This window comes from Ovis aries, chromosome 4 (genome assembly GCF_016772045.2).
Source record: "Ovis aries strain OAR_USU_Benz2616 breed Rambouillet chromosome 4, ARS-UI_Ramb_v3.0, whole genome shotgun sequence".
In the NCBI taxonomy this organism is placed as follows: domain Eukaryota; kingdom Metazoa; phylum Chordata; class Mammalia; order Artiodactyla; family Bovidae; genus Ovis; species Ovis aries.
The window spans coordinates 114,982,428-115,053,747 of record NC_056057.1 but is presented as its reverse complement, the minus strand read 5'-3'; the positions used below and the strand labels follow the sequence as shown (position 1 = coordinate 115,053,747).

Below are 71,320 nucleotides of genomic sequence, written 5' to 3'. Positions count from 1 at the left end.
CTGTTCTATAAGTTGCCTTTTTATTTTGCTGATTGTTTCTTCTGCTGTGCAGAAACTTTTCCCTCTGATGTTACCCTTCAGCCAGGTTACTATAAATATGACCACACTGATGGAGTCTAGGGTGGGTTCCTTGGAGCAAGGACAGCTGAGTGTGGTGTGAATCAGCTTGGGCTTCAGTGGCATGCAGCCTGTGTGGTCTCCCAGGCCCCACACTCAGGGGTGCCCTGCCCTCCATTTAATGCTCTGCAGCAAGAGCTGTCTTGAAGTTCTTAACTTCTGAAAAGGGATCCTGCATTTTCATTTTATATCGGACTCTGCAATTTCTGTAGCTGCTCTGATCTGTATAAGGACAAGATTTAGACCTGGCTTTAGAAGGCTAGATTTCCCTGGTGGCTCAGATGGTAAAACGTCTGCCTACAACACTGGAGACCTGGGTTCAATCTCTGGGTCAGGAAGATCTCCTGGAGAAGGGAATGGCAACCCACTCGAGTATACTTGCCTGCAAAACCCCACGGACGGAGGAGCCTGGTAGGCTACAGTCCATGAGGTGGCAAAGAGTTGGACACAGCTGGGCGACTTCACTTTAGGAGGCCAAGGAGGGGTAGGACAGGGACACAGGGTGGAGGGCAGTCAGGCTAGCCCATTGATGGTATCAATAGATGAACAGAGTTGATAAGACAGAGGCATGAGGCTGAATTGCAGAGGGATCCACATCAGGGATCAGGAGAAGCTCCAGAAAGACTGGTGACAGCAGTAAAAATGTAACAGTTAATTGAGGCCAAAGTCTCAGATGTCTGGCTCTAGGCTTAACCCATGCTGACTCCTATTTCTTACTATTGTGTGCTCAGTTGCGTCTGACTCTTTTTGACTCCATGAACGGTAGCCTGCCAGGCTCCTCTGTCCATGGAATTTTCCAAGCAAAAATATTGGAGTGGTTTGCCATTTCCTACTCCAGGGAATCTTCCTGACCCAGTGATCAAATCCATGTTTCCTGCATTGCAGGCAGACTCATTACCACTAACACCATCTGGGAGGCCCATTTCTTACACTGATCAATGCTCTTTTAGTTCCATTCTTCTTACGTCTCTTTCTCTCTCTCTTTATTTTTTGAAATTTATTTTTGGCTGTGCTGCATCTAGCCCATGCCCTCTGCATTGGAAGCTTAGAGTCTCAACCATTGGACCACCAAGGAAGTCTCAGTCTCATTCTTCATATACAACTCCGCATTTCCTGGAGTGCTGGACAAAGGCTTATTTCTCTCTAAGCAAATGCTGCTGCTCAGTTGCTAGGTCATGTCCAACTCTTTGTGACCCCATGGACTATATCCTGCTAGGTTCCTCTGTTCAGGGGCTTTTCTAGGCAAGAATACTGGAGTGGGTTGCCATTTCCTTCTCCAGGGCATCTTCCAGACCCAGGGATCAAACTTGCGACTTCTGCTGCATTTCCTGAATTGCAGGTGGATTCTTTATCTCTGAGCCCCTTGGGGAAGCCCACTTGCAATGTTGACAGACCCTGGGTCTGGAGGGAGATTGGGGGCTGAAGGAGCAAGATCGGAGAGGCCGCTCTGAGCCGCTGACATTAGTGCTGGAAGCCACAGGAAGCCCCCCGGGGCTATTGGGAACCCACACTCCAGTCTGCAGCCAGCACCTGAAATGCAGACGCCCTCGACAGGCTCCTCCCCCACTGAAGCTGCTCCCTGGCTGATACTTCTCCTCTCCTCCGTTTTCCTGCTGGAAGCTGTAGGATTTTATAAACAGCAAGATAAAGAAACATCTATTATCATACATTATCCACATCACTGGAGGGATGAACGGGGTCCCAGCAGAGCTCGGATTAACAGACAGAAAATCAAGCTCTCAGGGCAGGGGTGGGGAGAGGACACAGCGAGAAAGTCTTCTCCAGCCCTGGCTCTGCTGGATCCACAGGCCCAGTCCCCCCGCACCGTGCTCCATCCTTGCTATCCCTTTGATTTGTTCTCTGCTTGGTAGAGTTTTGTTTCACAGGTTTTGAGGGTGAGGCCGGACATGCTCATTAAAAGAAGGTGCAGTCTGGGGACCCAGAGGGGTGACACTCAGCGGGGCAAACTGGGGCTGCTGCCCAGCTCCTCTCTGCAGTGAGGGAGTTCGCTTCCATGTTACTGTGGAAGCTTCTGGGTTTCACTAAGGAGTGAATACCTCCATCAGGCCCACCTCTCACCCAGGCCCAGATGCCGTTGTGCCAGGGACTCTGTGCAAGGCCTCAAGTAACCCCAGAGGTGGCCCTGCAAACAGGCCTTGTCCCTGAGGACACACCGCGGGTCAGCGGCAGAACTGGGATTTGCACCGGGGTCTCCATGCCTCCCAAGGTCTTCCCAGGTAAAGAACCTGCTCAACAATACAGGAGACATTAAGAGACATGGGTTCTACCCCTGGGTCGGGAAGATCCCCTGGAAGAAGGCATGGCAACCCACTCCAGTATTCTTGCCTGGAGAATCCCATGGACAGAGAGCCTGGTGGGCTACAGTCCATGTTGTTGCACAGAGTTGTGCTGGGAGCCAGCATGAGGAACTATGCCCATGGCAAAGGTCATGAGGAAGGAGGCTTCGGCATATGCAAAGGTGGGATCATGCCTCAGGAAACCCCCTGTTCCCGAGCATCTACCCCCAAAACCAGAGTCTACCTACTTTACTGTTTCATGCTCTCACCTACACCTCTGACTTTATGGGGGTCTGTTCCCCACCAGTTCTCTCAGAGAAAGAGTAAACTTGCAGCTCTAGTCAATAAAAATTCCTGGGCGTGACAAGGGTGTCTCAGGTCAAACCTCTCTGCTGGCAGACTAGCTTGTATGACAGGATTATCCACACTCCTGCCACTAGGCACATGATTGTTTACTACCTCTCAACCATAAACAGCACAGAGAGTTGGGAGTATTTTGAAATCTTAATTAGCATAGGGCTTTTCTCATTGCTGAGTCAATGATTGCTGCCAGGCCTCCATATCCTTAGGCACCTGGGAATATGTTAATGCATTTGGAATATAGAAAAGGAAATATGGTAGTTTTTGATGTTAGCAAAACTAGACTTTTTGAGTTAATGATTTTCTCTTTTGTTATAGATCACTGTACTTTGTTATAAATCACTGTGTCCTTGCTATGTAAAAATGTAACTTTATCACTATCTTAAGACTAAATAGATCTTAAGGGAAACATTGGTGAAGGGTTTTCATTTGTTGGGCTGATGTTTGCTGCTGAAGAACCTAAGCCACCCCATTTTGTTAAAAAAGACTCCATTTTAGAGTTCTGAGGAAAGAGTCTTTGGAAATCCCCTGACCTCACCCCCACCACCTGCGAACCAATCAGATCCCAGATCAGAATCTCCCGACTTTACGTGCAGGACTTACGACCTGCCCAGGAAATTCGAATTAAGCCTGGGAAATGGGAACCAATCAGAACCCAACACCTAACCCTTCCACAGAAGGTAACCAATTAGATGTCTCCCAACCTGGAAACTCCCGTTTTTCAAATTTTTCGTGCAAGAATACCCTATATAAGCAATGTAACCCAGAGTTCGGGGCTCCTCTCCTTAGCCGCTGCGTCGGTAACGGTGGGAGCCCCAGCTCGAACTTGGTAATAAAAACTCTCTTGCTTTTGCATCGGATATTGGCTCCCTGGTGGTCATTGGGAGATTTCGCAATTTGGGCATAACACTGCTAAATCTCCATATTCCCTGCCCTTATAATGAATATAACTAGCATATAGGAGAAAAAGTATTAACCTTTAAGATTAATCACGTTAACCTTAGGTTAAATAAATTCCTTTTGTAGTTGTAACCCACTACACCCTCACCCTATAGGAATGCAACTTTATCTGGTACCTTCAGAGGGTGGCGCCTGGTTTAAGAAAAAACACCCTTGGAAAAAATAAGTTTTCTGGTTAACTGACCGTTATCAGAAAGAAAGGATCATAAAATGTCAGCAGGCCTCATGGCCAGAAGATGATGTAAAACCCCTAAGACCTTAATGTATACTTTTATGTGAAACACCTGATTTTGATAAAGGTCAGGACTGCTGACCCCCGTGTGACTTTAAAATTTCCATTTGTCTCTATGTGTAACAAAAGGTATATGAGCAAACCTAAAAAATAAAGAAATCGGATCAGTTTCTGGAAAGACTGATTCCTGTGTTTCATTCTTTCTTTCCCCTTCTGGCTGAGTTCCCATCTGGAGCGTGGATACTCAGCAAACTCCTTGTCTTGGAGTTTTATTGGTATCCCATGTAAACCAAGTTATTCAGCCTCTTTTGCTCCACTAATTTTCCTACTATGCTATTTCTTTCTAATCTCCCTCTATATCTTTAATTAAGCAATTCCTAGGACGCTGACTCAGTCCCTGCTTCGAATTACCCTGGATCCACTGGGGCTGGACGTGACTGAAGTGACCTAGCACTCTCCGGCTCCCAAACCTGCAGCCATCCCTGTTCCCTGGTATCCAGTCCTGCAAGGGGCAGGGCAGGTGGGCACCCTCCTTACAGAGGTATAAGCTGAGCCTCTTTATTTGTGTGGGCAGTCCTTCCACGTGTGTCTCAGGAAAGGGACTTTTGTGTCCAGGCCAGGATGGGTGTATGGGAAAAAAGACCCACTGCTAGGATGCAGACACTTGCTCACATAGACTTAAAAAAAATCTTCAAACAAATAGAGCATCTCCAGGATAATCTTTTACCACCTCGATAAGATTTTAACTTATCCTGGAAGGTAGAGACTAAGTTGGAGAAATTAACTTCTTTGGTAAAGACTTTTGCACATAACAGGTATTTAAATCTGGTGTCAAGCTATTGGAATCTGTCCAGGATAAACCCAGGTTCCACACCCTGGAGGCTTCCTCTGACAACTCTGGATCCCGTTCTGGATGAGGAAGGACCCTCTTCAGTGGTTCAACCACCCCTCAACCAGAAGGATGGCCTGGTGGTCCACACGTGACAAGGCTGCATACTCATGGAAGTTGGAGGAGTTCCCTGTCCCTCTCTCCCCTTCCCCTCCCCCAGGAAGGTGCCGGCTTCTCAGGGCAGGAGCTGGGTGGCTCTGCCCCGCATGGGCACTCAGGACTGTTAGCAGTCTGCCTTTGCTGTGGACACAGTCCAAGGCTTCTCGAGAACTGTAGGAGCCTAGGTACCAGTGTTTTTTGTAGCCTTCAAGGCTTTGGAGATTTGTGAGCACTCAGGGTAGAAAGAGCTTCTCAGCCTTGGGGCTCTGACAACTTGCTCAAAGAAGCAAGATCTTGGCTCTTCTACCTCAAAGAGGCGGGAAGAACTGAAAACAAATACGGAGTGCTAGTTCATGATAGTTCAAGTGTGCTGAAGTGTCTAGGGCGATGGGAACGGACATCTATGGCTTGCCGTAAAATGCATTAAAAACAAAATGCATAAAGAGAGGGAGAGATAGACAGGTATGTGATGTGATCAAGTACATATTGGCAAAATGATAACTGTAGAGTCTAGGTAATGGATGCATGTTAATTACCCCCCTCCCCCGTGCCTGCCCCCCTCCCGCCCCCCGCCCGCTTCTATGTGGGCTTCCCTGGTGGCTCAGATGGTAAAGAATCTGCCTGCAATACAGGATATGTAGGTTCGATCCCTGGGTCAGAGAGATCCCCTGGAGAAGGGAATGGCAACCCACTCCAGTATTCTTGCCTGGAGAATTGAATGGATTTTCTACATGTTATGTTTGAAAATGTTTGCAGTAAGATGTTAGGGGGAAAGGCAGAAGCTCCCTTGGTCATGTTTAGGGGCAGACAGCTACTTTACACAGCGATGTTGTTTGTCTTGTTGAGGGAGCAGTTGGCACAGCCAGTAAAAATGCCAAAGAGGTGGGCGGAGGCCAGATGTGGACTTTATCCTGGAGACAAGCAGGAGCCAATAAAATGTTTGAAATGGGAATCTTCAGACCTGGATTCTCATTTTCACCTCTCAATTCGAAAGCCATATCCCCAGACTGAATTTTCCAAACTGCTGGTGACTTGATTTGAAATGCAAATCATCTGGAATAGAGTTAGGAGATAATTCTGCGTTAGTCAAAGCATTGCTTCTCCCGGTTTGCTTTCTCTTTAGTGGGTGGGGGCAAAGTCCAGGCTCTCTCAGGAACACATACAGATTGTTCTGAAGAGCTCAGAGCTGGCAGACAAAGGGCAGTGAATTCTCATTTTATCTTTAAGAACAGGTTCTTGGGTGTAAACAACATGAAGAAAAAAACATTAAGCTCGAGTGTAGATCGAGCAGCTGAGGTGCTCATTCAGTGAAATGATTAACAAAAAGCCCCGGGTCAGGAGTCGGACTTTCTGGATGCAACTATTTGTTATGATGTTTTTCTGGCTGTGTGCCCTTTGGCAAGTTATGTACCTTCTCTGAGCCTTAGTTTCCTGTTTGCAAAATGAGGATAACACTAGTCAGTGCCTCAGAGGGTTGCTGTGAGGATTATAATAAGTGAGGTAAAGGTATTCATTTCCATAACATACTTGGTATAGTGCCGGGCATGTAGCCAATGCTAAAGAAGTGTTCAGCCTTATAATTATTGATCACGGGTCTGCTTCTCTACATGCAACTTAGCTGTAGAGAAGCCATGCCATCCCTCCTGTGTTTTTAAGATGATTGTTAAGGCAAGTCCCTGATGGTCTGGTGGTTAGGACTCTGCACTTTCACTGCTGAGGGTCTGCGTTCAATCCCTGGTTGGGAACTAAGATCCCACAAGTGGCTCAATGAGGCCAGAAAAGGAAAAAATAGAAGATTTTTAAGTGCCTATTTTTAGTCCAGACTATTTGGAGCTCCAGACCTATGGCTCCCTTCTCATGGGAATGCCCCTTCCACTCCAGCTGTGTCTGATGGGCTGCCAGCCCTGGGCTTCTTGACTTCTCAGTACTCCCTGCCCCACAGCCCACTGGCCAGTTCTGTTCCCGAGCAGCTCCCCCATTCATCGACTGCTCTTTACTCTTCCTACTGTTTCCCTTGTTGTTGTTTAGTCCCTAAATTGAATCTGACTCTCTATGACCCCGTGGACTGCAGCCCACCAGGCTCCTCTGTCCTTGGGATTTCCCAGGCAAGAATACTGGAGTGGGTTGCCATTTCTCTCCAGGGGAACCTTCCTGACCCAGGGATCGAACTTGAGTCTGCTGCATTGGCAGGCGGATTCTTTCCCACCGAGCCACGTACATGTCACCTAGACTCCTGCAGTAGGTGTGCCTCCCTGCTCCCAAGATTGCCTCCTCCGATCTATCTTCGCCAGACAACCTTTCCACACGGAAGGGCCCTTGCCTCCACTCCAGTCTTGTCCAAGTCCTCTAGAGACCCCCAGCTGGGGTACAAGGGCTTTGTTGAGTCTCCTGTTCCCATGGCAGTGATCACTCCCACCTCAGTCCCTGCAGCACTCAGGTCCCTGTGGTCCCCTCCCTCTTCTCTGTGAACCACCCTCTGCTAGGAGCATTTCCACCCCATCTCCCCACCTTATCCTCGCTGCCTTTAGACTCTGTGAGGCCCCCTTGACCATCTTCCTTCCCAGGCCATGGCCCTGCCTGACACTGATCCAGCCAGCCTACTCCTCATGGTCTCAGACATGGGGGGACTGTCCTCTGACTTCTGCCCCTGCTCCCCGAGTGCTTAGCTCATAACCATCACATGGCAGAGTCTATGTTAGGACAGCAGATGAAGATGATGGCAGGGTCAGAGAAGAGTAGAGCTGAAGAGAAGGAAAACTCAGTGTGTCAGATAGGGCCCTGTTGGGAGACAGACGGCATTCTCACGGGGGGGGGGGGGGGGGTGTAAGGAAGAGAATTTAAAGAAAGGACTGTTCAGGAGCTTCCCTGGTGGTCTAGTGGTTAAGAGTCCACTTTGCAATGCAAGGGAAAACCAGTTTGATTCCTGGTCCAGGAAGATCCCATATGCCGAGGAGTGTGTGCACCACAATTACTGAGCCCACGTGTCAAAATTGCTGAAGCCCATGCACCCTAGAGCCCGTACTCTGCAACAAAAGAAGTCACTGCAATGAGATGCCAGCATGCCAGAACTAGAGAGTAGCCCCTGATCTCCAAAACTGGAGAGAGTCCACATAGCAATGAAGACTCAGCACAGTCAAAAAGTAAATTAAAAAAAAGGAAGGGACTGTGAGGCTGGGGTAGGGGATGGGAGTCGACCCACTCCTGGGCCTGGCCCTGCAAAGTCACTGGGGTCATGGAGACACACAACATCCAGTCTCTCCTGGATGGTCTCAGCTGATGGTAAGGCCTTTCCATGGTGAGGCACGGTTCTCTTCTGAAAACATCGGAAAGCTGGAACTAGTTTCTATTGCTCACAGAGGTCAGAAGTGAGTATAATTTTTGCTCACTTGAGTAAACTGGAAGAGTAAACTTGAAGCACCTCTCTATTTTTGTCTTCAGATCTGGCCACGTGCTGTTAGGAAAAAGGCTCATAAGTCTCTAGGGCAGAACCTAATTAGTTTCCATATTTTCTGTTCTCAGCATCCAAATTCATCCCATGTTCCTCCAGGCAGAAAACATCATGCCCAGAATCACGGGCAAGACTAATCTAAAGAGTTTGGAGTCCTAAAGGAATTCGATGTCACCTGCCATCCTGCAGTTGTCTTTCCCTGGGAATGGAGTGATGGGAAAGTCTCACTCTATTCTGCATAGGCAAAGTGAACTGGCATCGCCCTAGGAATTAGATTGAGTTGGGTAAAAAAATTTTTCTCCTGATGAAAACTCTTAAGATTTACTGTTTTAGTGACTTTCAAATTTGCAGTACAATGCAGGAGATGGAAGATACCAGGCTTTGATCCCTGGATCAGGAAGATCTCCTGAAGGAGGAAATGGCACCCCACTCCAGTACTCTTACCTGGAAAATCCCATGGACAGAGGAGCCTGGTGGGCTACAGTCCATGGGGTCACAAAGAGTCGGACACACCTGAAGCAACTGAGCATGCACACACACGTTAGACTGAATCATTTGAAGGTGCTGGTATTTGACCATTTTTGACCTACCCAAAGTGACAGTTTCATATGGTTCAATGTGATACATTCTGGATACTGGTCCTTTGTTAATTATGCATGCCAACAAATGTTTTATCATGTTATATGGCTTATCTAAGTTTTCTTTATTTTTGAGGGTCAGAACTTTCTAATTTTAATGCAGTCAAATATACCAATCTTTTCTTTTATGGATGGTGCTTTTGGGGTCCTGTTCAAGAAATCCTTCTTGTCTTTTGTGCTTAGGGTATCCAGAATGTGTTAGAGGCTGGAGCTGAGCTTTTGAGGTGTCCACCTTGGGGTCTGGGTCACACTACTTCCACTGCAGCCAGGTTCCTCTGCAACACCAGATTTAGCTGGGTGGAGGGGAGGGAGAAGCCATTTCTGGGGACCCTCTACTGGGGAGTCTGCTTCTAACAAGAGATTTTTCATGGACTGTTTCCCCACTACTCTTGTGAGCGTGGATGGTCTTCCCAGTGGATGGGCAGATGCGCGTCCCACTGTGCCAGGGTTGGGCAGGTCAGGCTAACACCTCTTGGATGCTCCAGGCTGGGTGGGCTGGGAGGGGGGGCTGACTCCAGCCCAGAACCGTGATCTCTGGTTCCTGAACTGTGTGTCCCTGGAGCACATGAGGTGGGGTAAGGAGACAGCTGGCTGGAGACAGTGGAGCAGTAGGAACTCTCCCATCTGCATTGTAATTCTGGTTCTGGGGGAATGTCATTGAATGAATCTAATCAATGTAATCAATCTAATCAATTGACTCAAGCAGAGCGGGTGGTGGGGGCATGCTTGCAGGGGGAGGGGGAGGATAGCATGGCCTTTGGCCCTTATTCCTCAAAGTCACTTGGGTTTTGGCGAGGCAGAGGATTGTCCCACTATTTACAATTCCCTTCCCAGGACCCACAGTGTCTGCGACATGGGAAGTATTAGTAGATGTTTGGTCAATAATGCATTGGCAGTTTTTAAAGAATTATGTGAAAAAAATTAATTTTTTCTTTTCCAGTTTCTTCTGAAGAACACTGTTTGTAGCCACTAGGTGGCGGGGTCAGTTACATCAAGCAGGTTGTCAGGGAATTCTGGTAGGAAGCAGATGTTCATGCGTGCTAAGTTGTTTCAGTCATGTCCAACTTTTTGGGACCCTATGGGCTGTAGCCCACCAGGCTCCTCTGTCCTTGGGACTCTCCAGGCAAGAATACTGGAGTGGGTTGCCATGTCCCCCTCCAGGAGATCTTCCAGACCCAGAGTTCGAACCTGCATCTCTTACATCTCGTCTCCTATATTAGCAGGCGGGTTCTTTACCACTAGCACCACCTGGGAGGCCCAAGGAAGCAGGCAGGAAGCAGGCATTTGAATTTAAATTCCATCTTGTTCTAATTCTATTTTTGAACTTGTTAATCACTAACTTAAAAAAACACATTGTCATAAGAAATATTCGCAGAGTAAATCCAAGATAGAGACCCTGGAGGATTACTTTCTTTCTCAAGCTAAAGATGGTATGAATTTCTCTTCTACAGTGTTTCTAAATTCAGTCCTTTTAAGGCTCCACTGAATGTAAATTCTTTCCACTCTTCATTCAGATAAATGAAAGTCAACTCAGTTTGCCCTTCTGCTCAGAAGCAGTCTTTTACTGTCCGAATGTGACAGTCTTCTTTGTTTATTCCATCTGGCGGGTCTGAGTCTCTGGGACCGACCCCTTCCCAAGGTTTCCCCACCCCCACCCCAGGTCCTCTTCCATCCCCCTTGGTTGCTCTCCCTTCCTTCCAAATACCTTCAGAGAATCCTGGGTCTTTGGTTTCCTTCTCTGTAGGAAATCAGATCTTGGCAGCCCTGACTTTTATTTAAAATTTTTTTCAAAAGCATATTGTTTATTTGAAAATACAGCTAAAGTCACAGGCTTGCATTAAACAGGTTCCTGTTTTGAGGCGGGGGGTGGGGGTGGGGAGGGGAATGAATATATTCAGTTAAGTTCAGTTGCTCAGTCCTGTCTGACTCTTTGTGACCCCATGGAATGCAGCACACTAGGCTTCCCTGTCCTTCACTAACTCCTGGAGTTTGCTCAAACTCATGTCCATTGAGTGGGTGATGCCATCTAACCATCTCATCCTCTGTTTTCCCCTTCTTCTCCAGCCTTCAGTCTTTCCCAGCATCAGGGTCTTTTCAAATGAATCAGTTCGAGGTGGTCTTAAGATGGCAGAGGAATAGGATGGGGAGACCACTTTCTCCCCTACAAATTCATCAAAAGAACACTTGAACGCTGAATAAATTCCACAAAACAACTTCTGAATGCCGGTAGAGGACATCAGGCACCCAGAAAAAAAAAAAAGCAAAAACAAAAAACAAAAACGAATTACAAGAAATGAGGACATTCTCAGAGACCTCTGGGACAGTGTTAAATACCTCAACATTCTAATTATAGGTGTCCCAGAAAAAGAAGACAAAAAGAAAGACCATGAGAAAATACTTGAGGAGATAATAGTTGAAAACTTCCCTAAAATGGGGAAGGAAATAATCACCCAAGTCCAAGAAACCCAGAGAGTCCCAAACAGGATAAACCCAAGGCAAAACACCCCAAGACACATATTAATCAAACTAACAAAGATCAAACACAAAGGACAGATATTAAAAGCAGCAAGGGAAAACAACAAATAACACACAAGGGGATTCCCATAGGATAACAGCTGATCTTTCAATAGGAACTCTTCAGGCCAGGAGGGGATGGCAGGACATACTTAAAGTGATGAAAGAAAATAACCTACAGCCCAGATTACTGTACCCAACAAGGATCTCATTCAAATGTTAAGGAGAAATCAAAAGCTTTACAGACAAGCAAAAGCTGAGAGAATTCAGCACCACCAAACCAGCTCTCCAACAAATGCTAAAGGATCTTCTCTAGACAGGAAACACAAAAGTGTGTATAAACTCAAACCCAAAACAATAAAGTAAATGGCAACGGGATCATAAAGTGAAGTCACTCAGTCGTGTCCAACTCTTTGCGACTCAATGGTCTGTAGCCTACCAGGCTCCTCAGTCCATGGGATTTTCCAGGCAAGAATACTGGAGTGGGTTGCCATTTCCTTCTCCAAGGGATCTTCCTGACCCAGGGATTGAACGTAGGTCTCCCGCATTGCAGGCAGACGCTTTACCCTCTGAGCCACCTTAAATGTAAATGGGTTGAATGCCCCAACCAAAAGACAAAGACTGGCTGAATGGATACAAAAACAAGACCCCTATATATGTTGTCTACAACAGACCCACCTCAAAACAAGGGACACATACAGATTGAAAATGAAGGGCTGGAAAAAGTTATTCCACGCAAATAGAGACCAAAAGAAAGCAGGAGTAGCAATACTCATATCAGATAAAAGAGACTATAAAATAAAGGCTGTGAAAAGAGACAAAGAAGGATACCGCATAATGATCAAAGCATCAATCCAAGAAGATATAACAATTATAGATATATATGCACCCAATATAGGAGCACCACAATACGTAAGACAAATATTAACAAGTATGAAAGGGGAAATTAACAATAACACAATAATAGTGGGAGACTTTAATACCATACTCACACCTATGGATAGATCAACTAAATAGAAAATTAACAAGGAAACATAAACTTTAAATGATACAATAGACCAATTAGATCTAATTGTTATCTATAGGACATTTCACCCCCAAAGAATGAATTCCACCTTTTTCTTAAGTGCACACAGAACCTTCTCCAGGATAGATCACATCCTGGACCATAAATCTAGCCTTGGTAAATTCAAAAAAATTGAAATCATCCCAAGCATTTTCTGACCACAATGCAGGAAGATTAGATCCCAATTACAGGAGAAAAACTTAAAAATTCCCACATATGGAGGCTGAACAACATGCCCTGAATAACCAACAAGTCATAGAAGAAATAAAAAACGAAATAAAAATATGCATAGAAATGAGTGAAAATGAAAACACAACAACCCAAAACCTGTGGGACGCCGTAAGAGCAGTGCTAAGGGGAAGGTTCATAGCAATACAGGCATACCTCAAGAAACAAGAAAAAAATCAAATAAATAACCTAACTCTACACCTAAAGCAACTAGAAAAGGAAGAAACGAAGAACCCCAGGGTTAGTAGAAGGAAAGAAATCTTAAAAATTAGGGCAGAAATAAATGCAAAAGAAACGAAAGAGACGAAAGCAAAAATCAACAAAACCAAAAGCTAGTTCTTTGAGAGGATAAATAAAATTGATAAACCATTAGCCAGACTCATCACAAAACAAAGGGAGAAGAATCAAATCAATAAAATTAGAAATGAAAACGGAGAGATCACAACAGACAAATTAGAAATACAAGAATACAATAAAATGGACAACTTGGAAGAAATGGACAAATTCTTAGAAAAGTACAACTTTCCAAAACTGAACCAGGAAGAAATAGAAAATCTTAACAGACCCATCACAAGCACAGAAATGGAAACTGTAATTGGAAATCTTCCAGCGAACAAAAGCCCAGGTCCAGACGGCTTCACAGCTGAATTCTACCAAAAATGTAGAGAAGAGCTAACACCTATCGTACTCAAACTCTTCCAGGAAATTGCAGAGGAAGGTAAACTTCCAAACTCATTCTATGAGGCCACCATCACCCAAATCCCTAAACCTGACAAAGATGGCACAAAAAAAGAAAACTACAGGCCAATATAACTGATGAACATAGATGCAAAAATCCTTAAAAAATTCTAGCAATCAGAATCCAACAACACATTAAAAAGATCATCAGTTCAGTTCAGTTCAGTCGCTCAGTCGTGTCTGACTCTTTGTGATCCCATGAATCGCAGCACACCAGGCCTCCCTGTCCATCACCAACTCTCGGAGTTCACTCAAACTCACGTCAATTGAGTCGGTGATGCCATCCAGCCATCTCATCCTCTGTTGTCCCCTTCTCCTCCTGCCCCCAATCCCTCCCAGCATCAAAGTCTTTTCCAATGAGTCAACTCTTCGCATGAGGTGGCCAAAGTACTGGAGTTTCAGCTTTAGCATCATTCCTTCCAAAGAAATCCCAGGGTTGATCTCCTTCAGAATGGACTGGTTGGATCTCCTTGCAGTCCAAGGGACTCTAAAAAGATCATACATCATGACCAAGTGGGCTTTGTCCTAGGGATGCAAGGATACTTCAATATCTGCAAATCAATCAATGTAACACACCACATTAACAAATTGAAAAATAAAAGCCATATGATTATCTCAATAGATACAGAGAAAGCCTTTGACAAAATTCAACATCCATTTATGATAAAAACTCTCCAGAAAGCAGGAATAGAAGTAACATACCTCAACATAATAAAAGCTATATATGACAAACCCACAGCAAACGTTATCCTCAATGGTGAAAAATTGAAAGCATTTCCCCTAAAGTCAGGAACAAGAGAAGAGTGTCCACTCTCAACACTACTATTCAACATAGTTTTGGAAGTTTTAGCCACAGCAATCAGAGCAGAAAAAGAAATAAAAGGAATCCAGATTGGAAAAGAAGAAGTAAAACTCTCACTGTTTGCAGATGACATGATTCTCTATATAGAAAGCTCTAAAGACAGAAAATACCAGAAAATACCATTACTGGAGCTAATCAATGAGTATAGTAAAGTTGCAGGATATAAAAACACACAGAAATCCCTTGCATTCCTATACATTAATAATGAGAAAATAGAGAAATTAAGGAAACAATTTCATTCACCATTGCAACAAAAAGAACAAAATACTTAGGGATATATCTACCTAAAGAAACAAAAGACCTATATATATAAAACTATAAAACACTGATGAAAGAAATCAAAGAGCACACTAATAGATGGAGAAATATGCCTTGTTCATGAATCAGAAGAATCAATGTAGTGAAAATGAGTATACTATCCAAAGCAATCTATAGATTCAATGCAATCCCTATTAAGCTACCAATGGTATTTTTCACAGAGCTAGAATAAATAATTTCACAATTTGTATGGAAACACAAAAAACCTTGACTAGCCAAAGCAATCTTGAGAAAGAAGAATGGAACTGGAGGAATCAACCTGCCTGACTTCAGGCTCTACTACAAAGCCACAGTCATCAAGACAGTATGGTACTGGCACAAAGACAGAAATATAGGTCAATGGAACAAAAAAGAAAGCCCAGAGATAAATCCATGCACCTATGGACACCTTATCTTCGACAAGAGGCAAGAGTATACAATGGAGAAAAGACAATCTCTTTAGTAAGTGGTGCTGGGAAAACTGGTCAACTACTTGTAAAAGAGTGAAACTAGAACACTTTCTAAAACCACACACAAAAATAAACTCAAAATGGATTAAAGATCTAAACATAAGACCAGAAACTATAAAACTCCTAGGGAGAACATAGGCAAAACACTCTCCGACATAAATCACAGCAGGATCCTCTATGACCACCTCCCAGAATATTGGAAATATAAGCAAAAATAAACCAATGGGACCTAATTAAAATTAAAAGCTTCTGCACAACAAAGGAAACTATAAACAAAGTGAAAAGACAGCCTTCAGAATGGGAGAAAATAATAGCAAATGAAGCAACTGACAAACAACTAATCTCAAAAATATACAAGCAACTCCTGCAGCTCAATTCCAGAAAAATAAACGACCCAATCAAAAAATGGGCCAACGAACTAAACAGACATCTCTCCAGAGAAGACATACAGATGGCTAATAAACACATGAAAAGATGCTCAACATTACTCATTATTAGAGAAATGCAAATCAAAACCACAATGAGGTACCACTTCACACCAGTCAGAATGTCTGCGATCCAGAAGTCTGCAAGCAATAAATGCTGGAGAGGGTGTAGATAAAAGGGAACCCTCCTACACTGTTGGTGGGAATGCAATCTAGTACAGCCACTATGGAGAACAGTGTGGAGATTCCTTAAAAAATTGCAAATAGAACTGCCTTATGATCCAGCAATCCCACTGCTGGGCATACACACTGAGGAAACCAGAATTGAAAGAGACATGTGTAGCCCAATGTTCATCGCAGCACTGTTTATAATAGCCAGGACATGGAAGCAACCTAGACGTCCATCAGCAGACAAATGGATAAGAAAGCTGTGGTCAGTTCAGTTCAGTTCAGTCGCTCAGTTGTGTCTGACTCTTTGCGACCCCATGAATGGCAGCACACCAGGCCTCCTGTTCATCACCAACTCCCGGAGTTCACCCAGACTCATGCCCGTCGAGTCAGTGATGCCATCTAGCCATCTCATCCTCCGTCGTCCCCTTCTCTTCCTGCCCCAAATCCCTCCCAGCATCAAAGTCTTTTCCAATGAGTCAACTCTTTACATGAGGTGGCCAAAGTACTGGAGCTTCAGCTTTAGTATCATTCCTTCCAAAGAACACCCAGGGCTGATCTCCTTCAGAATGGACTGGTTGGATCTCCTTGCAGTCCAAGGGACTCTCAAGAGTCTTCTCCAACACCACAGTTCAAACCCATCAATTCTTTGGCGCTGAGCCTTCTTCACAGTCCAACTCTCACATCCATACATGACCACAGGAAAAACCATAGCCTTGACTAGACAGACCTTAGTCAGTAAAGTAATGTCTCTGCTTTTGAATATGCTATCCAGGTTGGTCATAACTTTTCTTCCAAGGAGTAAGCATCTTTTAATTTCATGGCTGCAGTCACCATCTGCAGCGATTTTGGAGCCCCCCAAAATAAATTCTGACACTGTTTCCACTGTTTCCCCATCTATTTCCCATGAAGTGATGGGACTGGATGCCATGATCTTCGCTTTCTGAATGTTGAGCTTTAAGCCAACTTTTTTACTCTCCTCTTTCACTTTTATCAAGAAGCTTTTTAGTTCCTCTTCACTTTCTGCCATAGGGGTGGTGTCATCTGCATATCTGAGGTTATTGATATTTCTCCTGGCAATCTTGATGCCAGCTTGTGTTTCTTCCAGTCCAGCGTTTTTCATGATGTACTCTGCATATAAGTTAAATAAGCAGGGTGACAATATACAGCCTTGATGCACTCCTTTTCTTATTTGGAACCAGTCTGTTGTTCCATGTCCAGTTCTCACTGTTGCTTCCTGACCTGCATACAGATTTCTCAAGAGGCAGGTCAGGTGGTCTGGTATTCCCATCTCTTTCAGAGTTTTCCACAGTTTATTGTGATCCACACAGTCAAAGGCTTTGGCATAGTCAATAAAGCAGAAATAGATGTTTTTCTGGAACTCTCTTGCTTTTTCCATGGTCCAGCAGATGTTGGCAATTTGATCTCTGGTTCCTCTGCCTTTTCTAAAACCAGCTTCAACATCAGGGAGTTTATGGTTCACATATTGCTGAAGCCTGGCTTGGAGAATTTTGAGCATTACTTTGCTAGCATGTGAGATGAGTGCAACTGTGCGATAGTTTGAGCATTCTCTGGCATTGCCTTTCTTTGGGATTGGAATGAAAACTGACTTTTTCCAGTCCTGTGGCCACTGCTGAGTTTTCCAAATTGGCTGGCATATTGAGTGCAGCACTTTCACCACATCATCTTTCAGGATTTGAAAGAGCTCAACTGGAATTCCATCACCTCCACTAGGTTTGTTTGTAGTGATGCTTTCTAAGGCCCACTTGACTTCACATCCAAGATGTCTGGTTCTAGATGAGTGATCACATCATCATGACTATCTGGGTCGTGAAGATCTTTTTTGTACAGTTCTTCTGTGTATTCTTGCCACCTCTTCTTAATATCTTCTGCTTCTGTTAGGTCCATACCATTTCCGTCATTTATCGAGCCCATCTTTGCATGAAACGTTCCCTTGGTATCTCTAATTTTCTTGAAGAGATCTCTAGTCTTTTCCAATCTGTTGTTTTCCTCTATTTCTTTACATTGATCGCTAAAGAAGGCTTTCTTATCTCTTCTTGCTATTCTTTGGAACTCTGCATTCAAATGCTTATATCTTTCCTTTTCTCCTTTGCTTTTCACTTCTCTTCTTTTCACAGCTATTTGTAAGGCCTCCCCAGACAGCCATTTTGCTTTTTTGCATTTCTTTTCCATGGGGATGGTCTTGATCCCTGTCTCCTGTACAATGTCACGAACCTCATTCCATAGTTCATCAGGCACTCTATCTATCAGATCTAGTCCCTTAAATCTATTTCTCACTTCCACTGTATAATCATAAGGGATTTGACTGAGGTCATACCTGAATGGTCTAGCGGTTTTGCCTACTTTCTTCAATTTGAGTCTGAATTTGGTAATAAGGAGTTCATGATCTGAGCCACAGTCAGCTCCTGGTCTTCTTTTTGTTGACTATATAGATCTTCTCCATCTTTGGCCGCAAAGAATATAATCAATCTGATTTCGGTGTTGACCATCTGGTGATGTCCATGTGTAGAGTCTTCTCTTGTGTTGTTGGAAGAGGGTGTTTGCTATGACCAGTGCATTTTCTTGGCAAAACTCTATTAGTCTTTGCCCTGCTTCATTCCATTCCACATTCCAAGGCCAAATTTGCCTGTTCCTCCAGGTGTTTCTTGACTTCCTCCTTTTGCATTCCAGTCCCCTATAATGAAAAGGATGTCTTTTTTTGGGTGTTAGTTCTAAAAGGTCTTGTAGGTCTTCATAAAACCGTTCAACTTCAGCTTCTTCAGCGTTACTGGTTGGGGCATAGACTTGGATAACTGTGATATTGAATGGTTTGCCTTGGAGACGAACAGAGATCATTCTGTCATTTTTGAGATTGCATCCAAGTACTGCATTTCGGACTCTTGTTGACCATGATGGCTACTCCATTTCTTCTGAGGGATTCCTGCCCGCAGTAGTAGATGTAATGGTCATCTGAGTTAAATTCACCCATTCCAGTCCATTTTAGTTTGCTGATTCCTAGAATGTCGACGTTCACCCTTGCCATCTCTTGTTTGACCACTTCCATCATGGACCTGACATTCCACTTCCTACACAATATTGCTCTTTACAGCATCGGATTTTGCTTCTATCACCAGTCACATCCACAGCTGGTTATTGTTTTTGCTTTGGCTCCATCCCTTCGTTCTTTCTGGAATTATTTCTCCTCTGATCTCCAGTAGCATATTGGGCACCTAATGATCTGGGGAGTTCCTCCTTTGGTATCCTATCATTTTGCCTTTTCATACTGTTCATGGTGTTCTCAAGGCAAGAATATTGAAGTGGCTTGCCATTCCCTTTTCCAGTGGACCACATTCTGTCACACCTCTCCACCATGACCCACCAGTCTTGGGTTGCCCGGGAGGCATAGGTTGGTTTCATTGAGTTAGACAAGGCTGTGGTCCTAGTGTGATTAGACTGACTAGTTTTCTATGAGTATGGTCTCAGTGTGTCTGCCCTCTGATGCCCCTTGCAACACCTACCATCTTACTTGGGTTTCTCTTACCTTGGACGTGGGGGTATCTCTTCACGGCTGCTCCAGCAAAGCACAGCCGCTGCTCCTTACCTTGGATGAGGCGTATCTCCTTACCGCTACCGTTCCTGACCTTCAACGTGGGATAGCTCCTGTAGGCCCTCCTGCGCCTGCGCAGCCACCGTTCCTCCGGCTGCTCCTCCCAGCTGCGGGCCCTGCCCTCCGGCGTGGGTGGCTCCTTCCAGCTGTCTCCCCTGGCCTCGGGCTTGGGGTTGCTCCTCAGGGTCACCACCCCTGGCCTTGGGCGCGATGTGACTTCTCCCGGCCGCCACTGGCCTCGGTCGCGGGGTAGCTCCTGCTGGCCGCCGCCCTGACCTCGGACGCAGGGTGTCTCCTCTCGGCCACCCTTGAGCTCGGATGCGGGGTAGCTCCTCTTGGCCGTCGCCCCTGACCTTGGACACAGGGTAGCTCCTCTCGGCCGTTCCTGGGCCGTCGCAGCCTGTCACTCTAGGCCGCTGCCCTTGTCCTCGGACGTGGGTAGCCCCTCTCGGCTGCGCTTAGGGAGCCAGCTCTCACAGCCGCCAGCGCTTAGGGAGCGGGCACTCAATACAGTATACTAATGCATATATATGGAATTTAGAAAGATGGTAATGATAACCCTATATGCGAGACAGCAAAGAGACACAGATGTATAGAACAGTCTTTTGGACTCTATGGGAGAGGGCGAGGGTGGGGTGGTTTGGGAGAATGGCATTAAAACATGTATATTATCATATGTGAAACGAATTGCCAGTCCAGGTTTGATGCATGATACAGGGTGCTCAGGGCTGGTGCACTGGGATGACCCAGAGGGATGGTATGGGGAGGGAGGTGGGAGGGGGGTTCAGGATGGGGAACACATGTACACCCATGGCAGATTCATGTCAATGTATGGCAAAACCAATACAATATTGTAAAGTAAAAAAAAAAAAGTTCTTTTAAAAAATAATAAAATAAAAATAAAAAGTCTCTTTTCAAGAAAACAAAAACAAAAACAAATGAATCAGTTCTTCACATCAGGTGGTCAAAGTATTGGAGCTTCAGGTACAGCATGAGTCCTTCTGATGAGTATTCAGGACTGAACTTTAGAATGGACTGGTTGGAGCTCCTTGCAGTCCAAGGGACTCTCAAAAGTCTTCTGCAACACCACAGCTCAAAAGCATCCATTCTTTGGAGCTCAGCTTTCTTTATAGCCCAACCCTCACATCCATACATGACCACAGGAAAACCATAGCTTTGACTAGATGGACCTTTGTTGGCAGAGTAATGTTTCTGCTTTTTAATATGCTGCCTAGGTTGGTCATAGTTTTTCTTCCAAGGAGCAATGTCTTTTAATTTCATGGCTGCAGTCACCATCTGCAGTGATTTTTGAGCCCCCCCAAATAAAGCCTGACACTGTTTTCACTGTTTCTCCATCTATTTCACATGAAGTGATGGGATCAGATGCCATGATCTTCGTTTTCTGAATGTTGAGCTTTAAGCCAACTTTTTCACTCTCCTCTTTCACTTTCATTAACAGGCTCTTTAGTTCTTCACTTTCTGCCATAAGGGTGGTGTCATCTGCATGTCTGAGGTTATTGACATTTCTTTCGGCAATCTTGTTTCCACCTTGTGCTCCATCCCAGCCCAGCGTTTCTCATGATGTACTCTGCATACAAGTTAAATAAGCAGGGTGACAACATGCAACTTTGAAGTACTATTTTCCCAATTTTGAACCAGTCCATTGTTTCATGTCCAGTTCTAACTGTTTCTTCTTGACCTGCATACAGGTTTCTCATGAGGCAGGTAAGATGGTCTGGTATTTCCATCTCTTGAAGAATTTTCCACAGTTTATTGTGATCCACACACTCAAAGGCTTTGGCATAGTCAACGAGGCAGAAGTAGATGTTTTTCTGGAGCTTGCTCTCTTTTTTTATGATCCAATGGATGTTGACAATTTGATCTCTGGTTCCTCTGCCTTTTCTAAAACCAGCTTGAACATCTGGAAGTTCACGGTTCACGTATTGCTGAAGCCTGGCTTGGAGAATTTTGAGCATTACTTTGCTAGTGTGTGATATGAGTGCAATTGTGTGGTAGTTTTGAACATTCTTGGCATTGCCTTTCTTTGGGATTGGAATGAAAACTGACCTTTTCCAGTCCTGTGGCCACTGCTGAGTTTTCCATATTTGCTGTCATATGAGTGCAGCATCATCTTTTAGGATTTGAAATAGCTCAGCTGGAATTCCATCACCTCCACTAGATATGTTCAAAGTGATGCTTCCTAAGTCCCACCTGACTTTACACTTGAGGATGTCTGGCTCTTGGTGAGTGAATGTATACACATCTGGAAATGAGTTGGAGATGCTGAGATAGGGATGGACAAATAACCACAAATTTGTCTCCTTATCATTATGAATTATCATGAGAATAAAACTGATCTTTGCTTTTCCGTGTGTGGGTCTTTGTATTTTAATACATTCATGTAACCAGTACCACGATCAGGACAAAGACCAGGACAAAGACCAGAATATCATCACCACTCCCTCACCCCCTGCCAAACTCCTGTGTGCTGGCTTCTTTTTTACTCACACCGAAATGTTGATGCACAACATTGTTCATATGTTAAATATAATTGTGTGTTTGTTGCTCAGTCGTGTCCAACTCTTTGTGACCCCATGGACTGTAGCCCACCAGGCGTCTCTGTCCATGAAATTCTCCAGGCAAGAATACTGGAGTGGGTTGCCATTCCCTTCTCCAGGGAGTCTTCCCAACTGAGGGATCGAATCTGGGTCTCCTGCATTGCAGGCAGATTCTTTACCATCTAAGCCACGAGGGAAACCCAAATATAAATACAGATATAAAATTTAAAAATATTGTGCCACTTTCCAAAATCACTGCAGATGGTGATTGCAGCCATGAAATTAAAAGACGCTTACTCCTTGGAAGAAAAGTTATGAGCAACCTAGATAGCATATTCAAAAGCAGAGACATTACTTTGCTGACTAAGGTCCGTCTAGTCAAGGCTATGGTTTTCCAGTAGTCATATATGGATGTGAGAGTTGGACTGTGAAGAAGGCTGAGCGCCGAAGAATTGCTGCTTTTGAAGTGTGGTGTTGGAGAAGACTCTTGAGAGTCCCTTGGACTGCAAGGAGATCCAACCAGTCCGTTCTGAAGATCAGCCCTGGGATTTCTTTGGAAGGAATGATGCTAAAGCTGAAACTCCAGTACTCTGGCCACCTCATGCGAAGAGTTGACTCATTGGAAAAGACTTTGATGCTGGGAGGGATTGGGGGCAGGAGGAGAAGGGGATGACAGAAGATGAGACGGCTGGATGGCATCACTGAGTCGATGGGCGTGAGTCTGAGTGAAGTCCGGGAGTTGGTGATGGACAGGGAGGCCTGGAGTGCTGCCATTCATGGGGTCGCAAATAGTCGGACACAACTAAGTGACTGAACTGAACTGAACTGAACTGGCTTGCCATCATGGTTTCTGATGAGAAGGGTCATTTGGATTCTCTATAGGTAATAGGTCATTTTTGTCTGGCTTTTTTCAAGATTTTTGTTTGCCTTTAGTTTTTAGCCACATGACAGCTCCTCCAGTGCAAGGTATGGGGTCCTGATTCCAGGAGGGAACGAGTGCAATGTGAGAAGGAAGGAGAGCCTGACTGTACAATGGCCACAGTGACCTCTTTATCTCTAGGAATGCTCTTTGCCTGAAAGTCTGATTTTAATGGCACTGTGTCAATTCAATTGTTAGATCTTTTCCCCATCCTCTTGCAATCTTTCCATACCCTTGTTTTTGATATGCTCCTTGTAAATAGTATATGGGTGAATTAAAAAAGAAACCACAATCTATCTATGTGTTTCAAACGGACTATTTTGCCCATTCATATTTATCACAGTTCCTCATATAATTTAATTTATAGTCATTTTCTATTTTTTGCTTCACTGATTGATTTTTTTCTCCAAACTGAAAGTTACAATTGTAAGATTATTTCTATTCTTTTTTTGGGTCTATTTTATTTTTATCAAACTCTAGTTGATTTATAATGTTGTGTTAGTTTCTGGTGTACAGCAAGCAGACTCATATATATACATATATAGTTTATTACAAGATATTGAATATAATTCCAGGTGCTTTATAGCAGGACCTGGCTATTTATCCATATTATATATAGTAGTTTGTATCTGCTAATCCCAAACTCGTAATTTATCCCTCTCCACCCTCTTTCCCCTTTGATAACTGTAAGTTTATTTTCTATGTCTGTGAATCTGTTTCTGTTTTGTAAATAAGTTCATTTGGGTGTTTTAGATTTCACATATAAGTGATATCATATGATATTATATTTCTCAGTCTGACTGACTTCACTTAATATGATAATCTCTAGGTCCATCCATGAACTAATGAAATAATGAACTAAATGAAATAATGCCATTTGCAGCAACATGGGTGGACCTAGAGATTATCAAATTAAGTGAAGTCAGTCAGACTGAGAAATATAATATCATATGATATCACTTATATGTGAAATCTAAAAAACTCAAATGAACTTATTTATGAAACAGAAACAGATTCACAGACATATATATGAAGAAGGCAATGGCACCCCACTCCAGTGCTCTTGCCTGGAAAATCCCATGGATGGAGGAGCCTGGTGGGCTGCAGTCCATGGGGTCGCTAAGAGTTGGACACAACTGAGTGACTTCACTTTCAATTTTCACTTTCATGCATTGGAGAAGGAAATGGCAACCCACTCCAGTGTTCTTGCCTGGAGAATCCCAGGGACGGGGGAGCCTGGTGGGCTGCCATCTATGGGGTCGTGCAGAGTCTGACATGACTGAAGTGACTTAGCAGCAGCAGTAGTATATATATATATATATATATATATATATATATATATATGTATATATATAAACATAAATAAAATATTATATATATGTATAAATACAACATCTTCTTTACCCATTCATCTGTCAATGAACATTTAGGTTGCTTCCATGTGTTGGCTACTATAAACAGTGCTATGAATATTGGGGTGCATTTATCATTTTGCATGTCTGTAGCTTTTCTTTTTTATTGACATGTATCATTTTGAATTAGAATTTTCTCCAGATATATATCCAGCAGTGGGATTTCTGGGTCATATGGCAGCTCTATTTTTAGTTTTTTAAGAAAACTCCATACTATTTTCCATAGTGGCTGGACCAACTTACATACCCACCAACAGTGTCAGAGGGTTCCCTTTTCTCCTCACCCTCTCCAAATCTTATTATTTGTAGACTTTTTGATGATATCTGTTCTGACTACTGTGAGGTGATATCTCATTGTAGTTTTGATTTATATTTCTCTAAAAATTTGCAATGTTGAACATCATGTATGACAAAGGTTAAATATAATCAATATCTTTAGTTCTTTTCTCAACTAGACTCCAGGATTGTTGCTCAGAGAATCCCACGGACAGAGGAGCTTTGTGGGCTGCTGTCCATAGGATCACACAGAGTTGGACATGACTGAAGTGACTTAGCCTGCACGCTTGCATTGGAGAAGGAAATGGCAACCCACTCCAGTATCCTCGCCTGGAGAATCCTAGGGACGGAGGAGCCTGGTGGGCTGCCATCTATGGGGTCGCACAGAATCGGACATGACTGAAGCGACTTAGCAGCAGCAGCAGCAGCAGACAAGAGGGAGTCATGTAATGTTGCAATTTCTTTTTAGTTAATGCCATTTGACAGATTTAAGACATTCTCTTTGTTTTTTTTTTAATTTACTTTGATGTGTTTAGATGATAATTTCTTTTTATTTACTTTGTTTTGTATTTGTCGTGCTTCCTTTCTCTGAGAATTCTTTCCCCTTGTTGACACTGCTGTGTATCCTTTTGCTCTAATAAAACTCAGCGGTGAGTACAACTTGATGTGGAGTTTGTTCCTTCAAGCGAAGCACTGAGCGTGTGGGTGGCTGTGGGACTCCGAATGGGCAGATGCTGGTTTCAAGACTCAGTTCTCTGAATTCATGCTCCTGCTTCTATGATGGCTTATTCAGATTGGCCATGAATTTAAAAACACATGACTCCTATTTTATCCAGAAGTTATAGGTATCTTTTTTCGTGGGTGGTAGTGATTTAGTTGCTAAGTCATGTCCAACTCTTGCAACCCCATGGACTGTAGCCCACCAGGCTCCTCTATCCATGGGATTCTCCAGGCAAGAAAACTAGAGTGGATTGCCATTTCCTTCTCCAGAGGATCTCCCTGATCCTGGAATAGAACCCTGGTCTCCTGCATTGCAGGCAGATTCTTTACCGACTGAGCTGTGAGGGAAGCCTCCCCCTGCCTTTTTTTTCATGGGACAAGTATCCAAGGTTTGTATTTCGTCACACTGTTGGATGTTCTAGCTTCATAAAAAAAGATTTCTGAAATGATTGCATCTCAGTGTTATCTTATCTAATTCTTAATATTTCCAAACAGTCAAAATTAAAAAATGTCCAACTCTCAAATGGTCAAGGATTTACCCTCTTAACTCTGAATTGTGAGTAGCTGGGCTCAGAGTCTCCCTTCCTTTTATCCATCCCTGGGTATTTGAACCTAGAGTTCCCAGTACCAGCCTTAAAGAGACTGTTTTCAGGGATGGGTACTCTAGCCCCAGAGAGGGGTTGGGAGTGGGAGGATCTTCCTAACTTTGCTGTTGGCTCATTCTTCTCTGTCTTCCTCCAACCAAGAGAAATACCCTAGGCAAGAAGCTGGGAGCAACAATACAGGAGTTTATTATCATCAGTACTCAAGAGGGGCATGAGGCAGGCAGGTGGTGAAGGTGAGCTGGAAATAGGCAAGAACAGCTGAGACGGTGGAGCAGGCAGCGGCTGTGGCCATGCGGGAGGATCACTGGGGCAGACAGAGCCTCTCTTCCTGGCCTGGCTCTTCTCCCACGAGGCAGATGCTTGGACACCCAGTCCAGGTGGGAGCTCCAGGCATGAGTCCTCCAGAGAGGCAAGGCTGGATCTCACTCACTTCTGGCAGTTTCTTCCAAGGGTAGGTCTCTTTTCTAAGGGAAAAGGAGAGGGTGAGACAGCCCACGGGGGAGAGACAGCGTAAACGCTCTCCTCCAGGGCAGCTCAGTTCTGGAGTCAATCGGATCTGACATCAGCCTCGTGCAAAGAGCCCCAGGTCCCATCATGGACCTGCACGTCCCTGGCTCCATAGGGTCTTTGGACTGGCTACCACTTAGTCAGGGATAGGAGCTCTCTGGGCTGGGCCACCATGGGGGTAGAAAGACAGGAATCATGCCCATTGAGACTCTCTAAGGACCCTTTTCTCCTCCCTAAACCACCCACTCTCCATTCCTGTTCCCTTGCTGCCCCCACCACACAAGCATTAGGGACTCACCTCCTTACGCCTGTATCTTCTCCAGCAGCACAGACACAGGGGCAGCAGAGATGCCAGAAGCAGTAGAATCCATACCCCTAACAGCATGGCATTAATGCTCATGAACAGGGCCTGGGGACAGAGGACCAAAGCCGTGAGCCCCCAGAGTGACTGTTGCCACGTGGAGTCTGTGTCCCCCTTCCACATGGCACAGGGTCACTCTCCACCCCATTCGTCCCATTCCCCACGTCTGTAGCTTCCAGGGTTGGGGAGGTGGGATGAAGAAGGAGCCCTGTGTTGGGGGGTCTGTGGCTGTAGCATGGAGAGAGCACGTCGGTTTCCTCATCAGAAAGCCTCATCAGGCTTGGGCAGTGATCTGTTTTCCCTGACAACTTCGAGACCTAAACGGGCATTGAACCCCTTCACACCCCGTCCCATTTGTGCAATACTAGCTCTATTGGCTCATTTATTCTGAGTTCGACATTTGTGTTTCCCACGGATCTGTAACTGCCCACAAACTGCAGGGACTGCTTGTGTTTTGTTCACTGCCATGTCTGTTTGTCAAGGCAGAACAGGTCACACCCTCTTTGATGGATGGCCTCCCTCCCGTCCACGGTTGGACTGCCCCCACCCCGTCCCCCACCTGCTGCTGTGTGTCCCCGCCCGGCTACCTTCAGCATGTTCACGTAGGTGGTGCACTGTTGCAGCCTCTCGAGGTCCGGACTCAGGGGGCTGGGGGCCCCTGTGGGCCTCCAGGAGGGGGAGACATTACAGATGCCCTTATAGAAAATAAAGTGGTACTCATAGAATCTTCCAGCCCCGATTATGATGGCAGCAGTGGCCGTGGAGAAGGCTGCCAGGGCGAGCAGGGTCCTCAGCAGGGCCTGGTGAGGAGCAGACACAGAGAGACCTTGGAGACTCAGTTTCTCTGGCACCCACCCTGGGGCCAGGGGTGGGAATGGGGGAGGGGCGTGTGATGGAGCCGGAGGCTTGGGAAGGCCTCCAGCTTCTGGGCCTGGTGTTCACCCTTGCCCTTCCCCAACTCACCCAGTAGATGCCACCTCGTTTCTCGTAAATGAAGGCGACAGCTCCAGCCAGCACAGCCTGGGGAGAGGTTGAAGCCGCAGGGTTTGTGCAGAACCCCCAACCCCCCCCATCCCCTGCCTCCTCCCCAGCTGCCTGCTTCCTTTTTCCTCCATGACTCCCGCAGTAGTCTAGCTGGCCCTTCCCCACAGCACTCCGCACAGGCCCGAGGTCTGTGGTCTGTAAGATTATGGGGAGAGTATTGAGGCCTGAATTAAAACTCCTGAGGCTGTAGGACCCTCTACTTAGGAGACATCGGACAAATGCTCATGGTCAAGTCAGGAGTGAGCCCTCCTTCCCCCTCCAAACTCTCTCTTTTGAGGCAGCGCCAGGGGCTTTACAAAAGCTCCAGGGTGGTGGGGTGGAAGGTCCAGGTTGTTGGAGGAGCTCTCGGTACAGGATGAGGGTCAGCCGTCTCTGGGTGGGCATGGGCGCCCATTCCAACAGCTCAGCCTCCCGCCCAGCGGGCCTTCCAGGACAGAAAGCCTGGTTAATCCTGGAGGAAAGATGGATCAGGGTCCTGTCTGGCAACGCTGTAGCTCATCTCAGTGTGTTTTTGCCATGGGGTGGATGAGGATGGTTACTTTTGGCTCCTCTCTTCATATGTGCACTTTGCTGTCGTTCTGTGAGTGTGGGCAGGATATGGGGTGCCTCGGTCCTGCCATGACCCGCCCCCCCCATCTCCTGCTGCAGGTGGCATACCTCCTTCTGCCGACATCACCACTGTGGTCCAGGTTTCCCCCTCCCCCGAGAGCCCGGTGTGCAGGACCTGCAGAGGACCATGCGAAGCCACCAGGAGGTGCCCCTGGCTTGCACATCCTCCGGCTCATCCTGCCTCCCCCATCTCAAAGCAGTGCCAGAGTCTAGAGATGAGCCCGCCCAAGATCCTCAGCTGATCTCCTGCTGAAGGTGGGAGAAGTGGTGGGAGAGGCCCTGGGCAGCGGCCTGGGAGAGCTGACCAGTGACCGTGGCCCTCCCAGCCCTTGGCTCAGCTGGTTGCTGTCAGTAGAAGCAGGGCATAGGCCTGGAGGAGCCGGGGTTGTGTTCGGGTGCTAACAGTCCACATTTTGCTGGGTTGATGGTAGCGGCCTCTCTCTCCTCGGGTCCATTCTTCCCACTGTCCTCCCGCCCCACTCACCACAGCCCCCGTCCAGATGGGAGCTCCCGAATTCCTCAGGGTGGTAGAGGAGAAGATGTAGAGGAATCCTCCCAGGACCCCGCTCAGCACCCCCAGCACGATCTGCATCACCTGAAAGATGAGAAACCTAAGCACGTGGATCCCGGGAGCAACCCTCTGTGCCTAAGTCTCAGGGTAGCTTTGGGGAGACCTGCCACTCCAGGTATTAACAGTTAGAACCTCATGAAAGAGAGAGAAAAAGAGGGGGGAAGGGAAGGCAGAAGAGAGGAGGAGAGACAAGGGGAGGGGAGGGAGAGGATGAACTCAGGGCTCTCCCAGCTAGGACTTTAAAAGGTCAGGGGCTCCTTTGCACCCTTCAGCCCATAACCTACCCTACCTACAGCTCTCACTGAGAGGTAAGTGGCGGGAAAAGCAGGAACTTGATCTCTGGTTAGAAGATAAGACTGGCTTAGCATCCTGTTCGGAGTGAGGCTGGCAGGGAGCTTGCATAGCGAGGGGAGAGGGGCTTCCCCTTCCAGGTCTGGGGAGCCTGGGCACCTGTCCGCGCCCCTCGCGGCTGGCAGCCTTACTCACCCAGGAGGTCACCAGCAGCCTGTGGTGGCCCAGGGCCCGGGAGGTGGCGTGGGGCCCGGGCAGGAGGAGGGGCTGCAGCAGGGAGCACCCGCCTAGCAGGAGCTTGGCCAGACCCGACTCATGGTGGAAGTGCAGCTGGATGCAGACAGGCTGGGGAGCCCTGGGGGCCGCCTCCCTGTGGTCCACCATCTCCATGCCTCTGGACACCTGCCTGGCAAGGAGGAAGGGAGTGTTGGGGGCGAAGAGTGGGCAGGAGGAGGTTGGCATGGATTCCACAGGAGCTGGCGGAGACCCCCCACACCACCCTGGGTCACAGAGCAGCACCCAGGACCTGTCTTGAGGGGGCATCTCATGAAGGATGCTTGAGTCTCCCGAGGCTGGGACCACTGCTCGGTTCATGGGGTCTCCCCTTCACCCCAGACCTTCCCTTCATCCTCCTCCCACCACCTTGGGGGCTGGACCAGGCCATGGCCCAGAGTTCTCACTTCTCCCCTCTGCCCCCAGCAGGCTTGTGCCACCCCAGTACACCCACCCCTGGCTCCTCTCTCTGCCTCTTCCCCTTTGGAGCCCCCTGGCTGCTGGGCAGAACCGAGTCCTGGCTGCCTGCTGAACTTCTCCAGAAGCAGCTGTTCCCTAGCTGAGTCTGGGGACCCTCCAGCAACCCTTAAATACTTCTCTCCTCACCAATGGCTCCTCAGTCCTGTTCTAACTGCCCTCCCCACCCCACCAACCCAGCATGAAGGATGAAGCCATGGGTGGAGATGGAGACCAAAGGTGGGAATGACTTGGCATCAGTGCACCTGGCCCCCCACTCCTGTACCTTCCTGGAGGCCCCTCCTCTGCAGGGGAGGTTGGTCCCTCCCTCTCTCCCTGCCCAGCAAGTTCTGGAGGGCCTGTGGCGGCAGGGTGGGGCCTCCTCTGAGAAGGGTCTTGGGGGAAAGGGTCCCCCCAGGCTATGGACCTGCCTTACCTGCTCTCCTCAGGGACCGGCAGTGGAGAGTGGTGGGCAGGGCTGGGGAGACCCGAGCAGGCAGAAGCGGGAGGTACTTGGTGGAGTGCCAGCAGGGAAGGATGAGGCAACTTCCCAGCTGGAGCATAGGGCCCCTCCAAGGTTTTCCAGCTTCTGGGGAAAGCTGGGCTCTGGTGTCCGGGAGAGAGCAAGGGCCAGGTGGGTGGCCTGGGAGATGGAAGAGCTGACCAGCCCTGGGAAACCCTAAGAGGCCATTCTGTCTCCCGTCCCCACCAGGGCAGGGGCTTTCTGATCAAGAATTCCCCCAGTGTGTGTCCTGTCTGAGTAGGTATGGACGTGCCAGAGTGTATGTGTGTGTGTGTTTTCTGCCTTCTCTGGCCAGCCTGACTGTCTACTCAAGACCAAACCCCCCTAGAGGGGCCCCTTTGGCCCAGCTTCTTTCTGGGAAGTCAAGATGCTGAAGGTCAGGTCTTCATCACTCCATCCCTCCTTCTGTTCTCTCCCACCCCCCAGTGGGTCTCAGCTCTGGGCAGCTCCTCCCAGCTCTGCCCGGCTCGGCCGCTGGCTCCCAGAGGACAGCAGGTGAGAAGAGCCTTTACAGCCTAGATGATCCCCCCTTCCAGGAGACACTCACCGCCAGACTCCACCCCCCAACTCTCTCTAGGAGGCTCCAAGACCAGTCCCCGAAGCCCACATCCTGTCTCACAGGATGCCATTCTGCCCGGTTCCTGGTTCCCCTAGGACCTGCTTGGAAGGGAGGGATACATTAGCGAGAGGAAGGGACCCTAGAAAAATGCCTGGGGAGGGCCGGGAGCCCATGTCTGGCCACATCAACTGGGCGGCTGTCCCTCCCTAGTGCCTCATGCCTCTATTCCAGGGGTGAGGCGGCTGAGGCTAAGGAGGGTTTGTGGTGAGAGGTCTTTTGGTAGGAAAGGTGGAAGGTGGAGGGCCCAGGGTATAGCATGGGCTCTGGCCGGTTCTCTCCAGCTTGAGGGGGAATAGGGAGGAGCCGGGCAGAGAGGAGGGTCCAGGGCTGTGAGGAAGAGCTCCTTAGCCTCTGAAGTCAGGGTGGCGTGAAAGGGAACCTTCATGGGGCTGGCCTGGCTCAGAGGAAGAGCAGGAATCTAGGCTGATCTGGGGACTGGAGTTGGGAGCGGGGTGTGGAGGGGGAAGTGGTGGTACCCAGAGGACTTGGAGGGGGTAGGGGGGATGTACTGGTACCCAGAGGCTTGGAGGAGGGTGGAGGGGGGAGATAGCAGTACCCAGAGGACTTGCGGGGGGGTGGAGAGGGGAAGAGGTGGTACCCAGAGGACTTGGAGGCAGCTGGAGCCTAAGCCACTTTCTGGGCCTTAATATGATGCTTATCCCTGGAGCCCAAGGATGATCTGGCTGGAATTCTGACTGGGCTTCCTGGGATGGGTCTGTGAACAGGTCTGAACCTCCTTGCGCATCTGCAGAATCATCAGACACCCGACTTGTATCCTTCACAGGAGGCCAGGTAGGTGAAGCATGAAGCTGCTCTGAGAAGCTTGTACAATACAGATGGGAAGACTTTAAATTTATCATCCTCACTGATGTTATTAGAATCGTTATTAATAATGCTATGATTTAAACAGTGATCATTAGGATGACCATGAGAATTGCTTCTAGGGGGTTTCTTTTGGAACAAGGCAAGTTGATTCCAAAATACGCAAGGAGAAGTAATCTAGCAAAAGTGGCCATCAAAGAGAAAAGTAACATGGTGAGGGGGTCAATGAAATAGCTCAGCTAAATATGAAACTCTGTATTTATAATTAAAACTTATGGTCATGGTGCATGACTCATCAGATCCACCAATGGGCCAGTTAAAGAGTAAAACAGACTTGGTTTCCTATGGGAATTTCACTTTTGCTCCAGGGAGCATTTTAAATCAGTGGGAGAAAGATGATGCATTCCATAAACAGGATATATTTTCAGAAGTTTAACATCTTAAAAAAACACAAAAAACAATTTGGATCCATTTTCCCCCAGCTTACAAGGTAAGTTCCAGATAGATCAACATTTAAATGTGAAAACTGAAAACATAAAAGCACTTAGACGAAAACAGGGAAGAATTATTATTTTATGATCTGGACATGGCAAAGTCCTTTTTAAGTATGCTAAACCCAGAAATCATGAAAAAATGACTGAAAATTTTGATTATATAAAAATACAAGCTAAGTAAAAAATAAATTACAAATATTAAAGCCCTATCTGCAAGTCATGTCACAGATGGTAATTTTTCAAACACACAAAGAACTCCTATAAAGACCAAAACAAAACAATAAAACAAGGCAGTCAGGATATGAAAGGGAAGCTCACAAAAGAAGAGGAAAAAGGCTCTTAAACATGAAAAGAAAGTCAACCACAGTCATAATGGGAGAATTAACAGTATTGGAATAATCATAGAAGTGGGTTGGAACAGTCACAGGAAGCATATTAGAAAATGGTAATATTTTTCTGCCTGGAAGGTAACTAGCTGGCTATGAGAGAAAGATATATAATTGGTATAATTATAATAGGAGAGAGGATTTTAGCAGTACACACTTACTTATCTTTTGATTTTTTTTTTTTACCATATAAAAGTATTATGTGTAAATATACACACCATGCTGCTAAAATAATACAGATTCCTTTCTTTGTTAATCCCAAACCCCAGACAAACTGTACCTGACCATTTGGGGAAGAGATCCCAGGATACATGTGGTGAAAACTCTACAAATGATTCAGATTTGTATTCCAAATTAAGATCAGGGACTTCCCTGGTGGTTCAGTGGTTAAGACTCTGAACTTTCTAGGCTGGGGCATGGGTTTGATCCCTGGTCAGAGAACTGAGATCTCACATGCCGGGACTTGACATGGAGACTATTTTCTTTCCCTGCACTCATGCTGTGTATTCCTTTTCTTCTTCCTCAGCTCTCAGACCTCACTCCTGTACATCTTCCCAGCAGGAAGGATGGCCCAGAACACGCTGACTGTGAATGGAGTTGATGTGGGCTCTACGCTCTCCCAGCCCACCCACATTGACATCCACATCCACCAGGAATCCGCTTTGGCACAACTGCTAAAAGCTGGGAGTTCCCTGGTGGAGCGCCTGTCTCACCGTCCTGCCAAGGCCAGGATAGGCTATGGACAGCTGGCACTAGGGGTAAGATGGGCTGGCTGGAGAGGTGGGTTAGCACGGTGACACAGGGGCAGGTAACACTCCTTCTCCAATATGATGTGAGAAAAGGAAGTGGGTAAAATCCCCATGAAAACTCACAACTTGTATCCCCGCTTGTTTGGAAGTTTCGACATAGAGATTGAGATGGAAAGAAGTAAGGGATTGTTTCTCTGGTGCAGTATGAGCAGCCCCAGCCAGGGGTAGGGGTGAGCAGGTGGAAGGATCGCTGGAGGCTTTTGAACCCATGTGGATGGAGGGCCTACAGATGCCAGGCGATATGATAGGCACGTTGCGGGGAAGGCTGAAGCCAGAATCCCTCGATGATCACCTCAAGGTGCTCAGCATTCCTCAGAAGGGTCAGGCAGCTACACAAACGCCTAGAGGTAAAGGTAGATCAGGTGGCCACCTGATGCGGAGAGCCAGCTCATCGGTAAAGACCCTGATGCTGGGAAAGATCAAAGGCAAAAGGAGAAGAGGGTGGCAGAAGATGAGATGGTTGTTTGGTATCACTGATTCAACGGACATGAGCTTGTAAGCAAGCTCTGGGAGTTGGTGATGGACAGGGAAGCCTGGTGTGCTGCAGTCCATGGGGCTGCAAAGAATTGGACACGACTGAGTGGTTGAACAACAACAACAGGTGATGTGCTTGGAAGACAGGACGGCCTCCTGCAGAGGGCCTCCTGCAAGGGATGGCATCTGAGCCAGACCTTGAATGGAGAAGCAATGTGTTTAACAGATAGAGGTGGAGGATGGGAGGAAAGGAATTTCAGGTTTTGAGAATACCTAGAACAAAGGCAAAGAAGCCAGAAAGCGTAGGGCAGGTTCTGTCAGAGTAAAGAGAATGGGACTCCTGGCTGATTAGACTGGAAATATAAACCAGTATTGCTGAGAGCCTTGAGTGACTAGCTGAAGAGTTCGTCCTGGATCAGCTTCGATGGTGGGAAGGATTGGACATGGAGGGATTCGGGGCAGGTACCTGAGCTTCAGGCAGCCTCCCAGCCAGGTGGTGTCCAGGTAAGAAGTATGGAGGGTTAGTATCTGCGAGGTTACAGCAAAAATGAGGAGGAGAGAGTGGAGTCCAAGTCTTCAGTGGAGGGGGGGGTCACTTGGGAGTGGGTGGACTTGGGGCACCAGAGAGGAGAGGAGTCTGAGAGGATGCTGAGGTTTGGAGTGAGAGTGACCAGAAGACTGGAGCGCTGGAAGTCAGCAAGGCAGACTCCGGCTGTGTGGGGGGTGGGGTCTGGCATTTGGATGTGATGAATCTGAGAGGCTGGCAGGACATGTAGCTGATGATGTCCATGTAGGTGGTGACGTCCAAGAAGCCGTGATAGTCAGATCCTCCAGGAAACAGACACCCAGTGGGGAGCTAGGTGTGCAAAAGGTTTACTGGGGTGTAACATCATGCAGTGAAAAGGGCAGGAGTGGGTAGGGGGAGAGAGGAGGTCTTGATGGAGCCCTGATGAGGTCTGTAGTAGCCCAGTAGGGAGCTTGGGAGCAAAGACTGCCCACCACAGGAGTCCCGTTCTAGGTGGAAATGGCCCTCGAACCACCACCTTGCTTAGTCCTTGCTGGGCAGCTATCCCTAAAGAATGTGCCTTCAGCTTGAAAGATGAGGGGACCCCCAAAACGCTGACCACTGCAGGCTGTCAGCGAGTGAAGTGTGCAAGTCGCTCAGTCGTGTTTGACTCTTTGCGACCCCATGGACTGGAGCCCACCAGGCTCCTCTGTCCATGGGATTCTCCAGGCCAGAATACTGGAGTGGGTGGCCATTCCCTTCTCCAGGGGATTTTCCCGACCCAAGGATTAAACCTGGGTCTCCTGCATTGCCGGCAGATTCCTTACCGTCTAAGCCACCAGGGAAGCCCAGGCTGTCTGCCAACCACACTCCTTTCTGGAAGGAGGTCTTTGTGGCCCATCCTGGACAGGATGGTGGGCTTCCCATGGGAAAAAGAGGAGAAAAGAAGCAGGAAGCATCAAGTGGGATGACAAGGTGTGGTATTTAGGAAAACTGGGATTTAGGAAAGAATGAAGGATAAAATGCTGTCAAGTCAGAGGGGTGAGGGAGAAGCAGGATGCACTGCTTCATGGATAGAACTTCCAGAATCCAAGCAGAGAAGTCAAGGCAGGGCAAGAGAGGGGAGCCATCTCCAGGGCTGCGCCCGGAGTGCGTGGGCTCATGGGAAGGGGTGTGGCTTTCCCCATCTCTTGCAGGTGACCCAGCTGTTGCTCGGGGCGATCAGCTGTGCCCTCGGTGGGCTTCTCTACTTGGGACCCTGGATTTGGCTGCGTGCCTCGGGCTGTGCCTTGTGGGCAGGGTTTGTGGTGAGTAAGAAAGGGGTTATGAATCTGCGGCCATACGATCCTGAGGACTCCCGATTTCATCTGACCTTGGACGTTAAGCAGGGTCAGGCCTGGCTAGTACTTGGATGGGAGGGAAGGGCTGTGATCTCCTTGGGAGGCAAGTGGTCATGGACAAGGAGAAAGACAGTTCCTTTGGATCTGGGTCAGGGATCGGGGAGGAAACCACAGGCCCAGGGACCAAATGCCTTATGTTATGAGGACGCTGGTGGGATGAGATGGTTGGATGGCATCACCGACTCAATGGGACAAGAGTTTGGGCAAGCTCAGGAGATGGTGAAGGACAGGGAAGTCTGGTGTGCTGCTGTCCATGGGGTCGCAAAGAGTCGGACACCTCTTAGTGACTGAACAACAGTGATGAGGAGGCTGCCTTAGCGGATGGGCAAAACCCTTCCACCCTCCGTTTTCCTCTTAAAGGCGTGGCTGCGAAGAGTCGGGCAGTTGTAAATGGAGTCCTGTCTGTCTGCTAGGTTTTTTTGCATGGCTCTTGGATCCTGCTTCAAACTGGCTGTTCTGGGGCCTGTTGGAAGAAGTGTGATGGGAGACGGTCAACTGGAGGGCTTTTCTGGTGTCTTCTCTTCCTAGGCCATTGCAGCAGGCATTGGGGCTATTGTCCACGAGAAGCGCCGGGGCAAACTCTCAGTGAGTCAGGCATCCTCTGCCCCACCTTGTCCTCTGTCCTCCTACGATGTCTGTTTTCCTGCTCTATTTTTCTGTCTTCACTCCTTTGGTTTCAAATATCCTAAGATCTTTCCTGGAGGGGTAGGAAGGGTTTTTATCCCGGGCCAGGAAGCTGGGGAAGAGGAGGTTGGTTTGAGGCCGGGACCCCACGGCTCTGCCATCCATGGAGGGGGACCGCCTCTTGAACCTCTCTCTTCTAGGGCTGCGCATCAGGTCTGCTCACCCTGGCTGGCATCACCACAGCCGTGGCCGCTGTCGTCTTCTGTGTGAATAGCTTGCTCTGGGAAGATGATGGCTTCTATGACATCAGCTCCATGTGTGATTCCTTAGTCCCTGTCACCCCCACCTCTTGGTACCAGCGAAGAAGTTCCTATTCATCGTGGGAGGAGGAGAACTGCAGAAGATACATGCAAATGCTGGTGGTGAGAAAGGAGAGTCAGTCTCCCAAGAACACATCACAGCTGTAAATTGGGGGACTGGGGCACCAGAGGGCAGACACGGAGGCCCTCTGAGCGTGGACCTCATCTGAGGTTGTTGGTTCAGGAGGTTTTAACTTAAACTGAAGACACCGTTCAGATCTCTGGGCATGATCATTCCCTGAATCAAAGGGGATGAGGAGCAAAGAGGGGACAGGATATCATGAGCCACCCTTCCGTCTTTCCTGGTATGTGACTGCTATCACTCATCCCCTGCCAGGTAACACACGGCCCCCAAATGCAGTGACTTAACACTGCAGTTGGTTAGTATGTCTCACATTCTGTGGGTTCACTAGGCTCACACGGGCAGTCCTCACTTGGGTTTTCTCAGGCAGTTGCAGTCATGGGTCAGTTGGGTGTGAAGTCATCCAGGAACTTGATTGGCTGGACTGCCAAGATGGTGCACTCACATGTCAGGGGGCTCAGCTGGGGAGTACCAGCCAGGGAGGCTACAATGGCTTCTCTGTGTGGCTTGGGCAACCGGGTCACAATAGGCAGCATCCCACTGTGAGCATTTTAAGATGTAGGCAATGGAAGCTGCCAGGCCCTAGTGTCACTTCCACTGTATGTTGTTGATCAAAGCATTCCCAGGCTTTGATTCCAGATTCCAGGGGGTTGAGCTAATAGTCTCCACCTCTTCACAGGGTGTGGTAAGGTCACCCTGCAGACAAGCAAATGGGATGGAGACTGGCTGCCCCTGTGGTTGGAAAATGCAGTCTGCTTCTGGGTGAGAAGGAGTTAGTTGAACAGACTCTGATACCTCCTAGCAAGAAGAGAGTAACAGAGGAATCACAGGAGCTGACTCCTAACTGTAACTGTTTTTTCTCCTTTATCTTCAGGATTTGTTCCTAGGAATCCGTGCTCTGCTCCTGGCTATCTGTGCTCTGCAGGTCATTGTGTCCTTGGCTTCCCTGGGTGTGGGTCTTCGAAGCTTCTGTGGCCAGAGCTCCCGGGCCCTGGTGAGCTGTTAGGGAGAAAGATCCCCTGGAGGAGGAAATGGCAGCCCACTCCAGTATTCTTGTCTGGAGAATCCCAAAGACAGAGGAGCCTGGTGGGCTCCGGTCCACTGGGTCACAGAGAGTCAGACACGACTGAAGCGACTGAGCACACATATCATGCAGGGAAAGGGCGGGTCTGGCCGGCGCAGCTCTAGGGAAGGACAGCGGGGCAGGAACATGGCTGAGCCGAAGTCATGCTCCCCTCACTCAGCCTTTCCCTGTGCTGGGCTCTGCCCTTCGCTGTCTGGGGAAGGTGACCCCATCACTTTGTCCTGGGGTAACATCTGCCTCCCCCGTTTCTTTGTTGTCAGTTCCGCACTTTCTCTCTTTTCTGGCCTAGATCTTGTCTAGCTCCCCTTCTTCCATCAGCTTTTCCTTCCCTCCTTCTTTCCTTTGCCTGATTGCCAAATGGAGCTGACTCTGTCCCATCCTTTGCCTCCCAAGGATTGATTTTCTTCCTGTTTTTCTTTTTTCAGCAGGATGAAGAAGGGTCAGAGAGGAATCTGCTGGGGGAGAATTCAGTGCCCCCCTCCCCTTCCAAGGAGAAGACCACGGCTGTCATTGTACTGTGAGCGGCCAGAGACCCTTGCCTGGACCCTGCATGCCCCTCCCAAGTCGCCCAGGGCCCCTCACCACCCTGTCCCACAGACTTGCTTCCTGTGCTCACTTTTCTTCTCCCCACCCTCACCCACTGTGGCCACTCCAGGGTCTTCCATTCAGCAAACAGGTATTGTCACGTTTCCCCTAGTGCTGATTAAACAGAAGTAACCCCAAAGAATGATTTTGTGTGGAAAAGATGTAGTCTTTGTTTGTTAATATACCCGGTGCATTGATACTCATGAAATTGAATGAGAATTACGCATGAGATCCAACCAATCCATCTTAAAGGGAATCAGTCCTGAATATTCATTGGAAGGACTGATGCTGAAGCTAAAACTCCAGTACTTTGGCCACTTGATGAATAGAACTGACTCATTTGAAAAGACCCTGATGCTGGGAAAGATTGAAGGCGGGAGGAGAAGGGGATGACAGAGGATGAGATGGCTGGATGGCATCACCGACTCAATGGCCATGAGTTTGAGTGAGCTCCAAGAGTTGGTGATGGACAGGGAGGCCTGGTGTGATGCAGTCCATAGGGTCGCAAAGAGTCAGACAAGACTGAGTGACTGAACTGACTGACTGACGTATCATATGGAAACCGGGTCCGAATAAGACTAAATTTTCGTTTTGCTCTATATCCCAAGTGCAAAAACTCCTTTCGACAATTTCCTTCTGTTCAATGTAAAGTGAAAATAGCTATCATAAGCTTAGGCTCTTTTTACTTATTGTCTTTAAGCATCTATAACGGATCTGTGGGCTCTATGGAGCCATGTGAGACATGGACTGAGATCATTGCCTCCCTCCCTCCCTTTCCTCCTGCCCTTCCTCTTCCTCCCCCTCCGTCTTTTTACTTTCTTTCCTTCCTCCCTCCCTCCCTTCCTTCTTTTCTTTTTCTCTGTCTCCTCCATCTCTTTCTTACTCTCTTCTTTTTTGCAGTAATTGCTGTTGGTTCTCTCACTACACACACACACACCACACACACGTACACCTGTTATTCACCTCTCAACGTAAATGATATGACCAATAAGTGCTGGGGTCCAGCCCCAGTGGATCCAGGGTAATTCGAAAGGGAGACAGAGTAGGCGTTCTAGGAAAAAACATTTAATTACAGATATAGAGAGAGATTAGAAACGGATAGTGTAGTAGGAAAATTAGTGGAGCAAAGGAGGCTGAGTAACTTGGTTTATGTGGAATACCAATCACCACCTACGTAGGCCACAGGCGTCTTTCCTTTCTCCCGAAGGAGAGGAGGCACTGAGGCCTCCCCGGTCTGATCTTAGAAGCCCAGGCAAAATTAGCAGGCTTGGTGAGTACCCACATACCAGATGGGAATTCAGCCAGAAGGGAAGAAAATGACACGGGGGAATCAGTCTTTCCAGAAACTGATCCCATTTCTTTATTTTTCAGTTTTGCTTATATACTTTTTGGTATACATAGGGATGAATACAGAGTCATGTGGGGGTCAGCAGACCTGACCCTTGTCACAATCAGGTGCTTCATATAAAATTATACAAAGATCTTATGGGTTTTACATCATTTTCTGGCCATGAGGCCTGCTGACATTTTATGATCCTTTCTTTCTGATAACCAAAAACCTTATATTTTCCAAGGGTGTTTTTTCTTAAACTAGGCACCACCCTCCAAATAAAGTTGCATTCCTATAGGGTGAGGGTGTAGGGAGTTACAATCAAGAAAGGAATTTACTTAGTCTAAGGTTTAACATGATTAATCTTAAAGGTTAACACTTATTTTTCCTATATGCTAGTTATATTCATTATAAGGGCAGGGGATATGGAGATTTAGCAGCAAATATTGGCTCAACAAATGAAAACCCTTCACCAGTATTCCCCTTAAGATCTATTTAGCCTTAAGATAGTGATAAGGTTACATTTTTACATAGCAAGGACACAGTGATTTATAACAAATTACAGTGATCTATAACAAAAGAGAAAATTCATTAACTCAAAAAGTCTAGTATTGCTAACATCAAAACTACTATATTTCCTTTTCTATATTCCAAATACATTGATTAATATATTCCCAGGTACCTAAGGATATGGAGGCCTGGTGGCAATCATTGACTCAACAATGAGAAAAGCCCTATGCTAATTAAGACTTTCCAAATACTCCAGACTCTCTGTGCTATTTATGGTTGAGAGGTTGTCACACAAGCTAGTCTGTCAGCAGAGAGGTTTGACCTGAGACACCCTTGTCACAACCAGGGCAGGGAATTAGCAGTAATTATTGGCACAACAAATGAAAAAACCCTTCACCAATATAATTTCTAATCAACCCACTATACTATACTAATAATTTTGTAACTTCTCAAAAGAGTCTGTATTTAGAAAGTTTTAAAGCATCTCATGCCTCTCATGGTTGGGAGGCTGTAAACAATCACATGTGGCCGGACAAACCCGCTCAGGCAGGCTAGAGAAACTTCAGAGGAGTTTGTAAGTTGAAACACTCCTGTCACACCCAGGAATTTTTATTAACTGGAGCTGCAAGTTAATTCCTTCTCCGAGAGAAATGGTTATGGGGGAGAGCCCCCCATAAAGTCAGAGGTGTAGGTGAGAGCATAAAACAGACTCTGATTTTGTGAGTAAATGCTCAGGAACAGGGGGTTTCCTGAGGCGCCTTTGCGTATGCCAAGCCCCCTTCCTCATGACCTTTGCCATGGGTGGAGTTCCTCATGCTGGCTCCCAGCAGATAAGCTTTTTACTTTTAAAATTTTCTATGTACAATATAAATATATAGATATAAGCATTTCTGTTATGGAACCAGATTCATTTGTCCAATGTGCAGCAAGCATCACCAAATGCCAAGATGCTGAGGTTTGCATCAGAGAAGACATTTATTTATGAGACAGCCAAGTGAGGAGTTGGGAGAATGAATCTCAAATGTGCCTCCCGAAGGCGAGGAGCTTGAAATCTTTGTGGGGTAGAGAAGCAGGGTGGTCTTAGGTGTGGAGAAAGGTGATTCAAAGTGGGGAAAGGTGAGGTAGCTGGCACTCTGTACCAACGTGTCTGATTTATGGGCTTCGTCACGGGATGCATGTCCAAAAATGGAGGCACTAGCATGACCGGATGGTGGAGTCTTCTGATGTCAAAAGGTCATTCACTGGACCCCTGTGCAGGCTGAGTTTTAGGGTTGGTGGTCCCAATCTGTCTTAGCCAGCTTGAACTGGACAGGGGCTGACTCCAAGTCCTGGAAAACAACTTATGCAGTTTTTACTACAAGCGTCCCTTGTGGCTCAGACGGTAAAGAATCTGCCTGCCGTGTAGGGGACATGGGTTGGGAAGATCCCCTGGAGGAGGAAATGGCCACCCACTCGAGTAGTCTTGCCTGAAGAATTCCATGGACAAAAGAGCCTGGTGCGCTACAGTCCGTGGGGTCACAAAGAGTCAGACACGACTGAGCGCCCAGCATTGTTACTACAGTGACCCATTCATCAGAGGCCAAAAACAGTTAGGATGAACTTGGTCAGTGAAGGCAGCTTTCAAGGGAAGGGGGTTTTAATAAGTTGTTTCCTTACCTGCTGTCCTGTAGGATGAGCCCCAGATTTCTGTGGATCACCAGTTTCTGTCAGCCTGGGCTTTCCTGGGGGCTCAGTGGTGAAAGAAGCCACCTGCCAATGCAGGCAATATGGGTTCAATCCCTGGGTCAGGAAGATCCCCTGGAGAAGGAAATGGCAAGCCACTCCAATATTCTTGCCTGGAGAATTCCATGGACACAGGGGCCTGGTGGGTTACAGTCCATGGGGTCACAAAGAGTCAGACACGACTGAGTGAGTAACAGTTCTGTCAGCCTTATGGGGCATGGTTTCACTTCTGAGGGGTAAAAAGGCATGCCATGGTCTGAGAATTAAGATAGCATAGGGATTCTCACATTTTTCTGATTCCAAAATGAGGGGGCTTGCATTTTTGTTGTGACTTGATGACATATCTAACAGGTAGGTTTTATTCATACCTCTTAGCAGACTCATAGCAGAAGAATTGGCTGGGCACCCCCACCTCTACCCACTGCACAATCCTGCTTCACGACGTGGTGCTGACAGGGGCAGAGCTGCTGGGATGAGCGAGGCACGGCCTCACTGTGGGAGCTTCAGGACAGAACCAAGGATGCCCATGAGAGAAGGCATCTTTCTTCTCTTGGTTGAAGATGCTGTTAAGGTGCTTAGTTCAGTTCAGTTCAGTTCAGTCGCTCAGTCGTGTCCGACTCTTTCAACCCCGTGAATCGCAGCACGCCAGGCCTCCCTGTCCATCACCAACTCCTAGAGTTCACTTAGACTCACGTCCGAGTTATTGATGCCATTCAGCCATCTCATCCTCTGTCGTCCCCTTCTCCTCCTGCTCCCAATCCCTCCCAGCATCAGAGTCTTTTCCAGTGAGTCAACTCTTCGCATGAGGTGGCCAAAGTACTGGAGTTTCAGCTTTAGTTTCATTCTTTCCAAAGAAATCCCAGGGCTGATCTCCTTCAGAATGAACTAGTTGGATCTCCTTGCAGTCCAAGAGATCTCAAGAGTCTTCTCCAACACCACACTTCAAAAGCATCAATTCTTCAGCACTCAGCTTTCTTTATAGTCCAACTCTCACATCCATACATGACCACTGGAAAAACCATAGCCTTGACTAGATGGACCTTAGTTGGCAAAATAATGTCTCTGGTTTTGAATATGCTATCTACGTTGCTCATAACTTTTCTTCCAAGGAGTAAGTGTCTTTTAATTTCATGGCTGCACTCACCATCTCCAGTGATTTTGGAGCCCAAAAAAATAAAGTCTGACACTGTTTCCACTGTGCTGTAGTATTTCTAAACCAGCCCTTTTATGGCTAGATCAGACAGAAATTGTTTTCGTATTTCATTCTGGTAAAGACCTCAACTTCGTAGTTTGTTTCTTTTGTTGCTGTTTTTCTAGCACAAATCGATCTCTTACTGTCAGAGTCCGGCAGCTTCCTTTTTCTTCCCCTGATGTTTCCAAGTTTCTGAGGGAGGAGCTTGCTCCTCCATCTGACCCCCCTCCCCTCCCCCATTTCTTCTCTTCCATATCCTTCCCCCCTCCCCCCACACCCCGCCCTCCCTCTCCTGGCCCTGTGAATAGCCTTGGAAGTCTCATCATCTTTGTTTTTCTTTCCCGTAGGAAATCAAGTTCCATCCCTCCCTCTCCTTGCTTTTGTTTACTTGGAAAACCCAGCAGCCATCTGTCTGTCTGCACGACTCAGTCTTGGGGACCAAACTGTATATTCGCAACTGACTTCACAACCCTGACCCACGATCTGGCAATTAGTCCCAAGCCTATGTGTACTTACTGAAGGGTTTAAACTATTCCGAGTGTAAACAGGAAGAAAATAGTTCTATTTTTCTTTTCTGATCACTACTTTTGACTGTGTTTTGTCAACTCCCTGACTCCCCACTGGCTATTGGTCCTTTAACCTTGGCACCAGCATCCAGATTCCACAACCTGGTGTCTGAGACCCAGTTCTGCATTTCATGATGGTTTAGGGGTAGTAGTTTCCAAGCTGCTTCATGGGGTGTTAGATCCACCCCAAAGCTTGCTTCAGGGCTGTCGGGATATAAGTGTTGGTGTGCGGGCTGGAGGGCTCTGATGCCTCCAACCCCCTTCAGCTGGAGCTGAACATCACTTGTTAGAATACAAAGCGTTCCCTTACTTGCAGAAAGAGTTCTGTATTTTAAAAGCTCTTTAATAATCAACTGTATATATGTGTGTGTATGTATGTATATATATATATATATACACACACATACATATAAGTATATATGCTTCCCTGGTGTTGTTAATGGTAAAAAACCTGCCTGCCAATGCAGGAGATGTAAGAGACATGGGTTCAATCCCTAGGTCGGGAAGATCGCCTGGAGGAGGGCATGGCAGCCCACTCCAGCATTCTTGTCTGGAGAAGCTCATGCACAGGGGAGACTGGCAGGCTGCAGTCCACAGGGTTGCAGAGTCGGACAAGACTGAAACAACTTAGCACGTGTGCATGCACTCACACATACACATGCATATATGAGGGGCTTGCTTCCCAGGCGGCTCAGTGGTAAAGAATCCACCTGCCAACGCAGGAGACACTGGTTTGATCCCTGAGTCAGGAAGATCCCCTGGAATAGGAAATGGCAACCCTCTCCAGTATTTTTGCCTGGAGAATTCCATGGACAGAGGAGCCTGGTGGGCTACAGTCCATGGGGTCACAGAGAGTTGGACACGACTAAGCCACTGAAGGCACTTAAATAAAAGACCCATTTTTTCCCCCATGTTTAAAACTGCAATCATCAGAGCTAGGGTCCCCTCCCAGAGGAGACAAGCATTTGCACCAGGAAGGTTAGGGTTAGGAACGTCTGTCCTAGGGTGTGGCTCCTCCCTCTCACTGCGATTTCTTCAAGTGATTCCAGCAGGAGGCAGGGGAGGGGATGGGGTTTTCTCGGCTGTGAGGAGGACCAGTGGCTGCTTGCCAGTGTGATGTGGGTGATGTCCATTCTTGCTCAACCTGGGAAGCACCTGGGAGTTTCCCCACCCTCTGCTCCACTAGCTGCCTGGCTCAATGAGAAAGACTTCCTGGAAAAGTAAGTCCAAGCAAACAGTTGTGAGGTGTCAGGGAGAGGAGGGCTTTCCTGCAGTAGGAGAGTTAATTTACTATTTCTTGCCCTTTCAGAGCTATTTCAGTGGGTGGGATAAAGCTGCATTGCCTCAGACTCCACAAAGAAGGTCCTGGAGCCTCAGATTTGAAGAAAAGCAAACAAAAATGGTTGCAATTAAGTTTTATGGCAAACTACCAACTCCGTTAAAAAAAAAAAAGATTCCTTTCTGAAGTAAGAAGCAGACATTAGGAACCAGTGTTCCTTTCCTCCAGTAGATGCTACTCTGAACTCCTTCAGCATTTACTGGTTAGTTTGCTTCCATCTTCAGCTCCCCACCAACTCCTCATTCAAGGGGATTTCTGCTTTGCTAGTGGTTTCCTTTGAAATCTTTCTTTCTTTCTTTTTTTTTTTTTAAAAGCATGTACACTTAACTATGGAGAAGGAAATGGCAACCCACTCCAGTGTTCTTGCCTGGAGAATCCCTGGGACGGGGGAGCCTGGTGGGCTGTCGTCCATGGGGTTGCACAGAGTTGGACATGACTGAAGCAACTGAGCAGCAGTAGCAGCAGCACTTTAAGCAAATTCTAAAGGTAACCAATATCCTTATCTTCTACATGAAGAATACTCTGCCTTTAGAATGCTCTTTGTTAGGTGATATTCTTATCTTGAATTCTAGTTTTATCTTGATTTACTTTAACCACCCCCCCCCCCCAAGTTAGATGAAAAAAAAATATAATCAGTATTTGTTTAAATTTACTCGATTTTTTATTAGGCAAAAAAACAACCCTCATTTTCTTCTTCTAGTTCAGGCTTTCTTTCTGATATCCTTTTTCTTCTTTTTTGAGGTACATTCTTTAAATGTTTCTTTTTTTAAAAAATTATTTATTTTAACTGGAGGCTAATTATTTTACAATATTGTGTTTTTTTTTTTTTGTCATACATCTACATGAATCAGCCATGAGTGTACATGTGTCCTGAACGGTACCCCCGCTACCTCCCTCCCCACCCATCCCTCTGGGTTGTCCCAGAGCACCGGCTTTGAGTGCCCTGCTTCATGCATGGAACTTTCATTGGTCATCTATTTTACATATGGTAATACACACGTTTCGGGCTTCCCTCATAGCTCAGTTGGTAAATCATCTGTCTGCAATGCAGGAGACCTGGGTTCGATTTCTGGGTTGGGAAGATCCCCTGGAGAAGGAAATGGCAACCCACTCCAGTATTCTTGCCTGGAGAATCCCACGGACAGAGGAGCCTGACAGGCTACAGTCCACGGGATCACAGCAGTCAGACACGACTTAGTGATGAAACCACCACCATAGCCAGTTAACAATGTTGTGATAGTTTCAGCTGCACAGCAAAGGGACTCAGCCATACATACACATGTATCCATTCTCCCCCAAACTCCCCTCCCATCTAGGCTGCCATATAATGTTGTCACACTCTTGTTTGTAAAACCTGGCAAACTCTCTGAATTATGCCTTTGAACATCTACTTTCTGAAATTTTCCCTAATATTTCCTTCTGAAATTTGATTAACCGCATGTTCAATCCTCTCACTGTAACTTCCTTATCGCCTAACCTGGTTTGTATCTTTCAGTTTTCATCTCTTTATTTTCTCCCCATTGCATGCTGGTTAAATTCTTCACAATTATCCAACAAGTTACTCAGTTTCTGTCTCAGTTGTGTATAATCCGCTTTCCCTATTCTATTAAATTTTAAGTTTCATTAAACATTTTCTAGGTATGGTGTTTTCTTCTTTTTCAAATCTTCCTGTTCCTTTTTGATGCTCTTTTGTTCCTAAGTCATGACACTGATGATCTATATTATTTCTTTAAGCTGCTGCTTCTGCTAAGTCACTTCAGTCGTGTCCAACTCTGTGCGACCCCATAGACAGCAGCCCACCAGGCTCCCCCGTCCCTAGGATTCTCCAGGCAAGAACACTGGAGTGGGTTGCCATTTCCTTCTCCATATTATTTCTTTAAGCTAGCTACATTATTTAGTTTATTTCTGTTAGAAAAACACCAAATTTGAACTCTTTGCTGTTTTTTTCTCCTCACTCTTCCAGCTCTCACTAATAATGTCTTGTTTTAATAACATCTATTAATTAATTAATTAATTATTATTATTTACCATTCTGGCTATTTTAAAGTGTAAATTTCAGTGACATCAGTACATTCACATTGTTGTGCATCAGTCACCACCATCCATCTCCAGAGATTTTCGTTATCCTAAACGGAAGCTCTGTACCCATTAAATACTAACTCCCCATGTCCCCCTCTCTCCAGCCCTTAGTAACCACCATTCTGTTTTTAGTCTCTATGAATTTGACTACTCTAGGCACCTTAGTACTCTTGCTTGGAAAATCCCATAGACGGAGGAGCCTGGTAGGCTGCAGTCCATGGGGTCGTGAAGAGTCGGACACAACAGAGTGAATTCCCTTTCACTTTTCACTTTCATGCATTGGAGAAGGAAATGGCAACCCACTCCAGCGTTTTTGCCTGGAGAATCCCAAGGACGGCGGAGCCTGGTGGGCTGCCGTCTATGGAATCGCATGGAGTCGGACACGACTGAAGCGACTTAGCAGCAGCAGCAGCAGCAGCAGGCACCTTATATCAAATCCTAAAAGATGACACTGTGAAAGTGCTGCACTCAATATGCCAGCAAATTTGGAAAACTCAGCAGTGGCCACAGGACTGAAAAATGTCAGTTTTCATTCCAATCCCAAAGAAAGGTAATGCCAAAAAATGTTCAGACTATCACACAATTGCTCTCATCTCACATGCTAGGAAAGTAATGCTTAAAATTCTCCATGCCAGGCTTCAGCAATATGTGAACCATGAACTTGTTCAAGCTGGTTTTAGAAAAGGCAGAGATGCCGGGAGCCAGCGTGAGGAACTACGCCCAAGGCAAAGGTCATGAGGAAGGAGGCTTCAGCATACGCAAAGGCGGGATCGAGCCTCAGGAAACACCCTGTTCCCGAGCATCTACCCCCAAAACTAGAGTCTGCCCACTTTACTGTTGTATGCTCTCACCTACACCTCTGACTTTATGGGGGCTCTCCCCCATCACCTCTCTCAGAGAAGGAGTTAACCTACAGCTCCAGTTAATAAAATTTCCTGGGCGTGACAAGAGTGTTTCAACTTACGAACTCCTCTGAAGTTTATCTAGTCTGCCTGTACAGGTTTGTCCGGCCACATGTGATTGTTTACAGCCTCCCAACCATGAGAGGCACGAGATGTTTTAGACTTACTAAAGGCAGATTCTTTTAGGAAGTTGGAAATTATTAGTATAGTGGGCTGATTAGGAATTATATTGGTGAAGGGTTTTTCATTTGTTGGGCCAATATTTGCTGCTAAATCTCCATATTCCCTGCCTTTATAATGAATATGACTAGTATATAGAAGAAATAAGTATTAACCTCTAAGATTAATCATATTAACCTTAGGCTAAGTAAATTCCTTTCTTAATTGTAACCCACTATACCTTCACCCTATAGGAATGCAACTTTATCTGGTACCTTCGGAGGGTGGTGCCTGGTTTAAGAAAAATCACCCCTGGAAAATAAGTTTTTGGTTGACTGACCGTTATCAGAAAGAAAGGATCATAAAATGTCAGCAGGCCTCATGGCCAGAAGATGATGTAAAACCCCTAAAACCTTTTTGTATACATTTATATGAAGCACCTGATTTTGATAAAGGTCAGGACTGCCGACCCCCACGTGACTTTGAAATTTCCATTTGTCTCTATGTGTAACAAAAGGTATATAAGCAAACCTGAAAATAAAGAAAACGGATCAGTTTCTGGAAAGACTGATTCCCCCGTGTCGTTCTTTCTTGTTCTCCGTTTTTCTGGCTGAATTCCCATCTGGAGCGTGGGTGCTTGCCAAGCCTGCTAATTTTGCCCTGGCTTTTAAGTTCCACGTGAGAGGGAGCACAAGGCGGGGCACCCTCCAATATTCAAGTGGGCGCTGGTGGCCTACGTAGGTGGTGCAAGCTTCTTGTCTCAAAGCTTTATTGGTATCCCACGTAAACCAAGTTATTCAGCCTCTTTTTCTCTACTAATTTTCCTACTACACTATTTCTTTCTAATCTCCCTCTATATCTTTAATTAAGCAATTAATACCTAGGATGCTGACTCTGTCCCCGCTTTGAATTACCCTGGATCCACGGGGGCTGATCATGGAAAAAGCAAGAGAATTCCAGAAAAACATCTATTTATGCTTTATTGACTATGCCAAAGCCTTTGACTGTGTGGATGACAATAAACCGTGGAAAATTCTGAGAGAGATGGGAATACCAGACCAGCTGACCTGCTTCTTGAGAAACCTGTATGCAGATCAGGAAGCAACAGTTAGAACTGGACATGGAACAACAGACTGGTTCCAAATAGGAAAAGGAGTACATTAAGGCTGTATATTGTCACCCTGCTTATTTAACTTCTATGCAGAGTACATCATGAGAAACCCTGGGCTGGAAGCACAAGCTGGCATCAAGATTGCTGGGAGAAATATCAATAACCTCAGATATGCAGATGACACCACCTTTATGGCAGAAAGTGAAGAAGAACTAAAGAGCCTGTTGATGAAAGCGAAGGAGGAGAGTGAAAAAGTTGGCTTAAAGCTCAATGTTCAGAAAACTAAGATCATGGCATCCGGTCCCATCACTTCATGGGAAATAGATGGGGAAACAGTGGAAACAGTGTCAGACTTTATTTCTCTGGGCTCCAAAATCACTGGAGATGGTGACTGCAGCCATGAAATTAAAAGACACGTACTCCTTGGAAGGAAAGTTATGATCAACCTAAAGAGCATATTAAAAAGCAGAGACATTACTTTGCCAACAAAGGTCTGTCTAGTCAAAACGATGGTTTTTCCAGTGGTCATGTATGGATGTGAGAGTTGGACTATAAAGAAAGCTGAGTGCTGAAGAATTGATGCTTTTGAACTGTGGTGTTGGAGAAGACTCTTGAGAGTCCCTTGAACTGTATGGAGATCCAACCAGTCCATTCTAAAGGAGATCAGTCTTGGGTGTTTATTGGAAGGACTAATGCTGAAGCTGAAATTCCAATACTTCAGGCACCTGATGCGAAGAGCTGACTCATTTGGAAAGACCCTGATGCGGGGAAAGATTGAGGGAAAGATTGTCCAACTCGATGGACATGGGTGGACTCCGGGAGTTTTATGCAATATTTATTCTTTTGTGTCTAGAATATTTCACTTGCAGAAGGCAATGGCACCCCACTCCAGTACTCTTGCCTGGAAAATCCCATGGATGGAGGAGCCTGGTAGGCTGCAGTCCATGGGGTTGTGAAGAGTCAGACATGACTGAGCGACTTCACTTTCACTTTTCACTTTCATGCATTGGAGAGGGAAATGGCAACACACTCCAGTGTTCCTGCCTGGAGAATCCCAGGGATGGCGGAGCCTGGTGGGCTGCCATCTATCGGGTCACACAGAGTCGGACACGACTGAAGCAACTCAGCAGTAGCAGCAGCAGCATATTTCACTTAGTATGATGTCTTCAAGGTTCACCTATATTGTAGCCTATATCAGAATGTCCTTCCTTTTTTGAGGATGAACAGTGTTCCACTATATACAGCACATTTTGTTCATCCATTCTTTTGTTGATGGGCGATTTGGTCTGTATTACAATGAATTGCAGGGATGGTTGGATGGCATCATCAACTCAATGGACATGAGTTTGAGCAAATTCCAGGAGATAGTGAAGGACTGGGAAGTTTGGCATGTTGCAGTCCATGGGGTCACAAAGAGTCTAAAGTGACTTAACGACTGAGCAATGATAACAGCAACAATGAATTGCAATGGTAAACAAACCCTCTTGTTGTTGTATACAAGAGTGATATTGGAGAGAGATAAGGGGATAACTTCTAAATATTTGTTAGATGAATCAGTAAGTGGCATGCATTATTTTTTCCCAGCTGTGAGTAGAGTTTTGTGTGCATTGGGACCCACAGGACATATCTGTGGGGAACTGAGTAAGGCAACGTTTCTCAATGTGGGATTAGAAGAACATTTCCACTAAGATACACACGAGAACCATCTGGAGGCTTTCTGAGTTATCCTACTATTCTTGGTTGAAATACATTTGTTCCATTTTTGGAACCAATGGGCTACTGTTAGCATACAGTCCCAAGAGTAGATGGTCCCCACATCCATCAGTCTCCCTTTTCTAGGAGCAGACCTAAATTTCCATTTGGGGATCCACTTTTTTTTCTCATTGGCTGTGTGTTCGTGGTGGGGCTTTATCCTCAGTTCTAGGCATATGACCTGTGACCCAAACTTAGATTAAGAAGCAGGTCTTTTCCCCCAGACCATGGGGATTGTTTCAGGTGTGGGCACATGGCCAAAGTCCATCCCGTCAGAATAAATCTTGGGGGCTACCAGAGAAGGCTCCTGAACTTGTTGCTGAACTTGAACCTGCAAGGATGTAGAGTTGGAGCTGTAGCAGCCATCTTGCACCCATGGGAGGTTTTCCTGGAACTGCCAAGACCCCCTCTCCTCCATGGACTTGAGATGATGACAACCTGTGGAAGGCAGAGCTGAGAGGAGGGAAAAAAATCCACTGCTGATGGTGTTGCTCAAGGTCTAATGCAGCAGTGTCTGAAGCCAGATTGCTCCTTGACCATTTGAGTATGTGCCCAGTAAGTAAGCTTTTGCTTAAGCCTCTTGCAGTTTGAGATAATTCTAATTAATAGGCTGAGAGTCTGGGATAAGGTGACTGACATTTAAATGGGTGTCCAGGAGTCTCCAAGTTCCAGACCCTAGAGGGCTGAACTTGAAGCCTCCTGGATGGGTGTTGTTTTAGGGGGTGAACCCAGGTGTACTTACTCCATTGCTGTTATTTGGGAGGGGGGATAAATATTGTAGTGGGAGGAGGGGGGAAGTCACATGTGCACCACTGTGATTTTTACATTCTACTGCCACCCTTCCCCTCATTTATCACACCCTTAAGAGTGAATTGGTTTATATTCACGCTTTGGAGGGAATGTACTTAAATTATGCATAAATAAGTCCTCAAAACACATCACTCTAGTGTGCACCAACATTATCAATATATCAATGAAGCATTCAATTTTGACTAATCTTTATTATCTACATATTTTGTTTTATTTTAAATATTTATAATTTCAAAGAGCATTACTTAAGGATCACACTCTAAAAATTCATTAAAAACCTAAGATCATGGTATCTGGTCCCGTCACTTCATGGCAAATTGAATGCGAAAAAGGAGAAGGAGTGACAGATTTTATTTTCTTGGGCTCTCAAACTGCAGACGGTGACCACAGCCATGAAATTAAAAGACACTTGCTCCTTGGAAGGAAAGCTATGCCAAACCTAGACATCGTATTAAAAAGCAAGCACATCACTTTGCTGACAAAGTTCTGTATAGTCAAAACTATGGTCTTTTTTCAATAGTCATGTATGGATACAAGAATTGGACCGGAAAGAAGGCTGAGTACTGAAGAACTGATGCTTTCGAATTGTGGTGCTGGATAAGACTCTTGAGAGTCCCTTGGACTGCAAGGAGATCCAAGCAGTCAATCCTAAAGGAAATCAACTCTAAGTATTCATTGGAAGGAGTGATGCTGAAGCTGAAGCTCCAATACTTTGGCCAACTGATGGGAAGAACTGACTCATTGGAAAAGACCCTGATGCTGGGAAAGATTGAAGGCAGGAGAAGAAGGGGGCAACACAGGGTGAGATGGTTGGATGGCATCACCAACTCGATGGACATGAACTTGTGCAAACTCTGGAAGATAGTGGAGGACAGGGAAGCCTGGCAAGCTGCAGTCCATGGGGTAGCAAAGAGTCAGACATGACTTAGCAACTGAACAACAACAACAACAAAGGACATTTTCAAGCACACAAAGCTATAGTCAAGAGTAACACACCTCACCCATATCCCTCAGACTACTTTTTCTACTTTCAGCAAGCATTTACCTTGATCAGATCTAGTTTCATCTATATCCCCCTTATAGTTCCTCCCTTTGGAGAATTTGTTTTATTCTGAAGGTGTTTGCTGGTTTTTGTAGTGAAGAGCTGTGTTTAATACCAGATGAGACTCACGTTGTCTCAGCTTCTGATCAGTCAGAGGACCTGGTTTCAGAAAATAATGCAGGAAGGATGTTAAAGTAGAATCTGCAAACTTTTAGTGATTATTTTTGGTATTGAATTTTTCATCATTCATGGACTAGTGGCTGGTTATGGAAGATGCCAAGAGTCAGAGGAAATCACTGGTACCCAACTAGAAGGATTATTGGATGGTGTAATTAACCAGGTTCAGATTGAGGCTTTAGCAACAGAGAAATGAACAGATATCACCTCAGTATGATACTATATTAAACCTGTACATCTTGGGGTATGTTGGGGGCTTTTAAAAAGTTTCTTGTGAGGGGAGTTTGGGGGATTTTCAATTGTGAAACATTCATACTTGTTTTTATTTTTAGTGCAGAGTTGTTCTTCTTTTTCTTTCTAAAGCTCTTGGTTATTCCTTTGGCCAGCATCGATCTTCACTTACCTCCCCATCCCCAGGTGTCTTAACAACTGAAGCTCACTTGTATTTTTCTTGGTACTTGTTTATCTTTATTGAGGTATAATTGATGTATAATGAACTGTACATATTTAAAGGATGCAATGAGTTTTGGCATATATACACCACGATTGTTATTTAGTTGCTAAATCATGTCTGACTCTTTTTGCGACCCCATGGACTCTAGAGACTGTAGCCTGCCACTCTTGTCTGTCCATGGGATTCTCCAGGCAAGGACACTGGAGCGGGTTGCCATTTCCTCCTCCAGGGGAGCTTCCCAACCAAGGGATTGAACCCAGGTCTCCTGCATTGCAGGCAGATTCTGTACCGCTGAGCCACCAGGGAAGCCCCACAACATGATTAAAGTAGTGAAAATATGCATTACCTCCCTAAAGGGTCCCTGTGCTCCTTGGCAATCTCTCCCTCCTGGGCCTTCTCTCCCTGCATCACCAGGCAACCCCTGACTTGCTTTTTGTCAATGTAGATTAGTATACATTTTCTAGAGTTTTGTATAAGTGGAATCATGCAATCCATATTCATCTTGTCTGTTTGACTTCTTTCACTTAGACTAATGATTTTTTTGAATAAATCTGATTTTGCTTTTTAACCAGGGTCCAGCCCCGGTGGATCCAGGGTAATTTGAAGCGGGGATGGAGTCAGCATCCTAGGAATTAATTGCTTAATTAAAGATATGGAGGGAGATTAGAAAGAAATAGTGTAGTAGGAAAATACTAGTGGAGAAAACAAGGCTGAATAACTTGGTTTACATGGAATACAAGTAAAACCTCGAGACAAGAGGTTTGTATCCCCTACGTAGGCCACCAGCACCTACTTGAATAGCGGAGGGTGCCCTGCCTTGGGCTCCCTCTCACGTGGGTCTTAGAAGCCAGGGCAAAGTTAGCAGGCTTGGCGAGCATTCACGCTCCAGATGGGAATTCAGCCAGAAGGGGAAAGAAAGAACAAAACACAGGAATCAGTCTTTCCAGAAACTGATCCGATTTCTTTATTTTCAGGTTTGCGTATATACCTTTTGTTACACATAGAGACAAATGGAAATTTTAAAGTCACATGGGGGTCAGCAGTCCTGACCTTTATCAAAATCAGGTGCTTCATATAAATGTATACAAAAAGGTCTTAGGGGTTTTACATCATCTTCTGGCCAGCGGGCCTGCTAACATTTTATGACCCCTTCTTTCTGATAACGGTCAGTCAACTAGAAAACTTATTTTTTCCAGGGGTGATTTTTTTTCTTAAACTAGGCACCACCCTCTGAAGGCACCAGATAAAGTTGCATTCCTATAGGGTGAGGATATAGTGGGTTACAATTAAGAAAGGAATTTACTTAGCCTAAGTTTTATCATGATTAATATCAAAGGTTAATACTTATTTCTCTTGTATGCTAGTTATATTCAATAATGTGTATAAGGGCAAGGAATATGGAGACTTAGCAGCAAATATTGGCCCAACAAATGAAAACCCTTCACCAGTATAATTTCTAACCAACCCACTATACTAATAACTTCTAACTTCTCAAAAGAATCTGTATTTAGAAAGTTTAAAGCATTTCGTGCCTCTCATGGTTGGGAGGCTGTAAACAATCACATGTGGCCAGACGAACCTGTTCAGGCAGGCTAGAGAACCTTCAGAGAAGTTTGTAAGTTGAAACACACTTGTCACGCCCAGGAATTTTTATTGACTGGAGCTGTAGGTTAACTCCTTCTCTGAGAGAGGTGGTGGGGGACAGCCCCCCCCCATAAAGTCAGAGGTATAGGTGAGAGCATAAAGCAGTAAAGTAGGCAGACTCAGGTTTTAGGGGTAGATGCTTGGGAACAGGGTGTTTCCTGAGGCTCGATCCTGCCTTTGTGTATACAGTGCCTTCTTCCTCATGACCTTTGCCATGGGCGGAGTTCCTCACGCTGGCTCCCAGCAATTTTTAAATTTAAGTTTTATCTTATATTGGAGTATAGTTGATTTACAATGCTGTGTTAGCTTCAGGTGCTGTTTTATGTTTTGTTTTCAGTAAACTTAAAACAATTTTTTTTACTTTTTATTTTACACTATAGGATCTTCCCTGGTGGCTCAGACGGTAAAGTGTCTGCCTACAATGCCTACCATGTGGGAGACCTGGGTTCAATCCCTGGGTCGGGAAGATCTCCTGGAGAAGGAAATGGCAACCCACTCCAGTATTCTTGCCTGGAAAATCCCATGGATGGTGGAACCTGGTAGGCTACAGTCCACGGGGTCGCAAAGAGTCAGACACGACTGAGCGACTTCCCTTTATCCCTTTATAGTTGATCTATAATGTATTAGATTCAGGGGTTTTTGGTGTATTTTCAATAAACTTAATTTACAAAAAAATTAATTTTATTGTACTTAAATTTTAAATTTTATATTGGAGTTTAGTTGATTTACTAAGTCTAATGATTTTGAGATTCATCCATGTTGTTGTGTATCAGTAGCTCATTTCTTTTTATTTAGAGGTTACATTCCATTGTGTGGATATGCCACAGTTTCTTCATCTGCTCACCTGTTGATGGATATTTGGGTTGTTCCTGGTTTAGGACCACCACAGGTAAAGCATCTGTAAACAGTCAGGAGGTACAGGTCTCTACGGACACATTCTTTCCTTTCTCTTGGGAAATACCTAGGAATGAGATGGCTGAAAGATCATGGTCTATGGTTACTTTTTAAGAAAGCAACCAAGTGCTTTCCAAAGCCATGGCACCATTTTATATCCCAACCATGTCCTCCACGTGCTCTCCAGCACTTGGTGCGGTCAGTGTATTTAGTCCTAAGCATTCCAGGAGTCCTCTTTAATGGCTGCATAGTGTTTCCATGAAATCGCTGTGCTGTATGCTCCGTCACTCAGTTCTGTCCAACTCTGCGACCCCATGGACTGTGGGCTCCTCTGTCTGTGGAATTCTCCAGGCAAGAATACTGGAGTAGGTTGCCATTTCCTCCTTCAGGGGATCTTCCTGACCCAGGGATCAAACCCGAGTCTCCTGCATTGGCAGGTGGATTCTTAACCTCTGAGCCACCAGGGAAGCTCCTACTGATGAACTTTTACCTCTTTTCCTGTGTTTGCTTCTAGAAACAAAGCTGCAATCCTGGGTTGTGTAACTGGAGCTCTTATTTCTGTGAGATGGAGTCTTTGGAATAGGATTTCTCGCTGAACACTATAAATATTTAAAAATGCAATAAATATTATCAGAGTGCTTTCCGAAAAAGGCTGGAATTGCTTACATTTTATCTGCAGTGCATTAAAATGGCCTTTGTCCTTCTTAATCTTGCTATTAACTCTTCACAGTAGTAGATACAGAACACATTTTAATTTGTGCAAATTGTTTCGATGTTTATCTCCTTGACTATTTGTGAAGTTGAGTATCTTTTCATATAAGTATTGGCTATTTGTTGTTCTTCTTGAACAATCTACACATTTATTGCACATTTTCCTTGATTTCTGTGAGCTTTTTTTATAATATGGGTTTTTAAGATTTCATTTTTTTTTCAGATCTTGTTTTTTTGTCTTTAACTTTGATATCATAATAAGATATTAAAGGTATCTTATTTTGGATAACTTCTGGCTTCATGTGTTGGTTAAGAAAGTATACCCAATTCTTGTCATTTTATTTTTTACAGATAAGAATTTAATCTTCCTTGGGTTTTTATGTAGTGTGGGGTAGGAGCTCAGTTTTATCAGCTTCAAGTTAGAAACCCTTTTGGGTAAGCACCACTTACTACATAAATCATTGTTTTTCTGCCTTTGTCTTAATAATCCCATTATTAACTGGGATTCTGCTTACTGGTTTGTCTTTTCTTTTTTTAAGGAAAATATTTATTTATATGGTTCCTCCGGGTTTTAGCTGCAGCATGCAGGATCTTTTAGTGTGGCATATGAACTCTTTGTTTTGGCCTGTGGGATCTAGTTCCCTGGCCAGAGATTAAATCCAGACCCCCTGTATTGGAAGTGTGTATCTTAGCCACTGGACCACCAGGGAAGCCCCTGATTTGTCTTTTATGTCAATACCAGACTGATTTGATTATGTAGACATTTTTCATCCAAAGAAAATAGTTAATAAATATTAATGTTGAGAAAGTATTAGTTAATTCTACATTCAAAATGTTGGGATTTCAATTGAATTAAATTACATACATAGCAATTTTAGAAGAATGTGTGTTTTTATGGTAGTGTAATATTTTTATACAAGAACATAGTGTTGTTGAAACTGGGTCTCTGTACATGGGTACTGAGCTGAATCTCGAGACAGGTGTTTGGGTGAAGTAGGAAAGAATAGTTTTACTGCAAGATGCCAAGCAAGGAAACTGGGGCAGCTTGTGATTAAAAGACCCAAACTCCTTGCAGGCTTTCAAGGAAAGGTTTATAAAGACAAGATGAGGCGGTCCTAAGATGGTGGAGGAATAGGATGGGGAGACCACTTTTCCCACCACAAATTCATTGAAAGAACATTCGAATGCTGAGCAAATTCCACAAAACAAGTTCTGAATGCTGGCAGAGGACATCAGGCACCCAGAAAGGCAGCCCATTGTCTTCAAAAGGAGGTGGGACAAAATATAAAAGATAAGAAGAGAGACAAAAGAGGTAGGGATGGAGATCCATCCCGGGAAAGGAGTCTTAAAAAAAGAGAGAAGTTTCCAAACACCAGGAAACACTCACCAGCGGGTCTGTGGCGAGTCTTGGAATCTCAGAGGGAAACATAACTGGGAGGAAAAATAAATAAATACATAAATAAATCCCACAGATAACGTGCCTAATGGCAACTCCCAGTGGAGAAGCAGCCCAGACGCTTGCATATGCCACTAGCAAGCAGGGGCTGAACAGGGAGGTGCGGGCTGCATTGCTTAGGGTAAGGACTGGGCCTGAATGTCCTGAAGGCAATCTGAGGGAAGTAACTTGAGATAGCAACCCAGACTGTGGGATAGCATCCGGCGAAAACCCCTAACCTAAGACACTGCCAGGCCTGCTCACAGAACAAAGGACTGAGCAGAGCTAGCTGGCTATGGACTGGCCCATCCCCTGCTGGAGACAGGCAGACAAGGGCAGCCAGAGCCAGAAGGGGGCAATTGTGGCCCCAGAGAGGCATCCTCTACCAAACTGCAAGGAGGCTTCATCGCTAACCAAGACTTCTTGGGATTCTGGACGGTTGACATCTGCTGGGAGGGTCGCAGCCAGAGATCAGCTCCCCAGGAGAGACACAGGGCACACCTGAGAAGACGCGCCACTTGTACACCTGGAAAAATGAGCGGCTGGGACAGGGGAGGCGATAAGATGCTCCCCCTAACTGGGTGTGACTGTGCTCGACAAGCACCTGGTCTCCTGAGCTGCTCGGACCTGGGAAGGGCACAAAACGCAGGCCCAACCGAGTCTGCGCCTTTGTGGAGTACCTGAGAACCTGAACCTGAGTGGCTTAGACCTGGGAAGTGCATGCAACCCAGGGCCCACCTCAGACAGTTCCCAGCAGAGCAACCTAGAGCCTGAGCAGTGTAGACCATGAAAGTACCCACGCTGTGAGTGGGGGCAAATCGGTGGGGCTGAAACACTGCGAGCACTCCCCACACAGACAGTGATATTTGTTTGCAGTGTTCCTCCCTCCTCACAGCACGACTGAACAAGTGAGCCTAAAAAAGTGACCACCACTGCCCCCTTGTGTCAGGGTGGAAATTAGGCACTGAAGAGACCAGCAAACAGAAGAAGCTAAAATAAACAGAGGGAACAGCTTTGGAAGTGACAGGTGCAATAGATTAAAACCCTGTAGTTAGCACTGACTACATTGGAACGGGCCTATAGATCTTGAGAAGTATAAGCCTGATCAAGGAACTATCGGAAAATGAACTGACCCCACACTGTCTGCAACAGCTCCAGAGAAAGTCCTAGATATATTTTTACTATTATCATTTTTTAAATTACAAAAATTTTTTTAAAATTTTATTCCTAATCCTCTCAGTTCAGGTCAGTTCAGTTCAGTAGCTCAGTTGTGTCCTACTCTTTGCGACCCCATGAATTGCAACATGCCAGGCCTCCCTGTCCATCACCGACTCCCAGAGTCCACTCAAATTCATGTCCATCGAGTTGGTGATGCCATCCAACCATCTCATCCTCTATCGTCCCCTTCTCCTCCTGCCCCCAATCCCTCCCAGCACCAGTCTTTTCCAATGAGTCAATTCTTCTCATGAGGTGGCCAAAGTATTGGGGTTTCAGCTTTAGCATCAGTCCTTCCAAGGAACACCCAGGACTGATCTCCTTTAGGATGGACTGGTTGGATCTCCTTGAAGTCCAAGGGACTCTCAAGAGTCTTCTCCAACACCACAGTTCAAACACATCAATTCTTCAGCGCTCAGCTTTCTTCACAGTCCAACTCTCACATCCAAACATTACTACTGGAAAAACCATAGCCTTGACTAGACAGACTTTTGTTGGTGAAGTAATGTCTCTGCTTTTTAATATGCTCTTTAGGTTGGTCATAACTTTCCTTCCAAGGAGTAAGCATCTTTTAATTTCATGGCTGCAATCACCATCTGCAGTGATTGTGGAGCCCCCAAAATTAAAGTCTGACACTGTTTCCACTGTTTCCCCATCTATTTCCCATGAAGTGATGGGACCGGATGCCATGATCTTCGTTTTCTGAATGTTGAGCTTTAAGCCAACTTTTTCACTCTCCTCCTTCACTTTCATCAACAGGCTTTTTAGTTCCTTTTCATTTTCTGCCATAAGGGTGGTATCATCTGCATATCTGAGGTTATTGATATTTCTCCCGGAAATCTTGATGCCAGCTTGTGCTTCCTCCAGCCCAGGGTTTCTCATGATGTACTCTGCATACAAGTTAAATAAGCAGGGTGACAACATACAGCCTTGACGTATTCCTTTTCCTATTTGGAACCAGTCTATTGTTCCACGTCCAGTTCTAACTGTTGCTTCCTGACCTGCATACAGGTTTCTCAAGAGGCAGGTCAGGTGGTCTGGTATTCCAATCTCTCTCAGAATTTTCCACAGTTTATTGTGATCCACACCGTCAAAGGCTTTGGCATAGTCAATAAAGCAGAAATAGATGTTTTTCTGGAACTCTCTTGCTTTTTCCATGATCCAGCAGATGTTGGCAATTTGATCTCTGGTTCCTCTGCCTTTTCTAAAACCAACTTGAATATCTGGAAGTTCATGGTTCATGTATTGCTGAAGCCTGGCTTGGAGAATTTTGAGCATTACTTTACTAGCGTGTGAGATGAGTGCAATTGTGATGTAGTTTGAGCATTCTATTACTCCTTTAGTTTTCATTTTTATAACCTACTATTACCTTGTAAAAAAAAAGACCCTATTTTTAAAGGAAACTTCATATAAATATATTATAATTTTTGTAAGTTTTTTTTTTTAAATATTGTATTTTTGAGAATCTAACCTCTACTCTAGATTTTTAGTCTTTGCTTTTTGGTATTTGTTATCAATTTTGTACCTTTAAGAACCCAATCTTCAGTACCCATTTTTACTTGGGAGTGAGATTACTGGCTTGATTGCTCTCTCTCTCTTTTGACTCTCCTTTTTCTCCACCAGGTTGCCTCTAAATCCTCCCTCCCCCTTCTCTTCTCTACCCAACTCGGTGAATCTCTTGGTGTGTTCCACACTGTGGAGAACACTTAGGAAACTGATTACTGGATGGATCTGTCTCTCTCCTTTTGATTCCCCCTTTTATCCTCCTGGCCACCTCTGTCTCCTTTCTCCCTCTTCTCTTCTCTGTATACCTCCATGAACATCTCCGAGGGGTCCAGACTGTGGAAAGCACATAGGGAAGTGATTACTGGCTAGCTCGCTTGCTCCCCTTTTGATCCCTGCTCTGTTCCTCCTGGTCACCTGTATCTCCCCCCTCCCTCTTCTCCGTTTAACTCTGTGTACCTCTCTGGGTGTCCCTCACTGTGGAGAAACTTCAGCATTAACCTAGATGTTTTATCATCAGTGCTGTATAGATGGAGAAGTCTTGAGGCTACTGTAAGAATAAGACTGAAATCCAGAGGCAGGAGGCTTAAGTCCCAAACCTGAGCACACCAGAGAACTCCTGACTCCAGGGAACGTTAATCAATAAGAGCTAATCAAAAGCCTCCATACCTACTCTGAAACCAAGCACCACCCAAGAGCCAACAAGTTCCAGAGCAAGACATACCATACAAATTCTCCAGCAACACAGGAACATAGCTCTGAGCTTCAATATACAGGCTGCCCAAAGTCACACCAAAACCCACTGACATATCAAAACTCACTACTGGACACTTCACTGCACTCCAGAGAGAAGAAATCCAGCTCCACCCACCAGAACACCGACACAAGCTTCCTTAACCAGGAAACCTTGACAAGCCACCCGTCCAGCCCCACCCACAGCAAGGAACATCCACAATAAAGAGGAACCACAAACTGGCAGAATACAGAAAGGCCACCCCAAACATAGCAATATAAACAAGATGAAAAGGCAGAGAAATACTTAGCAGGTAAAAGAACAGGATAAATGCCCACCAAACCAAACAAAAGAGGAAGAGATAGGGAATCCACCTGATAAAGAATTCCGAATAATGATAGTGAAAATGATCCAAAATCTTGAAAACAAAATGGAATTACAGATAAATAGCCTGGAGACAAGGATTGAGAAGATGCAACAAATGTTTAATAGAAGAAATAAAAAAGAGTTAATATATTATGAATAATCCAATAAATGAGATAGAAAACACTCCGGAGGGAACCAACAGTAGAATAACAGAGGCAGAAGATAGGATAAGTGAGGTAGAAGATAGAATGGTAGAAATAAATGAAGCAGAGAGGAATAAAGAAGAAAGAATGAAAAGAAATGAGGACAATCTCAGAGACCTCTGGGACAATGTTAAACGTCCCCCAAATTCGAATCATAGGAGTCCCAGAAGAAGACAAAAAGAAAGACCATGAGAAAATACTTGAGGAGATAATAGTTGAAAACTTCCCTAAAATGGGGAAGGAAATATTCACCCAAGCCCATGAAAGCCAGAGAGTCCCAAACAGGATAAACCCAAGGCAAAACAATCCAAAACACATATTAGTCAAATTAACAAATATCAAACACAAAGAACAAATACTAAAAGTAGCAAGGGAAAAACAACAAATAACACACAAGGAGATTCCCATAAGGATAACAGCTGATCTTTCAATAGATACTCTTCAGACCAGAAGGGAATGGCAGGACATACTTAAAGTGATAAAAGAAAATAACCTATAGCCCAGATGACTGTACCCAGCAAGGATCTCATTCAAATATGAAGGAGAAATCAAAAGCTTTACAGACAAGCAAAAGCTGAGAGAATTCAGCACCACTAAACCAGCTCTCCAACAAATGTTAAAGGATCTTCTCTAGACAGGAAACACAGAAAGGGTGTATAAACTCTAACCCAAAACAACAAGGTAAATGGCAATGGGATCATACTTGTCGATAATTACCTTAAATGTAAATGGGTTGAATGTCCCAACCAAAAGACAAAGACTGGCTGAATGGATACAAAAACAAGACCCCTATATATGTTGTCTACAAGAGACCCACCTCAAAACAAGGGACACATACAGACTGAAAGTGAAGTGCTGGAAATAGCTATTCCATGCAAATAGAGACCAAAAGAAAGCAGAAATAGCAATACTTATATCAGATAAAATAGACTTTAAAATAAAGGCTGCGAAAACAGACAAACAAGGACACTACATAACGATCAAAGGATCAATCCAAGAAGAAGATATAACAATTATAAATATATGTGCACCCAACATAGGAGCACCAAAATATGTAAGACAAATACTAACAAGTATGAAAGGGGAAATGAACAATAACACAATAATAGTGGGAGAATTTAATACTCTACTCACATCTATGGATAGATGAACTAAATAGAAAATTAATAAGGAAACACAAACTTTAAATGATACAATAGACCAGTTAGACCTAATTGATATCTATAGGACATTTCACCCCAAAACAATGAATTTCACCTTTTTCTCAAGTGCACGTGGAATCTTCTCCAGGATAGATCACATCCTGGGCCATAAATCTAGCCTTGGTAAATTAAAAAAAACTGAAGTCATTCCAAGCATCTTTTCTGACCACAATGCAGTAAGATTAGATGTCAATTGCAGGAGAAAAACTATTAAAAGTTCCAACATATGGAGACTGAACAACACGCTGCTGAATAACCAACAAATCACAGAAGAAATCAAAAGAGAAATAAAAATATGCATAGAAACGAATGAAATGAAAACACAACAACCCAAAACCTATGGGACACTGTAAAAGCAGTGCTAAGGGGAAGATTCATAGCAATACAGGCTTACTTCAAGAAACAAGAAAAAAGTCAAATGGATAACCTAACCCTACACCTAAAGCAACTAGAAAAGGAAGAAATGGAGAACCCCAAGGTTAGTAGAAGGAAAGAAATCTTAAAAATTAGGGCAGAAATAAATGCAAAAGAAACAAAAGAGACCATAGCCAAAATCAACAAAGCCAAAAGCTGGTTCTTTGAGAAGATATGTTTGAGAAGATAAATCATGTCAATAAAGTGAACAAACCATTAGCCAGACTGATCAAGAAACAAAGAGAGAAGAATCAAATCAACAAAATTAGAAATTAAAATGGAGAGATCACAATAGACAGCACAGAAATACAAAGGATCATAAGCGACTACTATCAGCAACTATGTGCTGATAAAATGGACAACTTGGAAGAAATAGACAAATTCTTAGTAAAGTACAACTTTCCAAAACTGAATCAGGAAGAAATAGAAAATCTTAACAGACCCATCACAAGCACAGAAATTGAAACTGTAATCAGAAATCTTCCAGCAAACAAAAGCCCAGGACCAGACAGCTTCACAGCCGAATTCTACCAAAAATTTAGAGAAGAGTTAACACCTATCCTACTCAAACTCTTCCAGAAAATTTTAGAGGAAGATAAACTTCCAAACTCATTCTATGAGGCCACCATCATCCTAACCCCAAAACCAGACAAAGATGCCACAAAAAAAGAAAACTACAGGCCAATATCACTGATGAACACAGATGCAAAAATCCTTAACAAAATTCTAGCAATCAGAATCCAACAACACATTAAAAAGATCATACATCTTGACCAAGTGGGCTTTATCAAAGGATGCAAGGATTCTTCAGTATCTACAAATCAATCAACATAATACACCACATTAACAAATTGAAAGATAAAAACCATATGATTATCTAAATAGATGCAGAAAAAGCCTTTGGCAAATTTCAACATCCATTTATGATAAAAATTCTCCAGAAAGCATGAATAGAAGGTGCATACCTTAACATAATAAAAGCCATATATGACAAACTCACAGCAAACATTATCCTCAATCGTGAAAAATTGAAAGCATTTCCCCTAAAGTCAGGAACATGACAAGGATGCCCACTCTCACCACTACTATTCAACACAGTTTTGGAAGTTTTGGCCACAGCAATCAAAGCAGAAAAAGAAATAAAAGAAATCCAGATTGGAAAAGAAGAAGTAAAACTCTCACTGTTTGCAGATGACATGATCCTTTACATACAAAACCCTAAGACACCACCAGAAAATGACTAGAGCTAATCAATGAATATAGTAAAGTTGCAGGATATAAAATTAATAAACAGATATCCCTTGCATTCCTATACACTAACAATGAGAAAACAGAAAGAGAAATTAAGGAAACAATCCCATTCACCATTGCAATGAAAAGAAAAAAATACTGAGGAATATATCTACCTAAAGAAACAAAAGACCCATATATATAAAACTATAAAATACTGATGAAAGAAATCAAAGAGGTCACTAATAGATGGAGAAATATACCATGTTCATGGATGGGAAGAATCAATATAGTGTAAATGAGTATACTACCCAAAGCAATCTATAGATTCAATGCAATCCCTATTAAGCTACCAATGGTATTTTTCACAGAACTAGAACAAATAATTTCAAAATTTGTATGGAAATACAAAAACCTTGAATAGCCAAAGCAATCTTGAGAAAGAAGAATGGAACTGGAGGAATCAACCTGCCTAACTTCAGGCTCTACTACGAAGCTACAGCCATCAAGACAGTATGGTACTGGCACAAAGACGGAAATACAGTTAAATGGAACAATATAGAAAGCCCAGAGATAAATCCACACACCTATGGACACCTTATCTTTGACAAAAGAGGAGAGAATATACAATGGAGAAAAGACAATCTCTTTAACAAGTGGTGCTGGGAAAACTGGTCAACAACTTGTAAAAGAATGAAACTAGAGCACTTTCTAACACCAAACACAAAAATAAACTCAAAATGGATTAAAGATCTAAACATAAGACCAGAAACTATAAAAGTCCTAGAGGAAAACAGGCAAAACACTCTTCAACATAAATCACAGCAGGATCCTCTATGACCCACCTCCCAGAGTATTGGAAATAAAAGCAAAAATAAACCAATGGGACCTAATTAAACTTAAAAGGTTTTGCACAACAAAGGAAAGTATAAGCAAGGCGAAAAGACAGCCTTCTGAATGGGAGAAAATAATAGCAAATGAAGCAACTGACAAAGAACTAATCTGAAAAATATACAAGCAACTCCTGCAGCTCAATTCCAGAAAAATAAACGACCTAATCAAAAAATGGGCCAAACAACTAAACAGACATTTCTCCAAAGAAGACGTACAGATGGCTAACAAACACATGAAAAGATGCTCAACATCACTCATTATCAGAGAAATGCAAATCAAAACCACAATGAGGTACCATTTCACGCCAGTCAGAATGGCTGCTATCCAAAAGTCTACAAGCAATAAATGCTGGAGAAGGTGTGGAGAAAAGGGAACCCTCTGACACTGTTGGTGGGAATGCAACCTAGTACAGCCACTATGGAAAACAGTGTGGAGATTCCTTTAAAAACTGGAAATAGAACTGCCATATGACCCAGCAATCCCACTGCTGGGCATACATACTGAGGAAACCAGAATTGAAAGAGACACGTATACCCCAATGTCCATCGCAGCACTGTTTATAATAGCCAGGACATGGAAGCGACCTAGATGTCCATCAGCAGATGAATGGATAAGAAAGCTGTGGTACATATACACAATGAAATATTACTCCACCACTAAAAAGAATACATTTGAATCAGTTTTAATGAGGTGGATGAAACTGGAGCCTACTATACAGAGTGAAGTAAGCCAAAAGAAAAACACCAATACAGTATACTAAAGCATGTATATGGAATTTAGAAAGATGGTAACGGTACCCTATATGTGAGACACCAAAAGAGACACAGATGTATATAACAGTCTTTTGGACTCTGTGGGAGAGGGCAAGGGTGGGTGATTTGGGAGAATGACATTGAAACATGTATATTATCATATGTGAAATGGATCTCCAGTCCAGGTTTGATGCATGAGACAGGGTGCTCAGGGCTAGTGCACTGGGATGACCCAGAGGGATGGTATGGGGAGGGAGGTGGGAGGGGGATTCAGGATGGGGAACACATGTACACCCATGGTGGATTCATGTCAATGTATGGCAAAACCACCACAATATTGTAAAGTAATTAGCCTACAATTAAAATAAATAAATTTATATAATAAAAAATAAAAATAAAAACATAAACAAAGAAAAGACAAGGCGAGGGAGGAGGTTTGTGGGGTGTGTGATCAGGTCACGGGTGTTCTTCTGATTGGTTGGTGGTGAGGTCATTGGGAGTCAGCATCATCAACCTTCTGGTTCCAACCTGTCTGGGGTCTTCATGCCTGTGGGCCACATACAGTTCACTTCTTCCACCTGGGGGGAAGTTTCAGTATCTATGAAACTGCTCAAAGGATATGGCTCAGAATCCTATATATAGTCCCTGAGGAAGAACTAAAGATCCTTGACTTTGTGAAAGTCACTTAGTCATGTCTGATCCTTTGCAACCCCATGGACTGTAGCCCACCAGGCCCCTCTGTCCCTGGGATTTCCCAGGCAAGAGTACTGGAGTGGGTTGCCATTTCCTTCTTCATCCTTGACTTTGTTTAATGGCTAAAGTATTAATATTTTGTCTTGCTTGACTGTTCCCCTTTCTGCATTTTCCCACCTCTCTAAGTTTAGCCTTTGACTAAAGTTTTTTTTTCTATAGACAAAAAGCAGGTGAAGGACATGAGTGGTGAATGATGATTTACTCTGGGAAGGTCTTATTGCGTCCTGCAAGGTTACAATAGTGTTTTTCTACTAGTTCAGATCTTGTTTTATTGCTCTTCAAAGCTCTCCACTCCCCTCCAGTGAGTTCCTTCTTGATCACGTGGCCTCCCTCTTAGGGAAGTATCTTCACTAGCCTGTCCTTATGACAAACATTTTCTTGCTTTTCCTCAGTTTTAACACTTACATCTGTTGCTCTAAGTAATATATATATTTGTTTTAATTTCATCCATTATTAAGCTTGACAAGGTACTTCCCAGGTGGCGCTAGAGGTAAAGAACCTGCCTGCCAATTGAGACATAAGAGACGCAGGTTTGATCCCTGGGTCTGGAAGATCCCCTGGAGGAGGGTACAGCCACCCACTCCAGTATTTTTGCCTGGAGAATTCCATGGACAGAGGAGCCTGGTGGGCTACAGGCCTTAGCAAGGCACAGTCAGACAGGAACTTAGCATGCACACATACAAGCTTGACAAAAATGGATTCAGGCTGTCTATTCTGTTAGGAATTTTTGCTTTTGTTTACTCATTTTGGTGCCAGTAGCTGTATTTTACTGTTCATTTTACTGCCGTGTATTATTCCATTATATAAGTATTCTATAGTTTGTTTTTTAATCTACTATTTATGGATATTTGGGTTGTTTCTAGCTTTTTACTGTCCTGAGCTTCCTTATAAAAATATGCTCAAGTATTTATTCATGTATGAGTTTCTCTAGAGCTACTGCCTTTAAACTTTTTTGTTTGTGTATTCAGTAAAAGAATTTTTTGAATCTCTGTGTTCCCTTGAGAACTGAAGGTTCCTTTTTAAACCGAACTTAAAATTTTTTTTCACGTGAATGTTTGCAAAGAATACAATTCTAACACATTATAGATACTAACATTTAAAAATAATTGCTTTTCTTTAAAAATAATATAAATAATATAAAAGTTAGCTACCAACAGTAAACTGTTTAAAAAAACACGTGAACAAGCTCTTTTATAATAGAAAATTTATACTTGTTCCTTTTTCTCTTTGACTGTCCATTTGCATCCTCCGCAGACTTGTATCTTGTTATAATGGATTTTTCTGCTGGAAGATCTCCATCAACCTTGTGTATATTTCTGCCACAAAATATATGTGAAAATTTAAAAAATTGTGTGACTGTAAAACATCTCTTCTGTAAGTATTGTTAGTACACAGTTGATCAAAACAACAGAAATGTGTCACAACATTTGTAAAATAATAACTGAAAAAGTAAACTTTTTAATTTTAAAGATGTATCTCATCTCTCCGAATCAGTGAGACTTTCCCCCACTTATTTCATAAACGCATGTGTGACTATTATTCTCTGGTAGAATGAGACAATGTTCAGATCAATTCAACTCCTATTTTTTGTTTTAATCAGTGCAGGCACTGAGAAATCTTGTTCACATAAATAAATAATAAGGAATAAAAGCAATTTTTAATGGCAATACCATTCAATTCTCTGAACTGCTTTTAAGAAAAATTCCCTAAAAACCCACATAGAGATCTACCATTAATTTTTAATTGTGTATTAATGGATATATCTGCCTTTGGTTTTTGTTGAAAATAAAATAGTGTAAACTGCTTGACTTGCAAAAAGAGTTATTAGTCAGTCATTTGAGACATTAGATTTTGCAACATCGGGGAAGTGAATTAAAAAAGCTTTACCAAGACCTATCAAATGACTATATTATATCTCTTATTCTTGAGGTTGAAAGGTATCCATTTAACTGGATATATCTTACACATTTTGAAAGAATTTAAATATTATACACTTTGATAAATCTTTATCAATGTGCATATTTTTTATATTCCAGTTTCACTGAGATATCATTAACATACAGCACTATGTAAGTTTTAGGTGTAGAGCATATTGATTTGACTTATATACATCATGAAATGATTATTACAGTAAGCTTAGTAAATATCCATTATCTCACATAAATACAAAATTAAAGAAATAGGGAAAATGTTTTTTCCTCTTAGGATTTACTCTTTAAACAACTTTCATGTATAATATACAGCTGTGTTAATTATATTTACCATGTTATACCAGAAATCCCCGGTACTAATTTATCTTATAACTGTATATTTGTGCCTTTTAACGGCCATCATCCAATTTTGCCTTCTCCACCTGCTGTATCTGGTAACCACAAATCTGACCTCTTTTTCCATGAGTTTTTTGGTTTGTTTTTGAAGCATAATTGACCTACTAAACTTCATAAGTTCCTGTTGTACAACATAGTGATTTAATATTTTGATACATTCCAAAATGATCACCATGATAAGTCTAGTTATTACTTATCACCATACAAATACATTATATAATTATTGACTATTTCCCCCACATTGTACAGTTTCTACCCGTGACTCATTTATTTTGCACCTGGAAATTTGTGACTTTTAATTCCTCTCACCTATTTTTTTTCCTCCTCTCACCCTCTTCCCCTCCAGCAACTACCTGTTTTCTGTATCTATAACTTTGTTTTTACTTTGTTACGTTTGTTCATTTTTTTTTGTTTTTAAAGATTTCAAATAAAAGTGAATTCATACAGTATTTGTCTTTCTCTGTTTAACTTATTTCACTATGCAAATATCCTCCTGGTCCATCTGTGCTGTTGCAAATGGCAAGATTTCATTCTTTTTATGGCTGAGTAATATTCATTTTATATCTATCTATCTATCTACCTCTAAGTGCCTATCAATGGACGAACAGATAAAGATTGCTTCCATATCTTGGCTATTGTAAATAAGGCTGTGGTATACATAGGGGTGTACATATCTTTTCTAATTAGTGTTTTTGTTTTCTTCAGATATATGCTTAGGAGTGGAATTGTTGGATCAAGTGGTAGTTCTATTTTTAATTTTTTGAGGCATCTTTCATACTGTTTTCTGTTCAGTTCAGTTCACTTCAGTTGCTCAGTCATGTCTGACTCTTTGCAACTCCATGGACTGCAGCATGCCAGGCCTCCCTGTCCATCACCAACTCCTGGAGTTCACCCAAACTCTAGTCCATCGAGTTGGTGATGCCATCCAACCATCTCATCTTCTGTCATCTCCTTCTTCTCCTGCCCTCAATCTTTCTGAGCATCAGGGTCTTCTCAAATGAGTCAGCTCTTTGCATCAGGTGGCTAAAGTATTGGAGTTTCAGCTTCAGCATCAGTCCTTCCAATGAACACCCAGGACTGATCTCCTTTAGGATAGGCTGGTTCTATCTCCTTGCA

At 44.6% G+C, this 71,320-nt stretch overlaps 2 protein-coding genes across 8 annotated transcripts; one reads left to right on the top strand and one right to left on the bottom strand.

Moving 5' to 3' along the window:
- Positions 1-26,068: 26,068 nt before the first annotated feature.
- On the bottom strand, positions 26,069-30,484 carry TMEM176A (transmembrane protein 176A). The gene is made up of 7 exons (XM_027968998.3): positions 30,454-30,484; positions 29,484-29,694; positions 28,911-29,021; positions 27,737-27,793; positions 27,361-27,573; positions 26,711-26,821; positions 26,069-26,369 (listed from the first exon to the last, which is right to left on the bottom strand). Exons 2-7 carry the CDS (start codon positions 29,676-29,678, stop codon positions 26,328-26,330), a joined length of 729 nt encoding a protein of 242 aa, XP_027824799.1. The 5' UTR covers positions 29,679-29,694; positions 30,454-30,484; the 3' UTR covers positions 26,069-26,327.
- A 457-nt stretch (positions 30,485-30,941) lies between these two features.
- Positions 30,942-38,925, top strand: TMEM176B (transmembrane protein 176B). Of its 7 annotated transcripts, none has more exons than XM_042249256.1 (8): positions 30,942-31,035; positions 31,885-31,951; positions 33,423-33,619; positions 35,846-35,956; positions 36,578-36,634; positions 36,874-37,095; positions 37,989-38,108; positions 38,627-38,925. In XM_042249256.1, exons 3-8 carry the CDS (start codon positions 33,428-33,430, stop codon positions 38,717-38,719), a joined length of 795 nt encoding a protein of 264 aa, XP_042105190.1. In that variant the 5' UTR covers positions 30,942-31,035; positions 31,885-31,951; positions 33,423-33,427; the 3' UTR covers positions 38,720-38,925. The 7 variants fall into 7 exon arrangements, with proteins under 7 accessions (XP_042105190.1, XP_012032729.1, XP_012032728.1 ...); XM_012177339.4 differs by having other exon boundaries at positions 38,624-38,925; XM_012177338.4 differs by having other exon boundaries at positions 33,420-33,619; positions 38,624-38,925.
- The last annotated feature ends 32,395 nt before the right edge of the window (positions 38,926-71,320 follow it).

Excerpts from the sequence above, each read along its gene's own strand:
- TMEM176B (XM_012177339.4), top strand. The coding sequence starts at position 33,428 with ATGGCCCAGAACACGCTGACTGTGAATGGAGTTGATGTGGGCTCTACG. Across the intron at positions 33,620-35,845 it reads ATGGACAGCTGGCACTAGGG|GTGACCCAGCTGTTGCTCGG; the intron begins GTAAGATGGGCT and ends CATCTCTTGCAG. Across the intron at positions 38,109-38,623 it reads GCCAGAGCTCCCGGGCCCTG|CAGGATGAAGAAGGGTCAGA; the intron begins GTGAGCTGTTAG and ends TTCTTTTTTCAG.
- TMEM176A (XM_027968998.3), bottom strand. The coding sequence starts at position 29,678 with ATGGAGATGGTGGACCACAGGGAGGCGGCCCCCAGGGCTCCCCAGCCT. Across the intron at positions 27,574-27,736 it reads AACGAGGTGGCATCTACTGG|GCCCTGCTGAGGACCCTGCT; the intron begins GTGAGTTGGGGA and ends GCTCCTCACCAG. Across the intron at positions 26,370-26,710 it reads GAAGATACAGGCGTAAGGAG|AAAAGAGACCTACCCTTGGA; the intron begins GTGAGTCCCTAA and ends CTTTTCCCTTAG.